Raw genomic sequence first — 72,089 nt, 5'->3', positions numbered from 1 at the left:
ATAAATATAAGTCTGTTTAAAATTGCTATATCACCACATTCCAATACAAAACTATTTTAATTAATATAAATTTTTACATAACACCAATCTATTCTATCTTTTACATTTTTATATCCATTCATGTTTCTTCATTACAATAATAATTACCGAATCGAAAACAATGTTTGATGTTAGACATTAAATAACATCAATCTTCAGAGAGATCAATAAATAACTTTGGAAGATAAAAAATAAAACTAAAAGAATATTCATAAGTTAATAAGCAAATAACATTGAAAGATAAAGTAAAAAAGAAATATTGTTCGTAAGGTTATAAGCATTTAAAAAAAAAAAATTGAAAACAACTAACTGTAGTTAATAAAAAACAATCACATTAAAAACCTAATAGCCAAACTAACAACTGCCGTCCGTAGACAGCTTAATATTGTTCGTTTAAAAAACGCTACGGCCAAATGGAATGCTGTATAGAATAACCTTCCCAATCACTTTAAAAAACCTATTGAAAACTTAATAGCTGAAATAACAAATTCAACGCGTCTTACTTTAAAAACCCTAATTTGTATGCCAATCACTTGAGAAGAGAAGACTAATAAAAATTCATGAGTAGCCGAAATAGTAAATCCAGTGCCTCAACAGCTTCTTTATGGGCGATTAACATCTTCCACAACAACGATATGTGATTCAATAGATTCTGCGTAGGCTGCCTTTAGCTGCATTTTAGGAGAGACGTGTTCAGATTTTATTCTGTGGGAAGAATCTGGTTCAGCAGGGATGAGATCAGTTGGCTACTGTAGTGGAGAATAAGCATCAGCAATGGTCTCTGATTGAACAGGTTCTGCATGCGCAGTGATTGGCTGTTCTTTAGGACAGACATGTTCACCCAAAATGGAGATCGTTTGCTGTGGGGAAGAGTCGGTTTCAACGGGGACGGGATCAGATGGCTTCTTTCGCAGAGAACAAGTTTCAGCAATGTTTTGTGGTTCATTTGGAGAGACATGTTCATCCAAAGTGGTGATTGTTTGCTGTGGGGGAGAGTGGGGTTCACCAGGGATGGCATCCAAAGTGGAGATTCTTTGCTCTGGATGAATGCCATGATCATCATGTATAGAAACCGTGTCTCTAGTACCTGAGCATTTGGCATCGTAGAAGCTGGAGTTGATGGCCGCGGCACAGTTTTAGCAGGACTACGTGGAGTACGTTTGGAAGGCAGAGGTACTCGTTGATCTCTTCTTATAAACTTGACAATGGGTGCGATGTCATTTGCATTTGACACAGGCATGCACAATCCTTCATCAAGTAGAAAATCCTTTCAGGACTTTATCAGTATTTCCCACTTTAACGGTGATTAAGAAGCCCGCATCAAATGAACCGTCTATCACACCGGACACTGGCTGCCCTAGAAGACTATTCTCGGATGCTTGTCTTGCTCTCTTTTTCCAGTTTAGTCTTCTTGCCACATCTACACCGTCTATCAAACCAGACACTGTCTGCCCCAGAAGAATATTCTCAGATGCCAGTCTTGCTCTCTTTTTCCAGTTTAGTCTTCTTGGCACAACTACAGTAGTTGAAGGATTCGCTTCACTTGTTTTGACTGTATGAACCACTTCGTTCTGTTTCTCTATTTCGACCACCAGTCTGCAGTATACACATTAAAGAGACTTCTATAAAAAGTAGAGCTTGAATAATGACATACTCGTTAAAAAATTATAATTGTTTAAATCACTACAAACTTTTACCTATTATCAGGATTTGCAGATTTGGAACTCTGCATGTTGTCCTTTCCGTAAGTCGAGTCAATTACTCGCCTGAGTGCAAACCTGCCACAACATAGGGCTGCAAATGACAATATTATAGCTGAACAATATTTTCACAAGCAAGTTTACAATATATAATATACTTTGACAAACTAAATCCAGAAAGTAAATGAATCTAAAATAATCCATTATTTAATGATATATACGGTTATTTAATTATTTTATTGTAGATAAAAATAACACAACCCTGGCCTAATCACTCAAATAACCTAACGGTAATCTATGCAGTTGGGTCCTTATATATATATTTTTTTAATTATTATTTTCTTAATTTTTCTGTATTCTCAAGAATGAGTCCAGAATCCAGGAGGAGTGGCCAATTAAACCCTTCCATGAAGCATTATATTACAATTTTTTTATTTTTTATTTATTTTTAGTTATTCTCAACAATCAACAATCTAGTCAATTTGATGAAGACAAAGTCAATCTAGTCTCCTAGTAGATAATCATATCTCAACCAAACTTGAATTTGGGTGGGTAGGTTATTATTAAGCTCTTACTGAAACTTTGAATTTGGGTGAGAAAGTTATCATTAAAATCTCCCATCTACTTGAGATAGAGTTGTTAAAACCCAAAATACATTGATTATATTAATTATATGATATTTCTGAATTAAATGAATAAGATGGAAAATGAGTGGTATTTAAATGTAAATTTTTAGAGTTTACCATTATTTCTTGGTAGAATTCTGCAAAGAATTGTGGCCAAATATTTATTTGTGTTTTTTCATCTCCCTTTTCTACTACATATATGATTCAACACCATCAAAAACCCAGTGCACTTAGATTATGACTTTAGTAGTCAAACTTGTGATTTCAATGAATACTGGTTATATTATACAGGAATTAGACAAAAAAATAAACATAAAAACTTTCCAGATCAGAGTTAAAGAGTATATATATATATATATATATTTTAAAATTTTTAGTATTAATTTATGAAATTTTAGGAAAAAATCACATTGAAAATATTTGGTCTACTCATTTAGAACCAAGGACTAAGAAGAGAGGTCAACCTAAAGGCCAAAGTAAACCAACTATATTTGACTACTCACCTAAAACTACATTGTTTATTTCTTTATCTATTTATTTATTTATAAATTATTATTATTATAATTCAACTAAACAACTATATTTGACTAGGAGATGGAATTATTTAAATTGTTTAAATAATTAATAATTTATTAATTTAATTATTTAATTTATTTGTTAATTTATTCAATCCTTTAATTATTTACTTATTATTATTTATTTATTTATTTGATTATGGGACTTAGAAAAAATAACAAGGATTATAAATTGTTAATTATCGAAAAAGTAAATAAATATTAAAAGTGAATAAATAAATAATAATACCATAAAAATTATCAAAAAGTATATAAAAATAAAAAGAGAGGGTGTTCTTCTTTATAAAAAGAGATAAAAAAATTTTAACAATAATAATAATAATCATAATTGTGATAATAATAATAGTAATATAATGAATACACAAATAATATTACTAAAAATTAATAAAATAAATAAAAAGAGAGAGTAATCATCTCTAATAAAAATTAATAAAAGCAAGAATAAAAAGGGAATAGAACATAAAACAAATAAGAAAGGGGATAAAAAACTCACACAAAGAGTAGAACTAAGAAGAGAGGTCGAGAATCCAACAATTACTAAATTTCTAGTCATCATCCTTATTAATATTATTAGAAGGCCTCTCAATTTCAATGGCTTCCCTAAACTTGGGGTGATGAAATTGAGAAATTTGTGCGACGATCTTAACCTCATGAATGCATATATGATGCTTGGTATTCACTGCATGCTCCACTAAAGCAGAAGATTTGGTCCTCCCATGCTTGATATCAACAGCCTATTCCTTAATCCTTTGGTTAATAGACGACATGTTTCACTAATGTATGAGGTCCCACGAGAACACGGGATGACATAAACACCTTTCAAATCCATAGGCTTCACTTGGTCTTTAATCGACTTTAGGGAGCTTCTAATGGTGTTGAAAGGTCTAAAGGTTGAGGGAACATTGTGCTTCTTCATGATTCTAGCAATCTTCTCTCTCGTCCCTTGGATGAAGGGGACGTAAACTCCTCAACGACGATCAATTGTGTGAGTCTTAACCTTAGACCTTTACTAGCTTTGAGGAAAGCTTTAACACCCTCCTCCCTACTATAACCATTATGGACAAAGACATTAAGGAGATGTGACTTTTCTTTAGAAAGTTGGTCTTCATATAAAATCCTTAGAGAATGAGTGCTAACGTGCTGAGAACACCTATCTTCTGAGCAGGAAAATGATGGGAACTTGCATCAAGATACTGCTCAGTATGAGTCTTTTTTCGATACACCTGATGGGAGAAAGATCCATCATCTTTTCTTGAAATGAGGACAACATTGAAATGAAGGCAACCCTCAACTTCTCACTCCATGGTGATCTTTATGGATTTAGACTCATTAATAAGATGCTCGAAAAAGCTATCTAACTTATCACACCCGTGCTGCCATATGGAGTAGGTGTCATCAACAAATCTTTTCCAAAGTTTAGTTTTAAAAGCAACTGAGGATAAGGATTTGGATTCAAATTCTTCCATGAACAGGTTTGCAACAATAGGTGACACGGTGGAACCCATGGCCACCCCACAAGTTTGTTCATAGAACTCACCTTCAAAACAGAAAAAAGTAGAAGTGAGGCAAATCTCAACTAATCTAGCAGTGTCAAGATTAGTAAGGCGAAAGATGATAGCAAGGGCTTCCTTGATGAGGATGTTAGTGTACAGGGAAACAACATCAAAACTCACAAGATTGTCTCTCGGATCAAATTCCATATCGTGTAATTCAGTAACAAATGATTTGGAATCTTTGACAAAGGACTTCATCCGACCTACTAAGGGCTTAAGCTTCGTGGCTAAATATTTAGCTAAAAGATAGGTAGGCCCACCTATGGTGTTGACAATGGGTCTAAGGGAGACCCCTTCTTTGTGAATTTTAGGGATCCCATAGATCATGGGAGTGATAGGGTTACTCTCAATAAGCTTATGGCTAAAGGAGCCAACAATGCTACTCGATTTAATAGCAAGAGCAATCATCCTAGAAATCTTTTTCAAGGGATTCTTGTCAAGTTTTCTTTAGCTTCCACTGTTGATCACGTGATCGAGCATCTTCTTTCAATATAAAATATAATTTGATAATACAAAAATTATTTAAAATATTATGATATAAATTTAAAAATTAGAATTCAAATTAAAATATTAATGATCAAGATTACAAATTAATAAAAATGAAGTATTAAATTATCTATATATATATATATATATATATATATATATATATATATATATATATAAATTATTCTAAATAAATCTTAACTAACTATAATAAAATAACATTTTTTTAATTAACTATAATTATTATTAGAAATGATTAAACATTTTAATATCTATTATTAATTTATAAAGTAAATAGTCTTTTTCGTAGGAATATCTCAATAAAATTTCAAGCATGAATATGATTTTTTTGTTATTTACAATACATTTTTTAATGTAGAAATGGATTTAGTACCTTGGAAAACAAGTGGACCACTCAAATTCTTCACATTAAACTACTTAAACTAGTTTTTTTAAATCTTTGCAAAATTTTGGTTAAAATTAACCATAAAAAATGTAGTTAAAAATGTCATTTCTTCTATAAGTTAGACTAAGTGAGCTATTAAATACTTAAGCCATATGAGTGAGCCGTTTATGATCAAACAATATAATATAATGTAAGATAACTAACCATGAATATAAACAAAGGTTATGTCCATTTTGATATCATCTTTGCAACTTTAATTTTTAAAGGATTGAAGAATACATTTCCATACTTATACACAAATGAATAAATAACATTATCTTTGATAAATATCCATCAATAAAGATACAAATAAATATGGACTTAATTTTTTTGTGAAATTGTTAAAGATTTATTGATGCTGATTTATTTTATTTATATATTTTTATAATTTTTTTGTTTGTTAGGTAATGTAAGTTTTGACATGACTTGGGAAGTCTAACTTATGAATTGAGTAGTCGCCCCTCATTGAAGCCATCAAAATCAAAGAGTGATTGCAGATACAAAAATCATACACACGTTTGTACAATATAGATGACACCAAGAGTAGTCAAGCAATTCCACCTGAAAACATCTTGAAGTATAAAAATCAGAAGTTCTCCAAAGGTTTGAATTACAAATGCTACTAGTGCTGCTCATGTAAAGGTAGAAATTAGCACGAGCACAAGTCCGAGTCAACAGCCTAAGACCACTTCACACACTTGGAATTGAGATTCCCTCACATGTACCACCCCAAGGACAACCAATTTCGAGTAGACTTGGAGATATGCATTCCTCCAAGGGATCCTCTTGTGCTAATCATAAGTAATTTTCTCACTAATGAGCAAGATAGGGAAGAGGAGTTTAAAATTCTATATAAATATCCCATTGGAAAACTTAAAAAAAGATGAGGTAAAGCATTGTTATATTGGAAAAATTCCTCCACAACAATCTAGCATTTGATAGAGAAGAGGATTTCATCATTGAGAGAGTCTTCATACATATATGAGAGAAAGAGGAAGCTTGCAAGGAGATTGAAGAAAGAAACTTCTGTGTTAATGATTTCTGAGCACCATTGCTCAAACAATTATCTCCAAGTGTTTCGAATTCATCTATTATATATCTTGAACTTTCAACAGTCAATTAAGGGAGTCCTTTTAGTAAATTATGTTTATTTGTTTAGTTCATTAAGTTTTATTCTTTGTGTTATATAGCATAGTTTTTTTAGTTTATGTTTATGCATGCATTACTTCCATTGTTTCAATGTTTTATTATTTAAGTTGTCCACTAACAACGAAGTATTTCCTCTAGACTCCTTGTAGGTAACAATCAACTATAAGGGAATTTTTTTCGTACTCCACAGCACCAAAAACACAACAACAAAATGGATACTCCACTAGTTTTCTTTCTTTGATCTAATTGTCTAACTGTTGTTTTTGGAGGACTTTTCTCTCTGTAGATTAGCTTAATTGTGTCTCTGTGAGTTCTCTCGAATTTTCACAAGTCCCTTGGGATCCGTTTTTGTCCAAAGACAGTTTTCCACCTCTTTTGGCACAAAAAAACCCACATGGCTTACAGAGAGCACAAAAGACCATTGTAATCTTTCTTTTCCCAGTGATATGCAGCCTTTAGTCAATTTCCCTAGCCTCTCTAAATTTTTTCGAGTTAGTTCACATTGCCTAGTTTCTTTACTAATCATTATTAGTAGAGTAATTATATAATATTTAATTTTAAATTTCACTCCTCACATAGCTTAATTATTAAAGGAGTAAGTGGCCCATTATCAACATATATTTTTTTACTAACCAAAGCATTTTTATTTCATTAATTTTTGGGACTATGTACAAGTGGTATTAAAGAAAGTGATTAGCCGTTGCTTCCCTTGTGTCTTTTAGATGATCTTGGGCTTTCATCTGAAACCTTTCTTAACACATTTGGTTTTTCCATCTCCATATATGCTCACATAGCATAATTAGGAAAGAAATAAGTGGCCCATCATTCACACGTCATGTCATTGGTTTCAAGGGACAATCCAAACATAGCATAATTAGGAGATTTATAAAGGACCACCCCATGTCCACATTGGCTCGCATTTTTACACTCCCAAGTTCACTTGCCCACACGAAGAACCTAATACACTAAGGTTATCTAAGATTTGAAAAAATGCATCCACTTTCAAGACATTTTGTACTCTGTTTATTTTTGCTTACATTTTCACACCATAAGTGAACTAAGACTCTTTAAAAGAAACCATAAAGTTCAATACATTAAGTTCCTAAGAGGGGCTATAAAAAAATGTATAGTTCATGTTAAGACCATTGGGGGTAGGCATCCCATAAGAAACCATTGTTATGTTACTTTGAAACATAGAATTTTTCTTTTAGGTTGTTTAAAATCAAGGAAAATTTTAGGGGCTAATATTTGCAGGTTGCCTAATTTTCCATGGGTTTTCCGAAAAAAAGATTCGCGCATTTCCATTTTTTTTCTAAAAATAATTCGCCCAAGTTTTATATTATAAAAGTATTTTACCTTAAACATCGTCAAAATCATATAGATACTTTATATAAAATCATTATAAATTTGAATATTTTTACAAAGATATGACCAAATATTTTATATTTTTCATATTAGTGACAAGTAAGATCCATGCTTTCTACCCGGATGGTGGTGACACGTTAAGTCTTTAATGAACCCCTTGATGTATGGCGGTGAGGGAACAGGCGACTCGGCTGATGGCGCCCCTCCCCATACCACCCTTAGGTGACTTCAAGACACTCCGCAGGTTACATTCATTGCAAGTCCAGATCAGAAAAAAGTCATTCATTGTTTGGTTATGGAGGTACCTTGGTTCATTCTGACACCGTCTCCCCTGCTCCACTGCAACTGTTTGCCTCAGGCCTATGAGCCCGACCTTCACACTACAACTTGCCGTCGTTGATGGATTGTTTGTTGCGTTTAATTTGGTAATGGGTCTCACCATTCTCATTCAGGTCTCTGCATTTTAACCTTAGCTCAGAACGACCCTGTTTTGCCTTGGAACTCCTCTGCCAGAGCTCCCTCTGTCATTGTCCCTCCTATCATTACTACCCTTGAGCGCTCAGCCAACGATAATAGCATGGTGAGACATCGTATGAGAAGTCGTAGGGGAGGAACTCGGGAAGGAAGTTCTCGCTCTCCGAATGAGCAATACCCTGAGCGCACCACCTCCTCTCCTTCCCCGGAACTACATCATCCTCCAATTCATAGGGCGAGCAGATATCCTTACAATAGAAGTAGGCGGGGTCTATCTCGTTCTTTAGAGGTTGTTCATGGCGACTTTTCTGTCCACTCTGCTAATCTTCGTTTGCCCCTTCAACCTGCTCCCCACAATGCCCAATTCAGGTTTTGTAGTTCCCTGAATAGGCCTGTCATCACTACTAATATTTCCATCTTCTTCACTAAAAAAAACTCTCAGATGGCTTCTTAGGATGACAATTCCAACTTGTCGCAGGGGGACGCTCTCAGATGTAGTAATTGCAGAGATACTGGAAAGAATGAGATGGACGAGAGCCTCTTCACCTCACATGAACAAAATTTGGGTGGCAATCACCATGGCAGAGGGGGTAGCTCTACGGCCATGCGCCCCACTGGTGGTTCGATTCAGGACGGGTCTGCTCTGCGGGTTGCATATGGCGACAGGGAAGAGTGTCACGACAGAGGTGGAGAGCCACATGGTAGCATTCCCAGGGATGAGGCAGATGAGTGGGGATGCCCAATCATCGAGGAACCCATCCTGGATGACTTCATCTAAGCTGACATGGCTTCCAGGTGGCTAGACGTGGCAGCGAGAGAAATGAACGAGGTTGTCAAGGGTTCGGATGTAGCTGCCTAGTGTTAGGATGTGGCTGAACGTAGCTGCCCACGTGTTTTCTATCTAGTTTTTATGTTTGTTTCCACTAGTTTTGGATGGAATCTGGTTTCCTAGCTGGACTATTTTTCATGGAATCATCTTACTATTTCTTTTGTGGGTTTTGGACTCAAGAATTGATACCATTTTTGGCTTTCATGATCTCGGTGGACTGGTTTCCCCAATGTTGGGGTAGTACAGATTTTGCTGATACTCTATGCTAAACTTGCTCGATGCTTAGTCCTCTCTATATTTTTCTATACATATTAATAGATTACCTTTACTTAGAAAAAAAAAAGATCCACGCTTTCTAAACTTTAATATATCAATTTCCATCCTTAAAATTTTTTCTGTTTAAAATCCTTCACCATATCATGGAAAAGACTATGAAGGCATGCTAGAGATCCAATTCAAAGGGGGTTAGACATAGGTTCCAGTGCGTGTGGTGCTATGCATGACTACTCGACCTGCATAGTGCTTGGTAGTGGTAGGTGATTACTTAGAAGTTAAAGAATCGACTACCCCTGTGAGACGAATGTATTCTAGTGGCCAAAGTTTAGCTCATATTTTCCTATAAGTGGAGGTGCGGGAAGTACTAAAGCCTCATAATTTCCTCGGTTGATTATTTGGTTGTTGAAAAGTTTTGCGTTCTCTTTCAAGACATTGCCACAGTACCCATCAAAAGGTATCTCCACAATGCCTAGTTATTGTTAGAGAAGAAAGGAATAAGAGGTCTTGTAGGATTTTTATCATATGAAAACAAACAAAAACACATTTTTTTATTCATTGATCACATAGTATAACTTAAATGAAAAATAGCCATTTTTTTTCTTTCTTTATGTATGAGATTCATTTTATTTGATACATATCCTCCTCTCGGTTATTAGTAGAATACTTAAGTTACTGAAATAATACGGGACACCGCGACACCCTGTTGATCTAGGTGCTTCCAAACCCCCCTCCCCCCCACCCCATTACCGGGAGGTGTACCAAGTCTCTCACCATTTAGTTGAAGAATAAATCATGTAACCACTGCCATTGGTTCATCTTTCATTGGAGCAACTTTGGTTGCGACTCGTCCCCCTCAAAGTATTTCTTTAACTACACCACAAGGGAGTTCCCATAAGACCCATTTGGATAATCCACTCACTACCCCTTCAAGGAGTCCACACGTTACCCCTCCGGGGAGATGATATGGCACAACGTCGTACAGTACTCCTTTGCACATCGTTGTTAAAAATCATTTGGAAATGGAAAACAGATGGATTGTGGGTACAACCAAATCCAAATCTGCTTAGAAGACCAAGATAAGACCACATTCACCTATCCTTGGGGTACTTTTGCCTATAAGGTCCTTCCTTTTGGCCTATGCAATGCTCCTCCCACCATCCAAAGAGCAGCCTTGAGTATTTTTGTTGAATTAGTACATGATGCTATGGAAATCTATATGGATGATTTTACACCTTATGGCTATGATTTCCAAGAATCCCTAAATAACCTAGGAAAAGTATTACACAAATGCATTGAAATGAATCTCTCTCTTAGTCCAGAAAAATGTGAATTCTTAATGACTAAAGGGACTGTGCTAGGTCATTCAATATCTCAGCAAGGACTGCAGGTGGACCTAAACAAAGTAGCAATCATCCAAATGCTCCCAACTCCACAAACGGAGAGAGATGTTAGGAGTTTCTTCGGGTTAGATAGATACTACCGAAGGTTCAACAAGGACTTCAGCAAGTTGGCCTCTCTTTTGTTTGGGTTGTTGGCCAAAGATTCTAAGTTTATATGGTCAAAGAGCTGTGAAGAGGCCTTAGACATTCCAAAGGGTAAGTTAACCACTGCACCAATTCTTCAAGGCCCAAACTGGGCCCTCCCTTTTCATATTCATGTTGATGCCTCACACAAAGCCATAGAAGCAGCCTTAGGTTAGGAAGAGAAGAAATTTCCCTATGCCATCTATTTTACCAGTAAGAACCTGTCAAAAGCTGAGCTAAACTATATTGTGATCGAAAAGGAACTCCTGGCTATTGTGCATTCATTAAACAAATTTAGGCATTACATTAGAGACTATCAAACATTTGTGCATACTGATCATGATGCAATCAAATATTTGATGAACAAACCAGATGTGAATGCTGGAATTATAAGATGGTTTCTTTTATTACAACAATTTGATCTAACTATTGTTGATAAGCTTGGTAAGGAAAATATTGTTGCTGACTTTCTATCTAGGATGAATCTGCCTACATGTGAGGAAGGAATGGTGGATGGCCAGTTACCAGATGAGCATTTGTTTGCTATTTTAGTTCTCTCCACATGGTTTGCTGATATAGGAAACTCTTTGGTATCAACACAATTCCCACCAAACTTTCCTCCAAAGGAAAGAGTAATATAGTCATGAAAGGCACCCTCTTCACCTAGATTGGGGGCAATCTATTCAAACTTGGTTGAGATCAAATGTTGAGAAGGTGTGTAAGGGAAGAGGAAGTCTTTGACATCCTTCTGACCTATCATGATCGGCCTTGTGGAGGTCACTTTGTAGCAAAGAGAACAACATTCAAAGTGTTGCAAGTAGGCTATTATTGGCCTACTCTTCATCAGGATGTGAAAAAATACATTAGTGAGTGTGATCGGTGCCAGAGGATGGGAATGTACACTCCAAGAGATGAAATACCCGTACAACCTCAAGTGACTTTCGAGCCATTTGATAAGTGGGGCATGGAATTCATTGGGCCTATCACCCTCTTTCAAAGGCAAAACAACACATCATTGTGTGCACTAATTATTTGACTAAGTGGGATGAAACCAAGGTAATTAACGCAACAACATAAGAGAAGGTGGCCAAGTTTCTAAGGGAGAATGTATTATGCAAATTTGGGTACCCTAGAGAGCTATTCATAGACTAAAGGAGCAAGTTTACCTCCAATAGGTTTGAAGAACTACTCAACCATCACAAAATAAAGTATAGGACCTCCACTCCTTATCATCCACAAGCTAATGGGGAAGTGGAGGTGATGAACAGGGCACTAGAGAACATCTTAACCATGGTAGTGAGCAGCAGCAAGAAGGATTGGGTAAAGAGACTAGTTGAGTCCACCTGGGCCTATAATACAACATGGAAGACCACCACTGGATTTACACCGTATGAGATGGTCTATGGGAAAAAGGCTTTGCTGTCCATTGAGTTTGAATATAACACATTGAGGATGGCAACCCAACTAGATTTGGATCTCAGTCATGCACAGAAAGAAAGATTATTCCATTTGAATGGCTTGGATAAATTCAGAATGCAGGCCCTCCTACATAAAAAGATAGTTCAACTTCAGAGGAAGATTTGGCATGACAAACATATTAAGGAGAAGTAATTTCAAGAGGGAGACTGGGCATTATTATATTATTCTAGTTATAAATACTTCAAGGGAAAACTAAGAACAATATGGCTCGGACCTTATGTGGTGGAAAGATGCCATGACAATGGTTCAATGCAAATTAGAACTATAGATGAAGAAGCCATTCCATTGCTAGTTAATGGACACCGATTGAAAATGTACAAGAAGCCTTTATCAAAACAAGAGTTCATTGAAAATATCAATAAGACAGTGATGATGGTGGGGCAAGTTTCAGCTCCTCCCTCATCAAGTCACTGAAAAAGAGAAAAAAATAATAGGGATTCAGGTGAAAAACTCCATGAGGTGCCTGAGTCCCATCTTTGTGTTGAAAACCTCGTGAGGCATCCAAGGATTAGAAAAATGAAAAGAAAGAGAAGATCCATGGGTGAAAACCTTCCTTGAGGTGCCCAGGGTAGATATCTAGGGTGAAAACTTCTCTGAGGTAGCCTAGGTATTTTTCAAAAAATAATAATCTAATAATAAAAGAAAAAAATAAGAAAGACATAATTGTTATTTGTAGGTGGGTGAGAAATGCAATCAAGGAGAAAAGAGAAGATCCAAAGGGAACCCTGCCTCACATATATTCATCTCCTACACTCCTTACCATGCATCCCTCCATCAATTCCATTATTTTTCACTTCATTGCTTCAATTCAGGTAAAGATTTTGTTTTCTACGTGATCTCCTAAATGATAGGTTGGTTAGGTCCCCAAAATTCATACTAGACACAATCTAACCAATCACATTAACCATTACCATCATCCATGCATCCGCACACACTCCTACTCCCTCTATCCATTCATTACAACATCCTCACAACACGAGCGAGAAACATGATCAAGAAATTCTAAGGGAGACACCAAACAATGCCAAGTGGTAATCCAGGAGCTCCATAGTAGCAAAAATGTCAGATATCCAGTCACAGACACCTACAAAATCCAAGAAACCATCAGCAGACAACAAAGGAGGAAGAAGAATTACCATACAACAAATATACAACACAACACCTCTAATCTTTGACAACTGTAACATGGAATCAAGACCATAGGTAAGTATCCCACACAGTCACTCATATACATCATTTGATCAAAAGTTGTAAAGGTTAAGAGGTAGTTGGTTTGTAAGTGAAAAGGTGGCTAGTTAACTTGGCCACCCTCGTTCAGTCATCACATACAAAGGAGGGTGTCCTCTCACACATGGTTGCAGTCAACTCAAAGAACAGAGGAGGAGTAGGAAAAGAAGTGGTTAACTATGGATTTAACAATTGTGGGAGCTGATTACAAGGAGTGGGAATGATGAGGTGGTATAAAGGGAAACAAAACATCATTTGCATGCATTCATGTATTCCACCTCATTGAAACTCCCTTACTCAAGTAGCTCTCATAACTCTGGCCACCCACTGGAAGCAAGGATCCATTGTTCTGCAAGAGATTTCCTACAAGAACAGTTTACAGGAGTAGTCTATAGGTTACATAAAGGTAGTCTACATGATAGGAAGAAAGGGGTTCAAGAGGGAATATCAAGGGAATTTTCCACTCTGCCATTATAAAGAGGTAGGATCTAAAAATCCATCCCCATTTACAAGAAAATGAACTATAATTTCTCTAAAAAGCTAGTGGATTACATACACAAGAATCTCTATTTTCATGAATTTGCTCATTCCCTCACTCCACACAGCAGAATCCATGCCACTGTTATAGTTAGAGGGCTCATTATATATCTCACCCTAGAAATCATCAGTAGGGTCACCACACTTCCCCTAGGAATTGCATGGAGAAAAGAAGACAAAGCACACAGTGAGGTGGCAAAAAAAAAAATTATTTTTAGAAGGTGAAGAACCCACAAAGGATAAAAATGGAGCAAGGAGGGACATTTTTCCATACCCATGGAGTGAGGCAGACTACCAACTCATCAAATATATCTCATATGAGGTTAGATATAGTGTTGTTTATGGATACCATTTTAGGATGCTTGAAGAACTAAGATTTGGGGTAGAAACACCAGTTCACCAAAGACTCAGCATACCCTACTTCTTGATGCAATCACTCATAGACTCTAGAAACAAAGTCAAGTAAGGGAATTCCCAACAATTGGCTCACCATGGTATGATCAAAATCCTCATTGAGGATGCCATCCAAAACCTCAGGACCCCTATAAAATGGTTAGTCTTCAGAAACTTACCAGTAGAGGATGACATCAAAACCGTCATCTATGATGTTAGTCCTTCTGGCACAGAGGAAGAGGGCATTGAAAGAGAAGGGGAAGAGCACAAGGAGGAGTCACTTAGGGTATCTCCAGAGGCCCCTGAGAGGACAACTTTAGGAAAAGGAAAACCAACTAGCATGTATGGCCAACCTCTCCTTGGAGGCCATCTAGTGTAGGATTCTTGCTCAATCCTATGCTCTTTACCACAGAAAACAATGGATGCAATTTCAGATTAAAACACTAGCACAAAGGGGTACCATTCCATTTCAGGAGTGCAGGCAATTTATTGATCATAGTGATCAAAGTGCACTAGAGGATAGGGCCAAAATGGCTAAGTTTTACTTGCACAACATGGCCCTCACATACATGAATATTTGGGATTCTAATGGATAGCTAGGAGATCTACAATTAATGGATTTGGTATCATCAATGAACCATGAGAAGTCAAGGGCTGCAAAGATGAAAAGAATGTTGGTGAGAGAGAAAAATGAACATCTTTTCATTAAAGATGAATAATCAAATGCCATGGCCCTAACCAGCACCCATAATCTAATTGCAAATGATCTTCAGCTGACACCTAGATATCTTGCAGCCCAAGACCAAGAAATTTCACATTCTGAGGATATGCTTACGCTGCTAAGAGATGATAATATACATGCCTACTAAAGGAGATGGAACGCACTGCCACACAGCTTGAATATCAGAGAATATCACTCCCCTTAAAGGTTGAGAGAGGAACTCAACATGACACCTATGTATAAGCAATCAATGCAAAGGTTGAAGGTCAATTGGATAGGCCTAAAATAGGTTGAAGGTCAATTGGATAGTCCACCACTACTCTTAGGGATGCTAGAAGGGAGAAAAGAAGAAGAGGAAAAGAGGGAGTGGGAATAAATAGAAAGGAAAGCAGTCTTCTGTAAACAAGAAGAAGATACCACAGTAGAATCATGCGATATCAGAGAGGCTACCAAAGCCATGAAGAACATGGACATTGACTAAGTTGCTCAGAGGATGAGCAACACTTTCAGTAGGGTGGTGATGATGAGCCTCATCATTGGGTAATTATATGGGCCTTAATTTGCCATAATTCACCTCCTAGCTTAGTCAAACCAACTATTCTCACAACTTATTGCATACTTTTGATTATATTTTTCTTATGAGATGAGTTAGAGTTGGATATTTTGCTTTGTGGTCTAATGTGCATGTAATGTAGGAATAAAGGGTAAAAGCAAGGAAAAATGCAGGAATAAAGGATAAAAGCAAGGAAAAATTGCAAAGAGCTTGGTCAAAAATCGAATGGGACAAGGGAGAGTATTTATAGGAGGTAAATCATCGTCTTTTACCACCCTTCCATTCGAATATTCCTCCATCAACTTGGAGTGCAAACAACCATCACTTTGAAGACTAGAAGAGCACCAAGTAAGTGAAAGGGACAGAAATCAATTTTGAAGGAAGTCATTGGAGACTTGAGATGTACAAGTAGAGAGGCTTAGGACCTTAGTAGGATTAAGATTTTTATTGTAAAACTCTCCTTTATTTATGGGCTGCAAAGACTTGTGATAGTTTTTTCTGTAATCCATGGTTTCTATAATGAGAATGAGTTTCATTTTAAGCTAGCTATGAGTTCACTCAGAGGGCTAACGCTCTTGGGTTAGGGCCCAACCCTAGCAACCAAAGTTCCTCTTTACTATACATGTATGCTAGCATAGATTTCTGGTTCTGTTCATTTTCTTAAGTAGCTTCATGGTTTTTCTGTTTATTTGTATAAGTAGCTGCATTTTCATTACAACAGTATAAAGTAGGTGATTCATGGTTTCACTATTCATTTGCTTGAGTAGCTGCATTCCACTTACATTAGTGTAGAGTAGATCGGTTGTCATATAGTTTACTTCCATTTGTACCTTCTTTCAATTTATAGGTTAGCTAGGAGAAAAATATCACCTTACGGTTGTCCGTAGGTTTCTTGACCTCATCTCCTCATTCTAGACCATGAATTGAGGAAGAGATCCTTCAGCAACCCCAAAAACATAGGTTTCTGGTTCTCTCATGATCTATGGAGTGTTTTGTTTGATATAGTTACTTGTTCACCCTCACTAGTTCTTCTGTAATTGTTCATTTGAAACTGCCTTCAACACATTCTTCATGCATCATTTCCTTATCATCTGATCCACAACAAACCTTCCCAATTACTGTCTGATTCATTAATTTATCCAGCTGCCACCTCACGTGAATTCTTCCACTTACTTTATGTGCTCCAATCTCCACTATCGATCTCTCTCTTGATCCAATGGCTATCAAGTCACCTCAACACTGTATGTGCTTTAAACCCGCACCGTCAATCTTCCTCGCCTTATCCGATGGCTATCACATCACCCGATCACCAAATAGTTTGGCTGATCTCCACCATTGATCAACCCCTCTTGATCTAGTGGCTATCATGCATTCTCATGTGGATTCTTGCATGATCGTTATCCGTGTGAGAGCACACAAGAAAAGTGGTTTTCTCGTGCTACATGTTACGTAGTTAGGCTAATCGTGTGAATGTTCAAAATACAGCGTACAGCCTTGAGGGCGTGTGAGAAACTACTTGCCACTTTCGAAACTCTCTCCATCATTTCCACATGTTTTCTTCCCGCGATACGATCTTCACCATCCATCCTCCAGTTAATCGTGTTCGTCCATCTCTTGATTTAATCCTCGTGATAAGATCTTCGTTGTTCATCCGCTTCATTACCATGTTCGTTCACCTCTTCAATAAATCGCCCACAATAAGATCTCCATCATTCATCATGTTCATTAACCCTGTTCATCCATTTATTCGCTTAAGCCCCTGCGATAAGATCTCCACCGTCCATCTTCTGTTCGTTGATCGATCCAGTGGACCCTATGCACTACTGCATCCATATACCCTCCTTTCACCAATTTCAATCTCTGATTACTTTTTCTGCTTTGAAATTGAGTTAGCTTAGTTTCTTCACTTACACCTTAGTATAGTTTAATGCTCTTTACCTCAAAAACTTAGATAGCAACATTAGGTTAGTGATTGATTTAGAAATTCTACTTAGCATAGTTGTTTAATTGGTTAATTAGGTTATGGTGTGGTTTAGCATTACAAGTTGTTTTCTTCATTACTCCAGTAGAGTAGCTCTCTCTTAGAATAGATTTTCTCTTCTTCCATCAATGAAGTAAGCTTCTTCTGACCCTTTAGAAGTCTGGCTTGGAACCCTTGGGGTCTCTTGCTAGATGAACAGTGACAACAGGTAGGACCTTCACTTTTACTTGTGCATATAGCACTATCACCTCCAAGTTTGTATGAACCTTGGGTTGATAAGTAAAGCTGGTAGCCCTCAGAGTTGCAACATTATTGTTGCAATACCTAGGCTCATCAATTATGGATCACAAAAGCCTAAGATCTAAATTAAATGTTTATTATATTTCACAATTATGTTAAATAGTTTATTTATATAAATATATTGATTAATCATCTTAATAATTATTATACAATTGGTAATGTTGTTTTAAAACTAATAATCATGATGGTTGTTTCATATCTTATGGTTTTTCTTGAAATTTAGCAATAATCAATCATTGAAATTGTTCGGTATCTTGCTTAAATTGTAATTCTCAGATTTTATGTTAATTTAGAGATATATAAAAACCTAAACTTGTAATTTTCAATGATTGGTATTGGAGTTTTAGAATATTTGGATTGCAAGTCTTTAATTCCCAACATATTTTGTCAAAATAACACTAAAGAGACTTGGCATTTTGAATTCTAATCATCCCATGCTGCAAGCAATTGTCTTGGGAAGTTAAATCTTTCTACTAATGCATCTCATTTTGTTCACATTACATCATTCAAATTGTATTATTTTTCTATCATTATAAGTGCTTTTAAATATACATGTAAGGTTTGAAAACAAAAAATATTTGTCTTTCAAATGAAAATATTTTTGATTAAATTTTACATAGGACTTCTACTCAACTTCGTCTTGTTTTAACATATCACTTGACTGAAGGAAATCATATTAATACTGAAACCACAATGTAAACCATAACAAACTATAAACCTTGTGTATGAATAAAAGGCAACCCATATTGCACCTCCTAACATTCTACAAACCCCATGTCTGAACAAAAGCCACTAATAGTGCACATCCTAATATTCTACAAACACTGTGTGACCAAAAGCAAGCCATATTGATGCATATGGTTAAATTTAACTATATTCACTTTATAGTATTTTGTATTTTTTTCAAACATAGCTTAAAATTAGATTATTCTCTAATGGTTAATTGTTCTTTAGTGTGGTTGATAAAAAGTTTGAATTTATTAACATTGTCTTTCTTTCCTTTCATAGAGGTTGACATTGTTTCATTTAACCAACATGTTATAGGTTCATTAGTGAGCTTAATTTCATATGAATTCCGTGCTTGAGTCATAATTCGACCAAACCTAATTAAAGCATTTATTGAAAATAAGCAAAGTATTAGCTCATTAGTGAATTAATTGGTTATTTCAACAACATGAGTCAAATTGCGGAAGGTCTAGTAGTGATGCTTCTTAACCTAGTTATTCATCATTGCAAGTGACCTTGAATTCTAAATAACCTCCCTTGTCACAACAAAGAAAGAGACCATATCGAGAGCCAAATTTCAACATAAACTACTCCATAATGCCTATTGATGATGATCAAAGCATTGGTTCAATAACATGTCCAATTAATTAGTTTAGTGACATAAACTAAGTGGCAGATGGCCTAGAAATAACACTTCTCAACCTTACATATCCTTACTCCCTAGTGACTCTAAATTGTAACCAACTCTCTTTTATCACACTGAAGTATGATTCCATGACCAAAGCTAAAGTTCAATAAATTCTACCCTACAACACTTATTGAAGGAAAACAAAGAATTAGCTCAAGGATGAGTCTGAAATATTAGTTTAGCCACATAAACTAAGTGACAAAATGCTTAGTAGCAAAACTTCTTAGCTCAACGAGGCCATAGTGCCCCATGACCCAAAGTTGTAACCAACCATCCTTTAGCACAGTGAAGAAATAGTACATGAGAAACTTAGGTGCTAGACCATTATTAAGTCATCTACATATATATTTGATAATCCTTATTACAGTTATATGTCATTGAGAAAATATCTCCAAACTATTAAAGACTAATATAGATGACGTTGCTGCAACAATATATCCATTAATGGTGTATATAGATACTACTACATATTTGAGATGCCATATCAATACCCTTGGATATATATATATATATATATATATATATATATATATATATATATATATATATATATATATATATATATATATATATATATATATATATATATATATATATATATATATATATATATATATAGATGTATGTATAGATAGATAGATATATGTATATATATATATATATATATATATATATATATATATATATATATATATATATATATATATATATATATATACTTCCTACCAGCATGCCATGTCCGCAAGGCTAGTTTTATTTTCCTCCACTAACCTTATCAAATCATTAATTACAGGATTAATTTCAATGCTTCCTCTAGTAAAAAAGAAAATGTTCTTGCAAAAATGTCCTTCAATTTGCAAGTGGACCACCTTGACACAATACCTTGAAAGAACAAGTACAATGCTCCTCACGGCCCACCAAATGGTGCTCAAATGGATGAACCTACTTCTTAACGAGATCGAAAAATATAATATCTTCACTATGGCTTAAGCAATAAGCACCTATTCTCCATTCCCTTTTTCACTCGACAATGGTGATCTTGAAGTTGTTTCGATGAAAATTGAAACCACTACCTCACATGGTCTATAGTTTTGAACTCTTCTTCCTAAAGAAGGTAGTTTCCCTTTCACACTTAGACTATTTGGCAATCATTTCATGCCTAAGCCCACACTTGGGGCCTATTGTGAGTAGGAAGATGGCCATGATGACGGTAGGTGCTCAAGTGTCTTCCTTGTGACTCATTAATAGAGGAAACTAGTGGCATGAGACACAAATGGACAAGGAGAGAAATAGTTGAATGACCTAACACTATAAATTGACAGACATTAGCAGTATTAAAGTGGAGCATTGATAAGATTGAGGACATCTTGGGGGACAAGACTATATCCATGTGGATGATAGCTCATGCACATGACTTTTCACAGTAATTTCATATGAATATTGTGTACTATATGATGTTAGAATGATTTGAGGACCATATAGGTGAATATATCATATACTAATTGTATGATGAGTTGCAATTGTAGCCTTAGTATAGGCATGCCAAAGAGGAATTTGGATTGAGCACAAATATTGGAAATGTTGACACCCAATTTTTGGGATTAGGGAAAATTATGTAAGTATTAGAAATAGCAAAAAATAAAGGAAGATAGAAGACTAAGAGACATTGGGAGATCAAACCCAATACTGTCTCTCCTTGTATATATTCATATTAATTTTTAATCCAACAATAATGCCCAAAAAGAAAAAAATATTCATAGTAGAAAATGTTATTCACAATGTATGGATCAAGAAACATCTTTTATCATCTATTTTAGGCATTGATCTATCAACACATTGATTCTAGGTATAGACTACATCCATCCAAATCAAAAAGAGAGAGCACTCATATCTAGTTATTTTTCAAACTTTCTTTTGAACATTTAGTCCATGGTGAGATTTAGCTCTGAATCAAAAATTCAGTTTTAAGATTGATATTTTTTACATACCTCTCCTTTAGCCTTAATCTATAGCACATGGTGAACCTATGTATCAAATGGACTCTCAACAAACATGCTTACCAAATTCAATTTATTAAACCTTGCAAATAAACCTCAATGTAATTTAGGGAATGGCCAATAATTGGACGAACCTGTATATCAAATTGAACCTTCTCAAGAAACCATAAACTTGCACAACATATCTGGCTTATCAAATGAAACTTGCAACATCTCACAATTTATGGAATTTATTTTCACATAAATGTTCATTTCTTTTTGTATTGAATTGTTTTATGGAATTTGACCCTGTTTAAATTTAATAAAAAACTATTAAGTAAAGATAAAACACTCTAAGCTTAAAAGGAATACATTAAAATCCATGCCAAAAAAAAAGAACAAACTTGGAAAATGAGATGTTCTTATTAAGAAGATTCATCTAAGAATATTAAATAAATATAAAACACTCTACCTTTAAAAGGAATACATTAAAATCCATGCACAAAAAAAAACTTGGAGAATAAGATGTTCTTATTAATAAGATTCATCTACCATTTAGGATACACACCTCCAATGGCAGCCCTTAATAGCATGCTTAACTGTAAGTATAATATTAATAATATTAAAAGACACGTCTTATTCTTTATCATGTAAAATACAAGTATAATATTAATAATATTAAAAAACATGTCTTATTCTCTTCTTACCTAACATTAAAACATGATAAATTCTATATCACAAATTGTCAGTAAACCATATTGGATGTTAAAAACATTCACAATTCTACCGTAATATATAATTGATATAAATAATTGACATATATAATAAATCAAACATCCAATGTTAAAAATGAAGTTGAGTAATCAAACATCCAGAATGCAAATACCATAGAGAAAACGTCCGTGATCATGCATTTGTTTCACGTTTGCATTACATTATAAAATCAAATATGAATGACAATGAGCATGTGGCTGGAATAGATGGCCCTTTCAATTGTGGAGATGTGTTTAAAAATAGGTTATGCACTTTTTATAAGCCAACTTTTCAATGAATTGAAATTAATTGTATTAATCTTTATAGGTAGTTAATAATTAGTGTAGTAAATTTTTAATTATAATTTTGCAAATCATGTTTATCTATTACAACTATAGATATAGTGGAGTTAATATATAGTGGGGTTAACATAATTATTGATATAGTGGGGTTAAGATTAAAATATTTAAGCATTTTTTATTTTCAATTTTAATATTGAATTAGTCATTAACAAAATGATTAAATTACTCAATTTCAGTAGAGGGAAATCTAAATAATATTTTGATTTTATAGATTGAAAAACATTAAATTTGATAAGAAAAAGATAAATTAGAAGAGTATACGTCAAATTGATTAAATGGAATTGAGAAACCCAAAGTTCATATACAAATGCAAATAGAATATGTTAATAAATTATTTTGAAAATCTATGAAAATACTAAGAGGCAAAATAACAAATACGGTGCATCAATATTAATTAAATAGCATTGAGAAACGGTGATGCAAGCCTAAAGTTGCACAACCTTCATACCAATTTGGACCTTCTTTGAGTAACTGCTACAGGCCCTATGACAATTCGGCCTCCTCAATTATACTGCTACATGCATTCAAGATTATTGCACATTGCTCTAGTTTGTTCTTCACTAGAAACAACTAATCATGAACATGTATGAAGCATGCAAAATATCCAAGCAAAAGTTCGCCAAATGACTGGTGAGGCAGGCTTTCTTCACAGTCAATTGGATGGGATACAATCTGTTGGGGACTTCTTTCTCCGCCACGGCCTCGACCTCGACTCTTGGCTTGTCGAATCCTGAAATGGCTCGATGGCTTCCTCTTCAGCGTTCGGTGTTTCAACGCTCAGCAACGGCTTCAACTCTTCTTTCTCCACAACCTCTCACTCTGCCTTCAGTGGGCTAAAGCTTATGGACTCGGTCGGGGTTTTTTTGCGGATTTTCTGAGAGCTTTCAAACATGGGTTAGTTACCAGGAAAGGAACAATTTAAAACAACCACCAATCCAAGCCACAACACAGAGCGAGGGAACCGTCGTATATAACATTACCAAATGAAATGGAACTAATGTGAAATGACATCGGAACAACCATAAATACCAGAGAGAACAAATGGACAGAACAACCATAAACTGATTTAATATTACCTCTGTCACCACTAAACTCGAATGGAATTGGAACTCACCATGAGACAGAGAACTTAACAACCGAGTCAAACCTCTGTATACAAACATATATCTGAAGGGTTTTTCTTCACTTCTCAGGCTTGATTTACTCTAACTAATGGCCTCCAAAAAAAAAAGAAGTTATACATATGTCATATCTAACTACTACTTTCCACACATGAAGGAATTAGTTATACAGTTATAATTCAATCTTGATCTCCACCTAAACAAACTAGACCACTTGGCTTGATCTCCACGCACGGGATGATCACTTGCCATTTATTCCTAATTAGACCACCCTTAACTACTTACCCTTATTGAAATTAATACAAATTTAACAACTAAGTATTCCTCCCAATCTTGCGTTAGCCACAACATGTGACCACCCAATCACATTGCTAACCAAGTCTAGGTGCTTCTGCATCAGACTCTCACGCTTGAAAACATTCATGATCTGGTGACCATGTGCTTTCAAAAAGGAACGGAGGGAGAAAAAAAATTCCTCCTAGATCCCAGACTTTTTCCTAGAGTTGTCCATATGCTCTGCTCCTCCATTTAGGCTGCATGTCAGTTGCTTCCTGCTTTATCTTACTTCTCTGGTCGCAATAGTTTGGAGTTGATAAAACCATAATAAGTTTGCCATCGTGTTCAATTTCATAATCTCCCTCTTTAACTTCATGAGACCTGACCACCAGCTCAAGATTGTTTTCTTGGAAAAACGTTTTCGTCACATCTTCTCCAAAAGACAAACCAACATCTCGTTTTCTAGGTCCATGCCCTTTATGGGGCTGTGGATCACTCCAAAGTATTTCACACATCAGACCCTCTTTAGGTGGCTCACGGAATCGAAAAATTTCTTTGATATCATCGAGTTTCATATCATCAACACTAAAAAGACTACCATGAACAACTAAAATCTTGTCATTGAGGACATGAGCCAAAAGCAAGTAGCAAAACACTTCAGCGAAAATCTCAACCATGCTTTCACTGTACTTGGACTTGACTTCGCCCTCAAAACTATAAATCTTGTTCATACTCTTGCTTTCATGATTTCCTCTTGGAAGATAGAGTTCAGTTGGACACATACACCTGAATGAGAATAGCACAAGTATGACTTCAACTGAAAATGATCCTCGATCAACAAAATCACCATAAAAAAGATAAGGATTGTTCTCCAAAGAAAGCCCACTAATCTCAAAGATGTTCAAAAGGTCATAATACTGACCATGGATGTCACCACAAATAGTGAATTGCTTTCCATTCGGAATATTGATGTCAACCAGCGATGGCATTGCCTCCAGCAAATCCTTTACTTGAAATAATATTTGAAATGCACACCTTCTGTGTATATTTTCCTGATTCTCGAAGTCATCCATCACTTTCTTTATAAATTCCAATATTACATTTTCTCCTTCTATTCTATGTTGGTGTTCTACCTTTATTGAATGAAAATCAATGGATTCATTCAATGGAATCAACAACAAAATGATTCTCAAGATCATTCACTGAGATGGCCTCAATAAATCTAATTTTTTTGACTGTTGTTTCGGTCTCTTCAAGATTTTTGGTGGCATTAGGATCATTTGGACAAATTCTCTTAACCTGCTGAATTTTTTTTGTACTTGACTGATCACCTTTTCTGATGCTGCTAGCCTTTGCCTTCTGGTCTGCTTCAACATCAGTTCCCTTATGTTCTCAATCTTTGTTTCCAGTAGATCTTCTTGCTGGTCTTCTTCATTAACTCTCCCTTCCTGCTTTAGCTTGTTGCTATTGTCCAGCTGCATCTTCATCTATTTCACACATTCAGACTATGTGTCTCCTTTCAACAATATTTCAACTTGTTGTTCTAGACTTTCTTCTTTCATCACCATTTGAGTGCGCTGATTTAACTCCTTAAAAGAGTTTTCAAGCTTTTCCTCTACATCATCTATTCTAATAATTCTTCGTTGCCCTCGTTCACCGTTGTGAACTTCTTCCTCTGCTTCTGCTTCCTTTACTACAGACCTCTTGCAGTCTTCATCACGTACTATTTCTTTTAACCATTTCTCCAGTAACTCTAGCTCCTTCTCCCATACATTAGTTTCTTGATGAGAGCTGCTTTCTTTTTCTCCTTGATCCTGTTGTTGACTTCTTGTCATTGTCAGCTCTTCTTCCTTTTCTTCACCTTTTTCTAGGTGCATTTCTGCTTCATATCGTCTTCCTTGAGGTACATTTTCCAGGTTGATCAATTCAACATCTCCCATGGTTGACTCAATCATGCCTATCATCATGACAGCATGATGATCTTTTACTATGTTTTCAGAAATCATGGTCTCTTCTTCATGAACATCTTTGACAATCTTCATTGGTTGTCCTTTTTCACCATTGTATGTTTCTCTCACTAATATTTTTGAGCTCTCATCTTCTATGCAGTTTTCTCTTCCAGGATTGTTAACTACATTCCATGTGGGTGACACTGAATCGCTGGAAAGCAATGTTGAGGAGCCATTGGGTGGAGAGGAACAATAACTAGAACCACATGCTTCCTGCCAAGAAACGTCTCTACCAACTATGGGCAACCCTGTTGTTGATACATTAGTTAGCTCGGTGGAATCAGAATGTCCTGTTGTGACAAGATGATTATTGTTTCCCAAAGTTAAATTTTCCAAATTTCGAGTTTCTTTTATTGCTGTAAGATCACCTCTATCACCGTGAAGACAAGATGTTGGCAACTTAACCCTTCATTCAATTGTTTTTATGTCCCCACCTCCCACTTTCTCAAGGGAACCAGCTTGATGCGCATCCCAAACCATGGGAGACGAATAGGGTTGATCACTACATTTGATGGCATTTCCGCCAGGTTTTTGTTGACCAACAAATGGAATATTAAACGATGATTTGTCTTCCCCTACCTGTCCAACTGATACTTCCACATCATTTAAACCCTCTTTGACCTCTTCTCTCTCTATCAGGCTACTCCTGGAAAGTTGCACATCCTCTATAGGATAGTTTTTAGATGTTATGTCTTGAATTAACAAATTCTTTTCTACTAATAAAACACTCTTCCTAATTCTCATCTGGCCTTCTTGCATACCTGAACATCCTTCGAGCGGTAACATTGTAGCCAAGATTTCTGACAATGGTGTATGCAATGTTGGAAGCTTATGTGGCACATCAATTACCTTATTTGCATCTTTCCCATAAGGTTGTGTTTCCATGATTCCATCAGTTTTACCTTCTGTCACTAGTTCCACCTGTTTCTCCAAATTTCCCTCTAGTCTTCTTGTCAACATTTTAGTGTATCTCCTTGAGCTTCCTTCTAGTCTTCGTGTCAACATTTCAGTATGTTGATGCAAGTTCTCTTCTAAAGTATTGAGACCCTCATACAATGTCACCTCTTCCTCGTCATCATCCAGAGATATTCCTTCCTCTGGCTTGCAGATAACTTCATCTGCTTCATCTGCTTCTTGAAGCACTTTTCTCTGAACAATTTTGTCTGTGGCATCTTCAATTCTTATCGTTGACTCAAAGAATTTGAGTTCCTTTATCCATAATGCAATCTCCTTTTGCTTCCACCTCATCTGTAATGAGTGCCAAATCACCTTCTTTCCTTTTAATGGAAAGATCCATCCACTTTTCCGGTCTTCTAGTTCTTGTAGCAGCTCCGTCAATATCTCCAATCTTGCTTTCATGTCAGCAAGTTGCTTGTCAAACTCCTCTTGAGTCATCCTCTTCATGCCATTTTTCTTGGCATTCTTTCCTCTATACTGGCTTTCTTCAGAACCTCTGCAATGATCTTCCATCATCTTTTCCTTCATCTTCTCTTCTTGAGCTCCTCTCTCCACTGCAACAAGCCTCCACAATAGCAAGTCCTCCTTACTGCAATCTTACCTCACTAAGCTCTCCTCGCTCAGTCTTTTGGTAAACATGGTCCTCTTTCTGGAACCTTCTCTTCCACAACATCTTTGCTCCATCTAGGCTTTTGCAAGCTCTCACTCTCCCTTGAGAACACCTCAAAGTGCTTTCTTTGCTCTGCCTTTCCCTTTGCCTGCTACTGAAAACCTTCAATCACAGTTTATCAACCCAGTTAAGACAAATATCATCATATATATATATATATATATATATATATATATATATATATATATATATATATATATATATATATATATATATATATATATATATATATATATATATATATATATATATATTATGATCCCTGTAGGATCATGTTCATCTTCATTTTGCATGCATTGTCTCAAATTGTTTGCTTTCTACAAATTGTTTCTTTGAGAGTAAAACTCTTCTCCTCTATGTTCTGCTGTGTGTTCGGATTTAAAATCTTCCCCGAGAATGAAATTCTCAACTCTCTCTGCTATCTTTCATTTCTATTATCTTTGACCTTTATTGTCCTTGGCCATTCGCCCTCTGCAACTTTTCCTTTGCTATCTTACCTCTTTACTATTGTCAGCGTCTGTCTTCTTCCAAGACCTGCTTTCACCCTGTGCAACCTTTTCACCTTTGCACACAAAACACGCTTGTTTAGTCTTTTTATCCTACCAGTCTTTCTGATGACTAGCTCGGTCACCTTGGATGCTCACACTCTCAGCACGCAAAAACTCCTTTCCGCAGGAAATCTTTTCCCGCTCTGATACCAGAAATGATGCAGGCTTAAAGTTGCACAACCTTCATACCAATTTGGACCTTCTCTGAGTAAACTGCTACAGGGCCTATGAAAATTCGGCCTCCTCAATTATACTGCTACAGGCATTCAAGATTATGGCACCATGCTCTAGCTTGTTCTTCACCAAAAAAAACTAATCCTGAACATGTATGAAGCATGCAAAATATCCAAGCACAAGTTCACCAAATGATTGGTGAGGCAGGCTTTCTTCGCAGTCAATTGGATGAGATACAATCTATTGGGGACTTCTTTCTCCACCATGGCCTCAGCCTCAACTCTTGGCTCGTCGAATCCTGAAACAGCTCGATGGCTTCCTCTTCAGTGTTTGGTGTTTCAATGCTTAGCAACGGCTTTGACTCTTCTTTCTCCACAACCTCTAACTCTGCCTTCGGTGGGCTAAAGCTTATGGACTCGGTTGGGGTTTTTTTCGGATTTTCTGAGAGCTTTCAAACATGGGTTAGTTACCAGAAAGGAACAATTTAAACAACCACTAATCCAAGCCACCACCCGGAGCGAGGTAACCGCCGTATATAACATTACCAAATGAAATGGAACTAATGTGAAATGACATCGAAACAACCATAAATACGAGAGAGAACAAATGGACAGAGCAACCATAAACTGATTTAACATTACCTCCGTCACCACTAAACTTGAATGGAATTGGAACTCACCATGAGACAGAGAACTTAACACCCTAGTCAAACTTCTATATACAAACATATATCTGAAGGTTTTTTCTTCCCTTCTCAGGCCTGATTTACTCTAACTAATGGCCTCCTCTTTTCATACTACCCGTAGGCTTAGAAGTGCCTTGGGTCCTTTCTTTTTCTTCGTCTCCCCTGCAGCCTCTCTTTTTTTTTCCCATCCAAAAAAAAAGAAGTTATACATATGTCATATCTAACTACTACTTTCCACACATGAAGGAATTAGTTATACAATTAGAATTCAATCTTGATCTCCACCTAAACAAACTAGACCACTTGGCTTGATCTCCATGCAGTGATGATCACTTGCCATTTATTCCTAATTAGACCACCCTTAACTACTTACCCTTAGTGAAATTAATACAAATTTAACAACTAAGTCTTCCTCCCAATCTTGCGTTAGCCACAACATGTGACCACCCCATCACATTACTAGCCAAGTCTAGATGCTCTTACATCAAACCCTCAGTTCATATACAAATACAAATAGAACATGTTAACCAATTATTTTTAAAATCTATGAAAATCCTAAGAGGCAAAATAACAAATAGAGTGCATCCACAACTTAATATTGTTCACTCGTTGGAAAGCATTACAAAATCCTGTCAACAGACCACATGATCTCTAATAGAGTATGCTTCCATATCACTTTAGACAATTTATAAAAACCTAATAACCAAATAAAAAGTGCACTGCATCAATAACTTCTTCTTTATGTTTGTTTAACATCTTCCACGCCAATTGTCTATGGTTTATTAGATTATGCTTAGGCTGGGTTTAGCTATTCTTTAGGAGAGTCATGCTCACCAATGGTGGAGATGGTTTGGGAGAATGGGATCAGTTGGCTGTGGTGGCGGAGAATGAGATTCAATAGGTTCTGCATGGGCAGGGATTGGCCATTCTTTTGGAGAGGCATGTTTAGCCAGAGTGGTGATTGTTTGCTGCTACGGTAGAGAATGTATTTCAGCAAATGGTGAGGGATTGGATGTTATTTCACAGAGACATGTTCACCCAGAACAATGTTGGATGTTCTTTACAGAGATACATGTTCACCCAGAACATGGTCAGGGATTGGATGTTTGTTGTGGGCGAGAGTCGGCTTCGGCAGGGATGGGATCAATTGGTTGCTCCACAAAAACAACAAGATCATCGTGTATAAACCCTGATGCCTATACCTGAGCATTTAGCATCGAACAAGCTGGAGTTGATAGTTTAGGCACAACTTTAGCCCCTCTTTTCAGGAAGTTTGGATGCAGCAGAGGTACTCACTGATCTCTTATAAAATTGACATTGGGTGCGATGGAATTTGCACTGGAGACAGACATGCACAATCCTTCATCAAGTATAAAACCTTTCATCACTTATCGTCCACTTTAACGGTGAGTATGAAGCCTGCATCGAATGAACCATCGGTTATACCACAGATTGTCTGGCCTACAAGACTATCCTCAGATGGGTGTCTTGCCCTACTTTTACATTTAAGACTTATTTGCACAACTACATTAGTGGTAGTCGACCCTGGAGTGAAAAGATTCATTTCACTTGTGCGAATTGTCTGAGCTGCTTCATTTTTTCTCTCTATTTTAATGAGCTATCTACAGTTTAAACATTGAAAAGCTTGATTCCAATCTTATAAATGAAACAATAATCAAATACTTCAATTAAATAGAATATGGTGAGATACTCATTACGAATTCAATATATCATTTCAATTATAATTTTATTCTTTATTAAATACTTTTACCTTTGAATCAATAGAAACCATTACTTGTTATAATTAGATTTTTTTGATTGTAAACGCTGCATGTTGCAGTTTGTGTGAGATATTTATTTTTATAACCGTATGTAGAAGAAGATTGACCAAGAATGGAGAGAAATACATTTATCTTGTCAATATTATGAATGACTTAAATAAGATTACATTGGAGACATCAACATTAAATTATCTTATTGAATGTCAATTAAATTCAATTAATTGAATTGAAATAGCAGAGTTGGAGTAATGGCTATTACAGCTAGTAAGTGGTTGGAATTAGATTCTCCAACACCCCCCCTTAATTACAACCACATAAAAATTCAATTGAGGTACATGATCCTCTATGAGGCTTTCATTTTTAAGAATTTGACTTCAACTAGATTTACTTTTATTCTTCTACATGGTGTAGCCTTCAAATTGTTTTAGATTTTTTCTTATTGTTGTATCCTTCAAATCTTAGTTTCTTCACTTGTTAGTGCACTTCTTCCATTGTTGCAAGCTCTCTAACTATGTCCTCATATGTGAATTGTTTAGACATGTCATTTTTCGTCATCCATATTTTGGTGCAACATAAGTACATAATACAATTTCATATCTTCACCACTCCAATACATGAAAATTTCATTAATATTTTCATCATCAATGGTGTCTTTAAGGTTCATTGGTCCTAACTCTAAGAGCACTACATGAAAACATGGTGTTGTAAGCCATGTTTCAATAAAATTTAACTCCTCTTCATAATCATCATGTTTAAGTGCACATTGGAAATGAGTGGTATGGTTAAAAACATCTACACAACCACATAGATTTTTGTTCCTTCTCTACCTCTAATTTTCTCTATGTTTATTTGACTTCTTTACTAACATGTGTTGTTGCAAGCATGTTATCTTCCACTTGGTTTTCATGCTCAATTGGGCTTCTTTCACCAAATAACATCTATATGATGTTTTTGTTGCATCATATATTCATCTTTACCCAACAATTTTTCATCAAAGTTTACATCAGTAATATTAATTAATTACATGATTCAGAACATTGACTCCTCTAATGACAATTTGATTGTCATTAACAAGATGTGTTATTGGATTCTCCAAATTATCATGAGCAACCTTTGTTGCTAGAGTCACCAAATTTGCATCCACTTGTGGTTGTGCAAAGTGGGGTTCACAAGCATATACTTGTTCCTTCTATGTGGCTTCTTCAAATTCCTCATCCACTTGTGACTAAGCATAGTGGGATTCACCCAACCCTTGCACCAAAACATCTCTCAAGGGTAACCCATGTCTCCTTCGCTCTCTTAGCATCTCAAGTGAGGGGTATAATTTTGTTAGCTATAAATATTTTATGCATTTCAATGTGAAGCATTATTTTTCCTTGCACTTCTAATTCTTTCAAAAAAGTTTAGAACATCTTTGGTTGTTTCTTCTACTTTCTTAGCCTCTTCACTTTTCTGGTTTGATGAGTGTTGATTGAGTAGGACTCAACAAGAAAATTGACTTAAAAACATACTCTTTGTTTGTAATGAAAAAAAAATTATGATAACTTTTGTGCTACACAACTTCAAACTAATTATACTATGAAGCTTTTGCTACACAACTTCACGGTTTGATGAGTGTTGATTGAGTAGGACTCAACAAGAAAATTGACTTAAAAACATACTCTTTGTTTGTAATGAAAAAAAATTTATCATAACTTTTGTGCTACACAACTTCAAACTAATTATACTATGAAGCTTTTGCTACACAACTTCAAAATAATTATACTATCAAACTTTTACTTTAACCATAATAGCAACATGCGACAATAGTGGTTCAAAAATTTCAATATTTATCTAAATTTCTCAAAAAACCAATACTTCCAAAAATACTTTGACACACCCTTTCTTTGAAAATATTAAACTAGCAATTGCACCATATGTTGCAATGGAAATGTCGTAAGGAAATGGCATAGGAACTAGTATTATAGAAGATGAAACGAGAGTACTTTATAAAGAGATGGGAGATAAGGGCATCCTACCTACCTAAGTAGGTGTCTAAACCAAATGTGGTGTGATCCTCTGCAATGGTGTTGCCAATTAAGTAGAGGTGGGGAATTTACAAGGAGGCCTTGGATTTTTACTCTGATATGCAAAAAAACAGATACCAAAGCTAACTATTTCACATTCACCATTGTTATCTCCACATGTGCTAATTTGGTAGATCAAGAACATGGCAAAGGAGTCCACCATGACATAAATTCTAGTAGGCTGCAATGTAATGCCATTGTGGGGAGTGCTCTTGTAAATATGTATACTATGAAACTATAAATTAGTTATTTTTATTATATAAAAATCCAATATACACAAGATCTATATACATAAAAACATCTTTACAAAAATGTATAGAACTAACAAACTAACCACTAATAAACCACCTAAATTATAAAATTAACAACTCATTAATAACTAATTAACTACCTAACTCATTCAATTAACAATAAAGTGCAAAATTCAGGCGAAAAGCAAAACCTATGAAGCAATGATAACTAGTAAAAACACACTATAGGTTAGTTATTTTTATTTTATAGAAATCCATGAGGGAAAGTGAGTAGCCGTAAATATATAAGGAGAATATAAATGAAATCTCCTTATAAAATTAAAAATTTAAAGCTATTATGCATGTGAGAGATAGTGGATGCATGTGTGTTAAAATATTTCATCATTGCTTTTGTGTGAGCATCACAATACATATCCCTAAGTAATATGACAAGATTTCAGCAACATCTTATCTCTTCCATGTAAAGTAAGCAAGAAACTTTTCAGCTTGAATCAACCCGCAGGACGATAATTGGTATGATGAGATCTTCAAACAGGAAGTCTTTTCCGAGTTTTCCATGGCTCATTTTAAACTCGTCCCTCCGAATAACTTAGACAGTCCTTTTGTCCATATATTTGGTGACCTCAATTTCACAAGGGCCCTCTTGAACTCGCTATAATCTCACATGAGAGTCTTGTAAAGTGATTTTTTGTTTATGAGTCCCAGCGCTTCTCCAGAAGTCCATGCGAAACAAGAAATGTACTGTCATCCATGATATAGTTCGAAAAAGAAGCGACCATGGCAAAACACCATCTACCCATCTACCAAGCAGACAGAAATTGGAAAATTGTTTAAAAACAGCTTAGTGATGACAATCCTGGTAGAGGACATTGAATCAAACATGATTATATATTGAAAGTATATGAAAAATATATAAAACAGAAAAGCAATACCCATAACCATTAAATTTATTCAATAAAAATAATGTGAAAGTTATTTCTACCATCTTTACTTTCTATATTTACCTTGAGCTTCCTCAAAAAATGTAGAAATAAGAATAACAACCTTATTAAAACCCTTATTTAAAAAAAAAAAAAAACACACTTCACATATAAAACTAAAATTAAAATTAAGATAAAACTTTGATCCTCATCTCGTGATAAAATACAAAAAGATAAAGATAGTAAATGCTGAAATTCTTGATCACCCGGTAAAGGAAAAAATATTCGGGTTATTTTAAAGGAATCATAAAGTTAAACGGATATTTGAGGCACCTCGTGATGAAATGCAATTAGATAAAGATATTTGAACATCCGTTGTTATAAGAAATTTTAATAAAAGATATTTATAAAAAAAATTTAATATTAATAATATATTTTATATAGATAAGATATTTAAAACGATCTAAATATAATAATATTTTTTTGAATTTTTAAAATAAAAAATAATTAATATTAATTAATATTTTGATAGGGATATTATGGTTGATTGAATAAAATTTTGGATGCACGTTCCATTCATCATTAGCAACATACAGTTTTTGTGTAAATGGATGGGATGCGTGTGAACATAGAGTTTTAGTGTAAAACTTTATTTTGCCAAACAAAAAGGACATTGTTAAACAAAAAGGACATTGTTATAAAGATTTACAGCTTGATTACACAATAGAGATATGGAAAACTTTAAATGACCCGTTTTATGTAAGGCTGCATGGATATTTGGGCATTTCTGCACGGATGGAGAGATTTTAAATAAAAGTTATTTTAAATAAAAGTTATATTGAGAGATGGGACCAATTAGTGAGACTTTTTATTTGTCCCTGATTCCATATAGTGAATATTTCAATGGCAATTGAAATCATAGATGCTTAAATAGAGTGTTATTAACACAGTAAATTTTGCCGATAATGCCAATACATGTAACTGTGGGTTACCGACACTGTATCTGCAAAGCGGGCATGGGCATGAGAATTGATAATAAAACTATTAAGTAGTACAATTTACATGGCAATTGTTTTGCATACTGTCCAATGTAAATCATTTCATGATAAGTAGCACATATCAATCCATCAAATCCCACCCCAGCACTTACCAAATAGCGAGAAAATATAACAGATACAAAAGAATCAGCCACTGAATTGTGACAGTACCACATTTCCTGGACCACTCAACCATGTAAGGGAAAGCTCTATTTCTGAAATCGTGATGTACAAAGGCGTCTCTGCCCAGCTCCTTCTGTATCTTGCTGGCAATATCCAATTCGTGGGGTAAGGCCTTTGAATCCCTGTTTTTCAGTGCTCCATGGCGAGCCCGTGGCATCCACAAGTATTTGAAAAAGAAAAGTAGCAGAAAAGAGGATATTCCAGCATGAAATAGCGTGGACCATTAACTAATTGTAACGGATTCATACCAGTATTTTCAATTTGATGGCAGTCGCTCTTTCAAGGAATTGTAACTGATTCATACCGGTTTTTTCAATATGATGGCAGTTGCTCTTTCCACGGTCTAACCATTGAATGAAAGGCTCACAAAGTTACAGGTGACATGCGAAGAGAGTTTGTTTCACAGGGAACCCGTTACGGCTAAAATACCCACTTTAAAAAAAATTATATGAACATTTTAAAATCACTAATCTCATAGACCTTACATAAGAATTTTTCAAAAAGGTCCTTAAAATGTGACCAACCTTTTCGTGTTTTAATAAACCCTTAAAAAAAATTAGATGTACTCTGTCCCTTTTTTAAATATTTGAGTTCTTAAAAGAAATATATACATAAATCGTTTAATAATAACCCAGCAATCAAGTATTACATGAGCGAAGAGGTCTTTTTTTTAAAGGCTTTACGAAAAACTACGAAAAATAATTTTGGCTTTTAACCCAATTTTTTTAATTTTTTTAACAAACCCTTAATTCATCTCTTGACAAACGTTGGATGCGCAATTTGACGCAATGTTTGCATTAACGGGATGGGTCAATCTTAAATATTCAACAATTGGTGCGATTGGTATGACACTTTTGCATTCTTTCTTTTGGTGTGGTGCGAAAGTGACGCTCTTGGATTTTTTGAGAGGTGGTAAAGTGATGTGTTTTTTGGTATGAGATGCAAAGTCCAAGCATCCTTTGCATTTTCTCTTGGACCTCTGGTCCACTACTTCTCATAACAGTTGCCACAAAAAATATTGAGATGATGTTTTTCTTGGACTCTTATGCAATGTGAATTCTAGCTTTTTTCGCACTTTTTCTTGGACCTCTTGTCCACTCTTTCTCACAATAGTTGCTACAAAAAAAATTGAGATGTTTTTTTTGGAGTCTTATTCAATGTGAAGGTCTTTGTCTCTATTGTTCTCATGTGGGAGTCTTACACAACCTACTGTCTCATACCATGATAAAGAATGAAGGATAGAGATTTTTTTTTTTCAATATTACTAATCAATTAAATAAGATTATATTGAAGACATCAACATTAACTAGAATGAAACTCAACTAAACTAAACTAAGTGAAGCTGCACTTGAACACTTGGAGTAGATGCTTACATAAATAAAGTCTAATTAATTATAATAAAAAAATTGATTTTTAATTTATTATAATTATTATTATCAATAATGAGGCATTTCAATAGTTAATATATATTATAAGATTGTGTGTTGAATACTTATGTCATATTAAATCATATATTTATTCTTGAATAAGATATGATAAGAGAGTGTATATTTACACAATTATTTATATTCAGAAAAAAAAAAAAAAAAATTATTATTGTTATTGTTATTTTTCCTTGCTAAAACTTTTTGAAGGATTTTTTTTATGGATTTTTAACCTTATTCATGGTTTCAGTTAGAATGGGTGGAGTGTCCATCACAAAATTTGGATAAGACTAAAAATCCTTCACACTTTTTTAACCTAAAAAAAGAAAAATACAATCTTTGTATTTTGATTTCATATTTAAAACAAGGATGGCTGCGAAGCAGCTAGTCCCTGCACATAGTTCTATCTAGCCGCCTTTGAATTCGTATACTATGTTTTGACGTTCAGAGATTGACCAGCAGCACTATATGCCGACAGTTTCCCAAGCAGCTTGGCTTTCAATCAGGTTTTCTTCCCGGAAATCTCAAGCCTAACATTTCTTTAGGCTTCTATAACACTCTACTTATCAGATATTTTCTCATATCATAAAAAATCATGGTTTTGTTATTGCCAATTTCATGTTGTTCAAGGAAGCATGTGGAACCATGAGTAGCTTAATTTCTCTGCCTTATTTGAAGAACATAATGTAATGGAGTTTGACTTATCAAGTTTCACTTTCAGAAAACATAATGAATAATAAATACGTTGATAAATGTTTACAAAACCAAGTACATGGGCTGTCGTAGGCTTCAATTTTTAAGAAGTGCTAGCAAGAGCTAAGAGCAAAATGCAGCTTCTGTATACCAGAAGTTTTAAACAAGAAAGAGAAGACAATCTCAGGATAAAAAGGCATGTTTGCAAGGCAGAAGAAATGTATTCCTGCAAATAGGCTCGTTTCAATTTAATTTAAACTTGCTAACATTTCACAATTAGAAATCATAATAAGACAATTCATTACCCTCGACAGCTACAGGAAACTAATTTTACTATTTACAAGATTTCTCCCCAGTAAGAAACTCTTCATGCTATAGCAGGAGATATAGTGGAGTAAGTTACTCCCTGCAGATTTGAAGTAGTTCTCAGAAAAAGAGAGTAGACTAGTTCACCAGTTTCAGTAATACATAAATCACACAATTGCAATATATATAGTCACATGAACAAGTTTCAGTAATACATAAATCACGATTCAAGATACACCAGTTTATGTTGCTAGCCCAAAATGACACAACTGCAATAGAAATAGTGACATGAGAATACAAGACAAGCACGAATGCTAACAATTAGGACATTAGTGCCGCAGTCGAGCAGAGACGATAGAAGCATAAAAAATGCGAGTTGCAGCACCATGGCGGACCCAAATGCATATTTGAAGCATCCGTCGTACACCTGTAACAGAGAAGGAAGCGGGGAAATAAGACATGTGAAGAATACAAGACAAGCACGAATGCTAACAATTAGGACATTAGTGCCGCAGTCGAGCAGAGACGATAGAAGCATAAAAAATGCAAGTTGCAGCACGATGGCGGACCCAAATGCATATTTGAAGCATCCGTCGTACACCTGTAACAGAGAAGGAAGCGGGGAAATAAAACAATGTGTAAGATGATGCAAAAGAGATGTTATTGTTTTTTTGGTTTCTTTTTTCTTTGTCTTTCGACTTTTACGATGTCAATAATCAGAAGAGTCATGAGAATAAGTGCTAAGAGAAACAATGTTGTGAGTTCAGTAAGTTGGCTTATGCTAATGGATTCCATGTTATGTGAAGCGGGGAGGTGTATGTGAATATCCAGGTGCAGAAGAGGCCAATTTATACAAAAGTTCAACGTGTTTGTAAAGTGGTTTTAAGTGTGAATGGAGCTAAAATACTTGAGGCTCGGATGGAGCAGGGCAGAATTTAATGGTCGGCATAAAACGAAAAGCTTACGTTAAGTGAGCAATCGGTGCAATTAAGTGGTCGATATGACATGGGGAGCAAATGGCATATGGAATGATGTATGTGGCGGCAGAAGTAAAAGCGAAATTAGGTGATGTATCTGACGTCGGGCAATCTTGGTGGTAGATTGGGTCCGACAGGAAATCTATGTCAATATCTAGGTGCAGAAATCTTGAAGATCAGATTGGAGCAGGCCAGTATTTAATGATGGGCATAAAACGAAGACCTTACGTTAAGTGAGCGATCGGTGCAATTAGGTGATCGATCTGACATGGGGAGAAAATGGCATATGGAATGATGGATGTGGCGGCAGTAGTAAATGCGAAATTAGGTGCCCCTTTGAGTCTGTGAAGACAAGAGCCAAGATTACAAAATGAAGGCAGAGTACATCAGCTGAACTTAGGGATACATCAAGGGATAATAAAAGTAACACAAATCAATTTAACTGCATGTGCAAAAACAATGTAAAGCTGGAAAAGACACAATGCTTGTGCAATAGCTTTCAACATGTAACTTCTTACCAAACAAATTGCCATCTGGACTCCACACAACACGGTTGGGTTTAGTTCAATATGCTTATACCTAGTATACTCATTAAGCAACAGGTTTCATGTCCTTGTTGCTTACTCTATACTGGAAGCTATTACTCTCAGAAAGAAAAGTAAAATTATTGATCAAATACCTCCAAGTGTTATCGTACATCTCGACCACCATTATAGGTGTAAGTATGCACTATGTGCTTTGAATAGGCAACCCCTATTGACATCAAGGAATAATAAAAGTAACACAAATCAATTTAACTGCATGTGCAAAAACAATGTGAAGCTGGAAAAGACACAATTCTTGTGCAACAGCTTTCAACATGTAACTTCTTACCAAACAAATTGCCATCTGGACTCCACACAACACAGTTGACAGATACACCCGGTTCCTTAACAAGTGCTGCCTGCAGTCCCAGTGCAAAAGATTAAACTGATTGCATCATACATACAGTGCAAGTTGAACAAAAAATCCAAACTAAAACTCTCATATGGACAGCACAAATTATGTTTATAGCTATATCATCCTAATAAATACATGATATGAGTTCTATTCGCATTCAGTAAGCTTGATACGGATAGATAAGCATGATACAGAAGCTTAACCCTACAGAAACCTAGTCTTTATCATACCTGTATAGCTCGTATGTTAAGTATGCGTATGCTATTACTTTGGGAAAGAAAAGTAAAATTAGTGATCAAATACCTCCAAGTGCTGTCGTACATCTCCACCACCATTATAGGTGTAAGTATGCATTATGTGCTTTGAATAGGCAACCCCTGTTGACATCAAGGGATAATAAAAGTAACACAAATCAATTTAACTGCATGTGCAAAAACAATGTAAAGATGGAAAAGACACAATGCTTGTGCAACAACTTTCAACATGTAACTTCTTACCAAACAAATTGCCATCTGGACTCCACACAACACGGTTGTCATACCTGTAGAGATTGGTGTATTCAATGGGTTTAGTTCAATATGCTTATACCTAGTATACTCATTAAGCAACATGTTTCATGTCCTTGTTCCTTACTCTATACTGGAAGCTATTACTCTGGGAAAGAAAAGTAAAATTATTGATCAAATACCTCCAAGTGCTGTCGTACATCTCCACCGCCATTATAGGTGTAAGTATGTACTATGTGCTTTGAATAGGCAACCCCTGTTGACATCAAGGGATAATAAAAGTAACACAAATCAATTTAACTGCATGTGCAAAAACAATGTGAAGCTGGAAAAGACACAATTCTTGTGCAACAGCTTTCAACATGTAACTTCTTACCAAACAAATTGCCATCTGGACTCCAGACAACACGGTTGACAGATACACCCGGTTCCTTAACAAGTGTTGCCTGCAGTCCCAGTGCAAAAGATTAAACTGATTGCATCATACATACAGTGCAAGTTGAACAAAAAATCCAAACTAAAACTCTCATATGGACAGCACAAATTATTTTTATAGCTGTATCTTCCTAATAAATACATGATATGAGTTCTATTCGCATTCAGTAAGCTTGATACGGATAGATAAGCATGATACAGAAGCATAACCCTACTACAGCTAGCTACATGTCACTATGAATGCCATTGATTAACTTATACGACATACAGGATAAGGTCACAGTAATGTAAATGAATATGATAGCTTAACCAAGTGACTTGATTCACGTAATTAGGTATGGTTACATGAGAAGAGATGATACAGGAGCTATATCCATTGATTTAATTAGACAATAATCGTGACAAGATAGGATAGCACTGGTTATAAGCTCATATTGGGCATTCATTACTTATGATACATTATGATTATGGATTCCTTATAGGTGATAGGTAGAAACAGGCAGCAAGCAGCACATACCTTAATGACATAGAGCTATATAGCTATGAACAGCGAGGTATAACAAGAGATTTTCTAGCTTACCTCACCTCCGTGGGCTATGGCTGGTTCAAGATACTAGTATGTTTCAACCAAACTCATTGCTCATATAAAACACGTATTCTCCATATAGAGATGATATCATGACATAACAACTACTATTCCACCTTAAACGTAGCTGGCAGAAAAACCTGTGAACCTTTCTGGCAATATCAAAAGCACTACCCGAATCAGTTCATTTGCCATGGATGGTGTAATATGCACTGCCCTTTGTGAAAATAGAGGGAGCGGAAAATTATGATTAAACCTCGGGGTACATAATATTTTTACTAAATCATAAAAAGGGGATTTCACTTCACGCAATGGTTCAGTCATACGAGAAGGATATCTGCTTTATATCAAAATTAGTAAGTATAAAGACAACGATCCAAAATATGGAATCTTCAAGAGGTTTACTATCACCTTGAAATATAGATGTAAGTAGTTTTTGAAATTTCGAAAACTTTCTGAAAATCTTTGATCCCTTAAAAACATTAAGTGCTTCATAGAGTGCAGGCGTTATCAGCATGTTAACCCTCCGGTGATACTTTGTAAAAGCCCTCACAGGTTCCGGCTTTTGTAGCTGACGTGAGGCAGAATATGATTAAAATCTGCCCTGAAGTTAACTCTGAACAAGCTTACACTCCTGAATTTTGGTTAATCTATACATACATTGTTCTGTCAAGCTCAGGTTTTGAAGATTGGATTGTATGAATTGCTGTACATTGAATTGGACTATTCATTCTGCTCATTACAGTGTTACAATTATTGACATAGTGTACCAGAAAATACATAGAGCAAAGGAATTACAACAATATGTGAGCTGTTTGTATCAAGAAGACAAGAACTAATTGGCCAATGCTTTCATGGCATACCTTTATGTTCAATACTGCTACCCATGATAGGCATTAACGAGTGTTTGGATTGGGTCAAAACTGTGTAATGAGCGGGTTGATCAACAGACCCGCTTGACCAACATAGTCCCTCTCATGTGTGTTGAGCAGATGTAATAAATATGCGTTGAATACGAATAAGAGAGGGGTGTTACCATTAGTATTTGATACTGTACTTCAATGATTGAACTAAAGGATACATAAGAGGTATATGACAGAAAATGCATCTGGTATTAAGTACCCAACCTTGAACCTTAAGCTCAAAACTCTTTGCTAATCTAATTGAAATTCATAGCCTTCATTCAGCCCTCTCCAAAGTATTTGATAGAAAGCAGTCAGCATAGTCATTCAGATCAAACAGTAGCAAAAAAAATGTTTCAAGTGGATATGAAGTCAATTCAACTGATACAAGAGTTCAAAATATTAGTAGCCCGCTTCATTTTCATTGAGTTGCCAATAGTTACAACAACATTTTCCAGTTGCAGGATCAGATCAATCTCTATTTTTACCTAGCTTTACATGCTACTTCTCAAGGGCAGAATGACCTTTTGTGCTTTTCAGGCATGCAGATATAAATTAGAACAACACCTGTAATTTTTTTCTCCTTTTCCAAAAAAGCCTTGTCTTCCTCAACAAAAAGAGGATATACTCCTGCCGTTAAGCAATAAGGAGCTTTGTTTCTTTTCATTCCAGTAGAAAATAAATGCCCAAAGGAAGAGTAACTACAGGTATAACAGTAGCATGAAGATGGTAATCCGAACCATCAAAACATTCATCAGAGTTGTTTATTTTCAGCCCAACAAAAGCTAAAATGCCCAGAAGAAGAGTTCTTATGTTCAAATAATAATAAAGACAGATATAACAATACCATGAAGATGGTATTCCAAGCTTCCAACAGATATGAACTCGTAGACCAGAGAAAGTCACATCCTACAGAGGATAAAATGTGTCAATCTGTATGCACAATGACATCTGAACTATCCAACAGGAAGCTGCTGTGTACATGGAAATCTCGCAAATTGTATGTAACGTTGGCAACGTCTTCGAGATAATTTTCATACGTGAGTCCTGTTAAGGATGGACACAGTTCGAGCAGTAAACTATCCTTTAGGATGCATTTGTATTGAACATTTGCGTTGGTTTGGATTGTGCAATTTAATTGAAAACTGCGTCGATATGTAGTTAGCTGTTTGCATGTGGAACAGTTAAGTTGGTCCATGATAACTGTTCCAAACGTATCGGCGGGCAGAGAGCAATTGCTACAGATTATAACAAAGGGTTCTGTATGTATGTTTGTTATAGTGAGCATTCCTTTAACCTGGTCCATGTTTCAGTACAAGCCTAGCGTTAGATATTGTAATAAAAATACTAAGAGGATGTTAAATGAACGTGCATAATTTAGGAGAACAGGAAATAAAGATTTATAATATATATTCTGTGGAGTATGAGAGGACCTTTATTGTTGAGGCAGGTAGTTTTCTCAGGTCTGCAAGTACCCTGTCTGAAGTAACGGCTGTAATGAATGTAGATTTGCAAGTGCGTAACGACCCTCGTTCTTTGCCTCGGGCAAGATTTCGAAACAGCACCATTGGTGCTTCTTGTTTCAAAATTTGTTGTTGGATTGATTTGAAAATTGGCTTAAATGTACTAAAAGGATGCACCTTCGTTGCAAAATGTACTAGTGTTAAATGTAATTGCTTTTAAGTAAATGGTTACTTAAAATGTATAGATGATTTAAATGTTAAAAAGAATAAATGGTTGAACTTGTATATACCGTGGCTTTGTCTTTTTGAGCTCGGCCGTCCTTGATAGTTAGGACATATTGACCAGCTATTTCTTTCGCTGTTGTTACAAGGATGGCAACTGTGCCGATTGCAAACGCAGTTGTTGTGCTGGTGAGCTGGTTAATAGTCGTCATGGGAACAAATCTGTATTCCGTACAGATAGGTGGAATTGGTTCCAAGATGGTCTTCCCATGCAAAACAAGTATACACAGACAGTCTCCATGGTCATAAACTGTCTTGGCAGAGACCTTGAACTATGTAATACAGATTCCCTGGCCCACTACAAGTTTCGCTTCAGTAGCAGGAATCAGGCTGTGTGGCACATTTAGCGTAATTGTCATATGCCCTCTGCTGTCCACTAGGTCAGCACGTAACAATTCAATTCCGTGGGCTTTGTCAACCAGTGTTTTGTATATTACTAGAACCTGGCCGTGAAAAGTTGTTCCCATTTTCAGCCCTTTTAACTCCTGTATTGTGATTGTTCTACATAATTGATGCTTGGCTGCTATCTCAGATGTACTTTCCTGTTTCTGCCTGTAGAACAATATTAAAGAATCTGAATTAACATTATGTTTGTACTACAAAACTTGATGTACTTTCCTGTTTCTGCCTGTAGAACAATATTGAAGAATCTGAATTAACATTGTGTTTGTACTACAAAACTTGTAAGAATAGATTTGAAGGTTTTTTAGTTACTTTTTAGTTGTTTCTGAGACGTCACAAGTCTCTGAGAGGGAGCATGTCTCTGGAGCAGGTACTTCTTCGTGTTGTCTTTTCATATTAATTATCTGTTTACTAGTCTCTGATCTGAAAGGCAGCAAGGCTCTCGAGGAGTTACTTCTTCGTGCTGTGTTTTCTTATTAGTTATTTGTACAACACGAGTACAAACTATTAGGTCTACAAGCAAAACTTGTTCCATGTAATAATAAATATGTATTCTATTAGGTCTACAAGCAAAATGTGTTCCATGTAATAATAAATCTGTGCATAACGTTATTCTATGTGTCATTACATACCTAGATCAGTTAACACAGAGTGTTGCAAGGGAGCTACAAGAAATAGACTTTCAGTATGGCCATTGGAGATTGATTTTGCTCGGATAACACAGCATTTGTTTGAACAGGGAAATATGAAGTTTCCTTGAATATGAAGTTTAGCAAATTGGTTATTGATTTGTTCCAAGGGTCATTAGAGTTGTAATAGCGCATAGAATATGCTGTGATCAGACCAATAAGCCCATGTTACATTTATCTCACACTGTTTCATAGGCAAAGTTGTCCAGATATGGTCTATTACTGTGTTTCGGCGCGGAGATAGTTTGCTTGTTATTTCATGTAAGTTTTCCATTTCCATAAATTGTACAAAGAGTTTTCTACGAGCTGTTTCTTGTTGTATGTCAATGTTCAAATCACCAACAACTAAAAAAACACAGTCAGTATATGTAGTTTGCGACTTTGCTTCCTGAATTATTTGCATTATTGTGGATACTTGTTCAAATGGTGCTGCATAAATGTTCATTAAACAAACTGGTCATCGGAAGCACATGTCAATTAGGCTAAGCTCTGTTTTGTTCTTGGAAAATGTCTTTCTTGCTCTAATAGGTATTTTTTTGTTTATGCAAGTAAGAACTCCATGTGTAGAATGTGCAGCCGCAAAATTGAATGATAAGAATTCTTTGACTACTGGTGGAGTGTACAAATGAGTTTCTTGAAAACATAGAATCATGTTGTCCATTAAGTCATTGTGATGAATCACGTCACTAAGATGTGCACGTAGACTATGTGTGTTCAGGCTTGCAATTGATAAAACATCCTTGTTAACAGATTTCTTCTTTGCGAATTCTAGTTTCCATGCACCAGTTGTTTCTAGCCGTGCCATCTCATTGATTATTTTGTTTTTGACATGGAAGTTTTGTTGTGTCAATTTGTTAATCAAGTATAGTGAGCCAATAGTTCGAACACGTGATAATGCAGTGTAGACTAGACCATGTTTTGTGACACCAGTTGGGTCAAATGCAAGTTGATCCAATGTCAACCCTTGTGTCCGGTGTATTGTCTCGGCACAGGCTAATTGGATTGGAAATTGTTTTCGAATTGTAATTTGTAATTTGTTCTGAGACATTGCTAGCGATTTTTCTATTCGAAAGATTGGTGTCCAATTTGGCATTATGTTTATGTCGTATAGTTGTTTGAAGTTGCTTCTTTGTTGTTTCCCAATTTCTGGGTCTGAAAAATCTATCCAGACAATGTCAGGCCTGTTGTTATTAGATGAATAGGATTTGAAAATCCCTTCAGCACCATTTACTAATCCATCGTTTGTATTGTAATTTCCTGCATATAGTTCAACTAACATGTTCTGTTTAACTGTAATTGTTGATGGCAGTGAGATTGTTTTATCAAAAGCAAAATAACTCGACCCAGGAAGCTCGTAGTTGTCAATTGCAACGAGCATTATTTGTTCCCCCTTTGTTAGGGAAAGCATTTTCACATTGTGAATATGGACATCTTTGTTGCGATAGAAAATGTGTGGGAAAACTGGGCTTGAAGGTGGGACCCTATAGCAGTTGTTGTTTACATAAGCAATATCTTCATATGTTTGCATGTTTAATCTCATCCTATTTAGTACATCAATGAACAATGGGTCTTTTTGGCGCATGGCTGTGTGCAGTTGATAACATTTTATTTTCTCTGGCCAGAAGTCATATGGAATTGTGTTTTTGTTGATTTTTGGGTTTTCAAAGATCAGGGAGTCTCTGACTGGGTTTGCCTGGTAAAGATCACCGGAGAATATCGTGTCAACATTGCCAAAGTATGAAGTTGGTGTGTGTAAGATTTGTCGCAGGCGCTTATCAATTTGATATAGTGTTGTTGCACCAACGAGCGATACCTCATCTATGAGGAGGACACACAATTGTTGGAAATGCTTTGATAATGTGTCCAATTTTTCATTGTTTAGTGAGGGGCAATCTGCTTTGTTAAAGGGCAAATAGAATGCAGAATGCAATGTGACACCACCAACATTGAAGGCAGCTTTGCCCGTGTATGCAGCGATTATTCCTATTAGTTGTGATGGGTTATAAGGCAATGCCACATTGTGTATGCGTACTAAGGATTGGAATATTGCCTTGGCTATGCGTGTCTTGCCTGTTCCTGCACCTCCTGTTAATAACAGGTAGATTAGCTCGTCTGGTCTGTACAATTTCCTTGTTATAACATCAGTAACTATGCTTGCTTGTTCGGTGTTTAATTGTCGCATTAATTCATAGTACTCTACGTCTTCAAGTATATGTGGTTGTTTCACGATTTCATATGGCCTTGTAGATGGTAAAGCAAACTTTTTGCTATCTTGCAAATGTCCCAAGTCATTTTGGAAGTCGTAGTTTTCATATTTGTCATCTATCGATTTGTTAAATGTTATAGTTTCTGTTTCATTTGATTTCAAACTATCTATGTCAAATATTTCTCCAGTTTCTGTTTCTACTGTGTGCATTGCGTCATCTATGTCACCCCATGTAGTTGTTGTAGCAAATTTGAACTTCTGTTCATTTTGCTTGACTATTTCTTCGACCACAACATATGCAGCTTGCCAACTTGTGTGATGTTGCTTAATTGCAGTTTCACTTCCTCGATAAGGATAGTATAACATCAATTGCTCTCTACAGTGATTTTCAATGTCCTTGTATTTGTAATATCTAACAGATCGAATGACACATGGTCTACTTGATTTTCTGCGTTCTTGTCCTTTCTTTGTATAGCTAGATGCAAATTCTGCTAAGCAGACATGTTCAATAGCAGTAGGTCGGAGAGCATAGTAGTCAGTAATTGATGGGCACATTATGTCTTCTGAGTCATCTGCTTCCTTCTGCAGATCTTTTTGTCTTTTAAGAACAAATGCACGATCATCGACAGGAGATGTGTTAATAAATACACATTTCCGTGAACTGGAGTTTAGTGGGAGCGATAACACAATATGCACTGCTTGTTGTGCAGACATTTGTTGCAAGTTGACCAAAGCTTTCCCTAAAGAACTAATGGTATCTAGGATATCAGATTTTGTTTTCACATGATTGTCGCGTATGTTTTTAAATGTTCTTGTGAGTGTTTTATCTTCTTTTGTCATATAAGAACTGCAATACATTGCAGCTGCATATGAATCAAGTACAAATTGGGAATCAGTGTTTGCAATCCAAATTCCTGGAATATGTTTAGCGAAGTTGTTTGTCCAGGTGTCAACTGGGTTCCTTTGCAATAAGAGTGTTGTTCGCTTTAGTGTACATTGGATAGCATGTATGTATTCATTGTGTGCTAGTCCAAGGTTGGCTAAAAAGCTATCAAATGTATCACTCTCACTGTATCTTGTGTTGTTTATTGCTTCGAAGATTAGCTTTGCATGTGCTTTTGTTTTATCACTATCGAATTCAAGAGGCTCAAGTATTTTTGTTACTTTCATTGGTGGTAGTGGGAAATTAAATCTGCAATTAGAATTTGCACGCTTCCTACAACTTTTTGTGTGACAATGGTGTTGTAGAACTCTAAGTTCACTTGCAAGTAACAGTGAATTAGTTGACAAGTAATTGTCAACGAATTCTTCGACTTCAATATTTGTATTTTGACCATAGATTGGTGCAGATTTTATCCATAGTAAGCCATGTTCATGTTCACTGCCCCGGTTTTGGAATTCAGTTACATAGAAGTGGTCAGTGAGCTCTCCATAATACTTGTGATCATGAGATATCAATTGATGTAATGCATCCCTCCTAGATCTATAGTAACGTACACAAGTAACAAGGTCGTTTCTTATTAATGAGCTAGGTTCATTTTCATCAAGTTCACCTGTGTTTGGTCTTCTAGTGTTTTGTTTTATGTGTCTCAATGCATGCATTAAAGGATCCCAAAGATGCTCCGCACTGCTAAACGAAACAAAGAAAGTGGGCGGCCCTAGTTGTCGTATCATTGCATAGAGTTTGTTCCGTATTTGCTGGTGGTAGTCAGGTGAGGTACGAATTGTTTTTAGGTCCATGTACCCAATGTCAGAATTTAAAATACGATCTAGGTTTGGTTTTGACTTAACGTCTTTTGCAACTAGTTTTCTACCTTTCAACTGCCCTTTTCTAATTCTAATCCACATTGTATTCAACACCTGATTTATGATAATGCGAATTGCTTTATAGAACAGGTTTGTAGTATGATAAGCAAAATCGTGGCTTTTATGCAGCACTTCCCAGTGGCAAATCTTTTGATATGTAAAGTTTTTGGAGATGTCAGCCGGGTGTTTGTTGCCATAGAAAAGCGATGGGAAACTCATTTCTTCTGAGTACTTATCTTTGAAGATTCCTAATGGCATGTATCCAGCAGCAGGTGCAATGTTAATTTGTTTATTTACAAGGTCATGGACGGTGTGTGCATCAATGAATCCATGGACCAATGTTTTTGTCGTTGGTTCATCGTTGTCTTGGTTATCGTGTTCGCTATCTTCAGCGTCACTTGAACTTTCATAAGCTTCTTGGTTCTGTAGGAATGCCTCTTTCTAATTGTCATTTATGGTAGCGTTCTCGAGCTTGTAAAGCATCCTTTGGCATAATTGTTTTAATGCTTTCATCACTTTGTGAACTCGAACTTGACCAAATGCATAAGCACTTTTGAATCTTAAACTCTTTTTGAGAACAACGGCAACCGTGTCAGTGTCTTTTAAAGTTCGAGGCAATGCAGATTGGATTCTGGAAATGTTAGTAGGGACATTGATGACTCCTCTAGTTAAGCCCAGTTGCGACTTCTTATGTCGATGGCCCATTTCTTTTATTTGCAAGAAGGGCAATCTTAATGCGACTAGTCTTTCCTCTAGTTCAGTGAGGTCTCTCAGTGTTCTAGTGCCATTGTTTCTTCTTATGTGTTCAGGGACTGCATATTTAGCAATTGTTTCATGTTCAATTGCTTTTTTGCAATGTTTACAAATGTAGCAATTTTCAACATGAGATTTAACATTCTCGAAACTAGTTGATAGTTTCCTAATCTTATTTTGTTTTGCTTGACATTCTTGTTTCACAAAGCAGATGTCTCTTTTGAAAAAAGTTGTTTCACATGATGAACAATTGAAAATAGGTGTGTCACTTACTTGTCTTTGATATATTTGATCAAATTCTGATAATTCTGGTAATTTGTTCATTGATCTTGATTGAATCGAGAGGTTGGATTCTCCTGATTTCTTTAATTGTGTTGAACGATCCTTTGATGAACAAGGGATTACAATTCCTGTTTGTGCGTTGTTTCTAATTTGTTTTTTCAAGTTTCTAAGTGATCGAAATCTCAGTGTCTCAAATTTTACTTGGTTCGTTGATCGCACTAATAGATCCGTTGATCTTCCTGAAGATGGGCTGTAGTCCATGTTTTCTATGACTATTTCTTGTTTCATTATTGTTGTGTTGAAGGCAAGTCTTATTTTCTGTGTTTTCAATTTTTCCCGAATGATGCCTTTAAGCAAACGTAAAGATAGACTTTTTGATTGTTTGTCTGATCGACAAGAAGTTACAATTTCTGTTTGTCTGTTGGTTCTAATATGTTCATTCAAGTTTCTAAGTGATCGGAACCCCCGTGTGTCACTAACATCTTTTGTGTGCGGTGTGTCACAAATATCTTCTGTGTTGTTTAGAATTACTTGTTGTTCCATTATACTTCTGTTATATTGAATGCCTATGTTTTGCCTTTTCGGATTTTACTGAGCAATGTCCTTAAGCACATGCTTTTTTAAGTGACAAGGTTTCTTTGAGGTATCGGCTTGTTGTTGGAAGGTACAACCAATTGTAGGCTGCCTATGAACCAAAGGCTCGAAGTGCCCATTCAAAGTATCATCGTCATGGAACAGTATGTCACAAGTATTTGTTGTAATACCTGAATTGAAGTGCAAATACAGTCTCATCTTTGTCTTGGACCAAACCCTAATTGGAATTTTCAACCAGTTTGACAGCCAATGGATGCAGAAAATATCTCCCCATAGACCTCTAGATGCTGGGGGTATATTGTTTGAGGCAGATTTAGCCATTTTGTCTAAATAGATTTCACGATTTCTAATGTTATGCATTTCTTTCAGTGAGGCTTCATGCAGTTCATGTTCATAAGACCAAATTGCCTCACTATCTTGTTTTTTGAGACAGTTTCTAAAATATTCTATTGTTCCTTTCCTTAGCTCCACTGATGTGTATCGGAAATCTAGCAAAAGTTCTAAACTATCGAATAAACAGTCTCCAATTAGATATGAGAAATTGTCCGCACGAAATAAGTCATGCTTTTGCAATACCAATTACAACTTGTGTGTATCAGACATAGGTCTGTCACAAACATCTTATGTGTTGTATAGAACTACTTGTTGTTCCATTGTACTTCTGTTGTATTGAATGCCCATGTTTTTCCTTTCCTGATTCTTCTGAGCAATGTCCTTACGCACGTGCTTGCTTAAGTGACAAGGTGCGTGTAATTTAGCTTTGATTGATTGACATTTTGTCTTAGGCTGTGGTTCGATATTGTTCTTTGAGGTATCAGCTTGTTGTTGGAAGGTACAACGAATTGTAGGCTGCCTATGAACCAAAGGCTCGAAGTGCCCATTCAAAGGGTCCTCGTCATGGAACAGTATGTCACAAGTATTTGTTGTAATACTTGAATTGAAGTGAAAATACACTCGCATCTTTGTTTTGGACCAAAGCCTAATTGGAATTTTCAACCAGTTTGACAGCCAATGGACGCAAAAAATATCTCCCCACAGACCTCTAGATGCTAGGGGTATATTATTTGAGGCAGATTTAGCCATTTTGTCTAAATAGACTTCATGGTTGCTAATGTTATGCATTTCTTTAAGTGAGGCTTCATGCAGTTCATGTTCATAAGACAAAATTGCCTCAGTATCTTGTTTTTTGAGACAGGCTCTAAAATATTCTATTGTTCCTTTCCTTAGCTCCACTGATTTGTATCGGAAATCTAGCAAAAGTTCAAACTATCGAATAGGCAGTCTCCAATTAGATATGAGAAATTGTCCACAAGAAATAAGTGGTGCTTTTGCAATACTAATTGCAACTTGTGTTTATCAGACATAGAAGACATGATGACGACTAAGTGTTCGATGCAATATTATGTTTTCTGATGCAATGCAGTTACAACTAGAGAATCATATTAACAAGTTGAAACAATGAAAATGATTATAGAACACGAAGTGATTGTGTGCACCTTTGGGACCGCAAATGTCTGCTAAGCTACGGAGACTCCTTATGTCAGGTAGCATCCACTGCGCAGGTCTGATACTGAAGTTCGAAATATGACTGCCAAGATAAAGAAGAACGTAAACCCCTCTGGAAGCACAACTGACAATAATGGCTTTAAATTACAACCCAAGACATTGAGACTTTTTAGCAAAGAACTGGGAGGTGGCCATGATGAAAGTGGCAGTCAGGAATATGATAACACACTGCTTGAAGAACTGCCAATAAATGAAACTTTGAATGTTTTGTCTACTGGTAATCAAAGGGAGGGTTAGACAGATTCCTATAACTATTGTTGCTTGCAATCCATTGAGGAATCTATATCAACCCAATGCCGCAAATCAAACAAACTAAAAGCAATGTAATGTCACTAGTACCATCAAATTTGACACTGGTTCGAAGCTTTTGATGCAACGGAGCAAGCCACACCAAATTGTTACAGGTATATTGTTTCTCTTTCTTATGCTGGCATTTAAGACAAAAGAAAATGACTTATTTCGCTAAGCTACTGCATCAACAAAGTAATCCCTCTGCAAGTCCCGAGTGTTTGCCCCTGGTATTTTGATATGCACGAGTTCTCCAAAGTGGCCAAATAATTATCTCAGCATTTCATCTGTCACAGTGGATTTAAGACGTCCGAAAGACATGTAGAATAAGAATATCAAGTGATAAATTCCTTTAAAAAAATGAAAGCATATAAAGAAAAACAAAAACAGAGGGACACAGTTGTATTATTTGGATCACTATATGATGCAACTACTTGAGGACAAACTGCTACTGCCGCAAACAAATCACTTGTGAGGGGGTATAGGACATATATAGAAGAAATAAAGAACGCAACGAATAGGCATATGCTTATGCACAAAGAAGAATACATACATCCATTTGCGTATATGAGCTAAATAATACATAAGATCTGAATACCAATCAGCATACAAAGATACACACAAACACAACAAACACTATTTTGTCCCTAGCTACAGATCTTATCTATGGATAATGAACTCAGAATATAAGATATTTTGGAAGTTTGAAGGACATTTCCCAGCCTACGCTTGCATTGACACTTCTTAGGACTCCGCCAAAGAGAGAAACCATATCATCAGAAATCACTTAGAAATTAAAACCACAGTTTCACACACTAAGGTACATCCTGCATGGCAGTGGGCCTTATGAACTCGCATGTGCAAGGAATGTGACTATGTTTATTGAAGCTATGGATAACAATAAAGTTGCTCATAACCACTCAACCAAGGGCTTTGAACAATGAAGAAAACAAGGCAGCTCTTTCAATTCGAAGATATATTCTGAACTCTTATTACAAACTACCCATGGATTTAGAAGATAACAATATATGGAGATTGATGTCATTAGAAGACATTTGCCAAACTGATTGATTTTGACATCCACCTTAACCTGTAATATAGAGATCTGTAGCTATATGCCCACAATTTATGACTTGATTTGTAGGCAGGCAATCAGAACATCAAATTCCAGGCTCAAATTAACATAGTAAATCTACCTCACTATGAAATTGACAACTCGTTTCAGGGAACTGAGTTCATATGCCTATAGTGCAGAACGAAAGCAATGTTTATCAACAAATAACAACCTGATTTCAAAAACCGAGATGGTGGTTTCACTTAAAAGGTCTACCCTGTCCCCATAGGTGTACAGCATGCAACCACTTCCTCCAAAAAAGTTGAGATTAAAGCATCCATTTACTGTACATTCAGGGATTTTAGATTGACATGACCCCCATCAGGCTATTGAATGTGCACACCTCTATCAAACCCTTGAGGCAAAATGGGAACCCCAACCTCAAACTTTCCGGTCGAATCTATCATATAAGTCAACAGGCCATAACCAGTAACAGCCAGTTGCACCAGCAGTTTGTGCGAAGATTGTATCATGCAAAGGTGGATGGAGTAGATGAATCAAACAAATAGAGAAGATCTTGTAGCAATACAGAGAGCACCTTCAGATCAGGTTTTGATCATGCAAGTTGAAAGTATGAGTATGGCATGCCCTTAACAGGATTGGGGAAGCTGCAACTACACATTGCAAGAGCACTTGAAGATGGAGATGGGCCTTACAATAGGGAAAAGAAGTGTGTCATGGGAAGAGGCATCGATCTAATGACCCTTCTTACAAAAGTTTGTCAAGCCACTGTGTCAAATTCAACTCAACACAACAAGCAACCTGAACTGATTCATTCACACGTGAAACTCCTACTAGTCAGTAAGTTTGAATACCCAACAAGTTTGACTTGCCACTACTCATTGGCAGTACAACACATGTAATAGAGATTCACAATATGGATAAAGGATAATGCTAATGTTTACAGTTCAACAACCTAAACGATTTTATAGGGTGGCTTAAAATCAGTTTATATTGAGAATTAAATGAAAATTTAATTATATAACCAGTGGGGTAGTGGTTCAATATGGTGGGAGGTGTGCCTTCTCAAGCTTCCCACCATGGATCCAATCTGCCTACAGGCATGTGCTTTGTGTCAACCCCCATGCATGTAAGGCCATGGAAACCTGAACTGATTCATTCACACGTGAAACTCCTACCAGTCAGTAAGTTTGAATACCCAACAAGTTTGACTTGCCACTACTCATTGGCAGTACAACACATGTAATAGAGATTCACAATATGGATAAAGGATAATGCTAATGTTTACAGTTCAACAGCCTAAACGATTTTATAGGGTGGCTTAAAATCAGTTTATATTGAGAATTAAATGAAAATTTAATTATATAACCAGTGGGGTAGTGGTTCAATATGGTGGGAGGTGTGCATTCTCAAGCTTCCCACCATGGATCCGATCTGCCTACAAGCATGTGCTTTGTGTCAACCCCCATGCATGTAAGGCCATGGAAACTCTTCCACAATCGAACTTGTTGAGGGATCATTCTCAAGCGAAAAATGCAAGTATGTTGTTGCCTCTTGGTCCAATTGACTATTTTTGTTCATGTGAGGAGATTAATAAAGTTTTGATTTCAATTTCAAAGGATTACAACAATCCCTGTACAACAGAGCTTACAAAAATTCTATGATAAAGTGTTAAAAGAAGATTTACAAACACTATTTTGTCCCTAGCTACAGATCTCATCTATGGATAATGAACTCAGAATATAAGATATATTGCAAGTTTGAACTCCTAAGATGGTGGTTTCACTTAAAAAGTCTACCCTGTCCCCATAGGTGTACAACATGTTGTGGTATATATAGAAGAAATAAAGAACGCAACGAATAGGCATATGCTTATACACAAAGAAGAATACATACATCCATTTGCATATATGAGCTAAATAATACATAAGATCTGAATACCAATCAGCATACAAAGATACACACAAACACAACAAACACTATTTTGTCCCTAGCTACAGATCTCATCTGAACTCAGAATATAAGATATTTTGGAAGTTTGAAGGACATTTCCCAGCCTACGCTTGCATTGACACTTCTTAAGACTCCGCCAAAGAGAGAAACCATATCATTAGAAATCACTTAGAAATTAAAACCATAGTTTCACACACTAAGGTACATCCTGCATGGCAGTGGGCCTTATGAACTCGCATGTGCAAGGAATGTGACTATGTTTATTGAAGCTATGGATAACAATAAAGCTGCTCATAACCACTCAACCAAGGGCTTTGGGCAATGAAGAAAACAAGGCAGCTCTTTCGATTCGAAGATATATTCTGAACTCTCCAAACTGATTGATTTTGACATCCACCTTAACCTGTAATATAGAGATCTGTAGCTATATGCCCACAATTTATGACTTGATTTGCAGGCAGGCAATCGGAACATCAAATTCCAGGCTCAAATTAACATAGTAAATCTACCTCACTATGAAATTGAGAACTCGTTTTAGGGAACTGAGTTCATATGCCTATAATGCAGAACGAAAGCAATGTTTATCAACAAATAACAACCTGATTGCAAAAACCGAGATGGTGGTTTCACTTAAAAGGTCTACCCTGTCCCCATAGGTGTACAGCATGCAACCACTTCCTTCAAAAAAGTTGAGATTAGAGCATCCATTTACTGTACATTCAGGGATTTTAGATTGACATGACCCCCATCAGGCTATTGAATGTGCACACCTCTATCAAACCCTTGAGGCAAAATGGGAATCCCAACCTCAAACTTTGCGGTCGAATCTATCATATAAGTCAACAGGCCATAACCAGTAACAGCCAGTTGCACTGATCACATATCTACGAACTGGGTTCGAATCCAGCTATGGATAAAAAAGCAGTCATGCCTGCAGGGTGATGCGTTCCATACACCAAAGGAGGTATGTCAAGCCACTGTGTCAAATTCAACTCAACACAGAAAACTGAAAACTGAAAACACTTTCTATTTCGCTCAATAGGAAAGTTTGAAGTTACAGCTGCACATCTTCCTAGTTTAAATTTAAAAGTATCTTTCCATACCATAAATAGCAAGATTAAGAGTATAACCATGCCCAAAATGGTTAGTGACAACAGTATTTATAGTAAAGCCATTGTGGATGAAATTCTGGATAGATAATACATCTAGATATGGATACATTTTCCTATCATAAATAGGAGTGTCTGATGCAAAGGAGAAGAAAAAGTGAGGATCTATAGTTAAGAAGAAATTCTTCGAGATTTTCTCTAACAAACAAGAACAGGCACAATATAGATAGGGTAACACTTATCAGTAATGTGGAAAAGCATTAATTTTCATACACCATGCCAGCTCTGATTCTCAATGTATGAGATACATAGTTTTCCTAAAAGCATTTGAAATATGTGTACACAGCAACTATAAGCATTTGAAATATGTGATGTACACAGTTTCTCTCTGGCTTATATAATGTAATGGTAAATATAATGCAACACAGAGAAAATAACAATAGAGGTTCTGAACCAGATAAAAAAACAAAGATATCTCACGAACTTATTATATGCCTATAAAGTCTGTCACTGAAAAGCATAAAATCATGTAATAGTACAAAGATAAACTGCTTGCAAGATTAGATCCCAAAGGATATATCGCAGCTTTAATATAATCCATCAGCAGAGAAGCGAAATAGCTAATTACCTAAGCAAATATTCTTCATCTTCTTCATCATTCCCATTCAATCAGGCATGCAGTGCACTAGATATTTTGGTAATAGAATGGGAAAAGAATGGAAAGCACGACCTGCTTTAGTGGCAATTGAGTGCAACACTTATCAGTAATGTGGAAAAGCATTAATTTTCATACACCATGCCAGCTCTGATTCTCAATGTATGAGATACATAGTTTTCCTAAAAGCATTTGAAATATGTGTACACAACAACTATAAGCATTTGAAATATGTGATGTACACAGTTTGTCTCTGGCTTATATAATGTAATGGTAAATATAATGCAACACAGAGAAAATAACAATATAGGTTCTGAACCAGATAAAAAAACAAAGATATCTCACGAACTTATGATATGCCTATAAAGTCTGTCACTGACAAGCATAAAATCATGTAATAGTACAAAGATAAACTGCTTGCAAGATTAGATCCCAAAGGATATATCGCAGCTTTAATATAATCCATCAGCAGAGAAGCGGAATAGCTAATTACCTAAGCAAATATTCTTCATCTTCTTCATCATTCCCATTCAATCAGGCATGCAGTGCACTAGATATTTTAGTAATAAAATGGGAAAAGAATGGAAAGCACGACCTGCTTTAGTGGCAATTGAGTGCATAAGTTATAAATAGTACACAAATAAACAGAGATACACTGAGATCGGTAAAGATAGGGGAGTTGCTGCGTTTATTTGGCACCTATGTTCTTTTATTTGGCACCTATGTTCTTAATGTGGCTTGGAATGTGCGCACCAGCAGCCCACATACTTCTGACCACCATGGTCTATCTGCTTATAATTTCACTCATAGCAACCACCATGACCCGGGACACTCCAACTCACCTCTCCTCAACAGGATCCAATAAGAAGTAAGGAGTAAACAGTAAAGGGCTATCCATCCAACTATGTATGGCCTCAACAAAGGGGAAAAAGACGATACCCATAAGCATTGGCTCACTAAGAAAAAATTGTGCCTTCAGCTAAGGCATTGATACTAGAATGGCAGCCAAGATGGACAGGAAACAAATACAGCCTTCCTCCATCAAATTGAAAACTGAAAACACACCAAAATGGAGCATCACAACACGGCTTAATAAAAATAGATAAACGGAACATAGATCTCACCACAACAGCTAAGAGCAAAAGGTAGGCAAAGCCTTAATGACAAAACTAAGACGGACAGGAAACAAATACAGCCTTCCTCCATCAAATTGAAAACTGAAAACACACCAAAATGGAGCATCACAACACGGCTTAATAAAAACAGATAATTCTCAAGCAATGATCCATTGCTGCAAACTATGTAAAGGAGTGCCCTAGCCTCACATAAAAGCAGCAAAAACATTCCATAATGGATTGTTAAGCAAGCTAATGGTTAAAATTAAATTCATTGAAGAAAAGCATAATGGCTAACCCTGGTAAAGATAGGGGAGTTGCTGCTGCTCATGGAGAGCCACAGGCATTCAAGGATGAGTACAGATGGGCAAGTCTGTTCTTATCTAACTTATAAAGTTATTAAATTCATTGAAGAAAAGCGTAATGGCTAACCCTGGTAAAGATTGAAGAAAAGCATAATGGCTAGTTGCTGCTGCTCATGGAGAGCCACAGGCATTCAAGGATGAGTACAGATGGGCAAGTCTGTTCTTATCTAACTTATAAAGTTATTAAGACACGGACATTCTACAAGCAGGCTAGACGGATGCAGAGATTAGGGATGTGAATCTACACCGTAGGCCGAGAGATACATGCTGTCTAATCAGCAACGAAATCCAACAATTAAGAACCAGAATCTACATTAAAAAAGAAATGCATGCAGTTACATAACCAGAGACATGCAAACTTAAGCAAAATTCTTATGTAACTTATGAAGAACCCTCCCTGACCCAACCAAAAAAGAATACGAAAGAATTCAAACTCGTATACAAGGGAAGCACTGTACAAGCTCAGGAATGAAAACATAAAGAGTACCTGGACCCGAAGTGAAATAACAAGCCGCAAAGTAACGACGAAATCATGTATAAGCTTATTATATAACAAGAAAATTACGTTACACGTAGCCCCGACGCTACATGCACAATGTCACCTGGAATGAAATGTGTACACAAGACAGGTAACCCCCATCAAATCAGTCTATGTGAGGGTGCAACAGATGTTAAGGATATCCCCTGAATCACCCTAACCCCCGTCAAATCAGCTAAGCTGATGGTCCAATGAAAATACCTTCCGAATTTCTTATAACGCCAAGGTAGAGCTACTCCCACGGAAGACGAAGTTAAGCAGATCATCCTCCAGAGGAAAGGCATTCTATCCCTCCCCTCTAAGTCTTCCTTCTCAACCGCATTTGCCACCCAGCTCTCAGTCCCGGCTACTCCCGCCCCCTCAACCCCCACTTCCATGTTTAGGTCGCCATCTCGATCCCACTCGGCTTCCTTCTTCATGCCTTTTCCAACCCTGTCCCACGATACCTGCCGCGGGATTTCACTGTGCGCCCGCCGGTGCCCGCCTGGGGTTTTGACTAGGGTTCGACACATTATTCATCTGTGCGAAAGAAGGCACTGAAGTTGGGGGAAACGGTGGAGGCTTTGCATAGTTATTAGTACTCTGGGAATTCGACCTGTAAAGAGGCCGAGATTGAGCATTATTACCTCCTGTCTGAGAATTACTCATCTGCTGCTGCTACTTGATTCGATGACTGACCTCCGCCCTGCAATAACAGATCCGTAAAGCTGCTACTGTTATCGCCGACTCCTTCCATTCTGTTCCGTGGATCAGCAGAGAAACAAGCGCACCATTCTACATGGACCCTGTAAACCTTCGGCAGCTTTTGTAAAATGCTCAAACAAACTCAGTCGAGGCTCTGAGAGAAAACCCTTCAACGAAAAAACATTTAAAAAATGGAGAGCCCTGCAATCCATCTAACGCCCGCGCACGCGTGGTCTCCCGGATTGTAATACAGTAAAGACATACCAGCGGAAAAAACGATTGGGACACTTGAGACTAAACAATCTGGATAGTGACCGAACTGTCGCCTCTCCAATGTAGTCCATTGTAGTTCCCAAACAACAAAATGATTTTCAGACTAGCTGAACTCATCGAGCCCGCCGATAGAACCTCATTACCCACCCGTCAATGCCAGCCGAGAGACAGCGATGCAGCTGTTAATACCCTGCAACAACACCTGGACAACACCTGTTAATACCCTGCAACCTTAGCATATACTTTACGAAATAACGAAACCTGTTTACCAAATAACGAATTAATGCTAGCATTAACGCTAACGGTTGACGGTCAGGGATAATGAAACTGGCCATAATTTCCAACTTAACCTATGTTCGGGCCTCTTCCGCCTCGGGAAGAGGCCAAATAAGATGAGAAAGGTTAAGGCCGAATCCGACTTTGGTTATGTGCACAGAACACCTCACAGGACTTTAGTATAAGCGCCGTATAACAGACGGGGAAAGCACTCAACTAATGCTAAGTCGGCATTGAACGATTACAATAGTCCCTGCCGGATGCCAGATGGCAGGGACTAATAAAGATGGAGGAAGACCTCTCTATTTACTTATACACAAATGAGTAAATAAAATTTTCTCTAAAATCTTATATATAATTAATATCTATTAAGAATGACCAAAAAAATGTGGACCTAACTCTTTTGTACATAAAAGATAGTTAAAATTCTAGATAAGATTAAGATATATTTATGCCCATTTATTTTATTTATACTCTATTATGTAATATTTTATTTTTAATTTATTTTAATATAATAAATTATTCTTTACTTAATTATTTTGGTGGGTTTCCTCTTTTTGTTCAATTTATCATATTATGCTATTGACACCTTTGTACTAATATAGTGATGTAATATGAGTTAACACACTAAGTGAAAATGGTTTAGGTAAAGTTCAACCATTTTTTGTAAGAAGGGAAATGGGTAACCATAACCATACAATCATAGATGCCACCCACAATCACATCATGATAGGGAGAGTTACCTCTAACTCCCTCACCCATGGGTTTTGAACTAGTGACCTTTATAAATGAGTGTCTTAACAGAACACTCAATCACCAACAAGCCCTCCCCCTATGGGTAGAAAAAGTTCAACATTTATCTACTCATGTTTTCAAAAATATGATGAATAAGAAAAAAATTAGATTTTCAATGTTCCCACCAATTTTGAAGGTATAAATTTAGTGATATATCCTATTTGGAAAAAATATTCAAGTTAGCTAATTCACATACTTCTTTTAATGACAATAATGAGTTTCATGTACTCACACACCTACACTATCATATGGGTGGGTCATAAAAGTAGTATACAAGGAAGATCCATGATTGGTCAAACATGACACAACACAACTATATATATGTATATGTATATGTATATGTATATGAATTTCTTTTAACTATTTTGAGCCTCACTTTTGATCGAGATTGGATCATTATATTGTTTTTCATGTATCTTATGCTTTTATAGTGAAAAAAAATTGGACGAATCTTACTAAAAGGCCAATTTTATGAGTGGGACACATTTTAAAGAATGGGGATCCAAACCTTCAAAGGGAATTTTTGGGCCTTGATTGATTTTTTTTAGATATAAGATTCTTAGATAACACTATAATGAGATGAAACTATTATACATACAAATACTTTTCCAAAGTACAAGAATTATATCAATCAAAGTTGATATGAAATATTTAAGGATCCTACAAGTTTACCTACCATGTTTCACTACCATGGTTGAAGAGGATTCCTTTTCATACTTCATTAACTCATGGAAAATGGCATAACCACATGGCTATTGTGAAAAAAATTCTAGAAGGATAAAATTTGTAACTCTAATTGAGAGTTAAAGCAGTCAAACTTGAAACTTATTTGACTAAATGACTATGTTATAACTAGTCCAATAAGGAGAAAAATGAGTTCCATTCTAATTGATCATATCCTCTTCCATAGAGTAGAGTAAGAGGGAGTGGGAGTGAGGGTGCATAAAAAAGGGGGTTTAGTATTCCAAGTATCCTATCATGCACCATTGGTCTCAATCAATTACATAAAGAGTTTCTTCTCCTTTGTACTTGCATTATATCAATTTTAGAGTAAAATAAAGCCTCACTATAATGTACACCTCATTTAATACTAAAACAAAAACTAGGTCTATTATTCAAAAATGTTGAAATATTGAACTCTTGAATAACCAAACTAAGCTCTTATATGCTTGTCATTAGTAACTATACAATCACTTATTCAATCAGGTCCATACTTCAAACTTTAGTTATAATAATTTTGGTTGATTTTACTACCATTTTCATCTGACATCCATATGGTTTATAATTCAAGTGCAAATATAATTCAAATATGGGTAGTGTAACAACACTACATTACGAATCCATGCATTGCTTTCCATTCTCTTACTTAAACAAAAAATGATGATTGTTAATGAGACTCCATCACTCAACCTCGAGGTTCACTACTATCTATGAGTTGTTTTTGTCACCAACTACATTGATCATGTCACTCGGGTTGTTTCTTTAATCTACCACTGCAAAAAACTCCTTAAATTTTACAACTATACCCAAGTCCATTATACGGTCGGGATGAGCTCAAGATTTTTTCCTACGACATGAATGGTTTAGAATGGGTCTCATTTTTCCATGCCCCAAGGTTGTCATTCAACAACCTCCTCAGTCTTGCTTTCGGTTTCATTGTTAATTTTCATAGCTCAGTATCCATCCTCAAGTATTAGCTCTAAAATCCTTGCTCCTTAGAAACTCCCAAATTCTCCATAGTATCTATTGAGACTCTATGGCCGAATGGAATGGCAAGGAAATGAATTACAGTTTATTACTTAGTGCGATTTTGATGAAGGAGCTCATATACATGGTTCGGTGTTTAAGGGAGTCATAGACTCTCGTGTCCATGGTTCTGGTTCGGTGTTTAAGGAAGTCATAGACTCTCGTGTCCATAAGTAGGTAAAAGAAGTTATTTAACTCTTCTCCTTGCTCTATAATTCCGAGGTTATGGCTTGAAATCAAAGCTTTAGTTCAATTATTTGACCTTTAGAATCCTTGATACATATTTATCTGAAGGTTGTAAGTAGGTGACCCTTATTGGTAAAAGATTTACAACAGTTTTTCTTTCTTTCCCTCCCTTGCAATTTCAAGTCTGTGTCTTTACCTATTTTCACTTATCATTCTGGTTTGAAAAACCTTAGAGTGTTATTTGCCAAAGAAGAAGGTTTGGTTTGCTAAGACTAAGTGCGGGTTTTTATAGATTTATTTCATTGCTTTAAGAATTTATGTCTTGATTGTCTATAGTTAGGAATTTCAAAATGATTTACTAACTTTTGTCATTCTGTCGGGCATGCTTGATGGAGATTAATGGAAATTTTTTCTCCTCTAGATAACCTCTTTATCGAATCGTCATGTTTCTCAATTATATTACTCTATGCTTTCTCATTATTTTTAACTATTTTTATTATTAGCTAGGGTTTTGTTCAATGGTTATAGGTACTATTAGAACCCTTCTCTAACCATTAGGAAATAACAAGCTCCTCATAACCAAGAATCAAAGTAATATTTTTTTTGCATATCACTCAATTATAAACCATCTTTGATTTTTCTAGGTTTGATAGGGCTTTGTGGTAGTGTGATGTGTGAATTCAATCAATGCCTACTTTAGCTCAATCATGAATTTCTTTGCTTACAAATATTTTCTCTATTTATGTATTTAGTTGCACTAACTCTACTAGGAAGGAACTCTATTAATATGTCAGCTAGATCTTGTTAGGATGTTTTTCTATTTAGATTTCTTTAAGATATACTTTATACAACTTTACTTCTAGAGGTTAGTTAGACAAGAATTAAAATTTTAATTGGTTGCCGTGATCTAGTTGTTGGGAAAACCATCTTAGGGTTTGGCAAAATTCATGTTTATGTTAAATTTACCTCATTACAAAATCATATACTCATGTTTATTCTCTTTTGTCATCCTTCTATTCTCCTTTTATTTCTTAAATTATAATTAATTACTAGTTATTTCTTTTTTTAGAATATTTTTACATGTTGTTTATCATAATACTATTAGGTTTTGGGTATTAAAACCCAAGACCCTTTTTTCCTTTTAAAAGTCCAAAATTGAATTTATTGTGCAAATTTGGAATACAAAAATTATACTCTTATTCAACTACACAAATCCATGTAGCTTTTCAACTTCAAAACTACTTTTCTCTAGGTCTTTAGCCTAGGATAATACTTTGCTACTCATAATATATATTCATGTGATATTACATTGGCCAACTATTTTGTAAATTAATAAACTAGTAGTCCCTCTATGGACTAGTAGGTAGATAAGCATTTTCCTTTTCGTAAATTCTTTTATATGCATCATATGTAAATTGAAATAACTATCGTCTTCCATGTGTTCTATACATATATTTTATATTCTAAAAGTTGTATAGATACATATCGTTCAATAATTATTTGCATGTAACATTTTCATAATTATATGAATGCATAAAGATAATGTTTACTACTATACATGTTTCAAAATAAATTCTAATATACTTGTATTCTTATTCAAATAGAAAAGAACTATTACACATTAATATACCTTTGTTTTCTTCAAGCATCAAATCAAATAAACAATTGGTATAAGGAATGGATTTTTCAAAACTTTTAATAGACACATAACAATATTATCCAAAGCATTTCTAGATTCCTTGGTATAATATCTCATTATTGTTCATACAACCATATTCTTCCTACAACATAGGAAGTTATAAGGAACCTACTAGACTACGTATCCCTAGTCAAGTATTCTTTCCACACAATACATGAATTTTACATAGTACAAATAAATCTTATTACTCTCTTATACCATGCAAGTTATAGAAAAACATATATGTATAGGTAAATAGCACACTCCTCCAAACCAATTGAACTATTACAACCTCCATTGTCTTTAACTCCCCTCATGCCTCATCCCTGAGGTTGTTATGATGTGAGTAACCCCTTTCTTTCTTTCTTTTTTTCCCTCTTATAGGGCCCTCCTCACACCCTTTTTCTAAGCATTTCCCACACACGAGGCAAATTCTTACCCCTCTTGTGTGTTATCAATAATATTTTGTCCTTTTTAATTAATTTACCATTCCATTCTCTCTTACATATTCCTTTATTCTAGTTTTTGTTTGTCTCTTTTAGACAAAATGGAAGGAGAGAGGTACCAATGTGGTTATTGCCACATGTCTTGTTTGTTCATGACAAACACTACCAAAATTAATTGTCATTTTCAATTTGTGACATTTGCTTAATACACTTGTCCTCTTCCATGAATTTAGCAGTCATAGTTACTAACAACATAACCACTTGATCACCCATGTGTTGTTTATATAACATTACCAAGCTTAAAAGAAAACATTTTATTTACTTACATATTTAAATATTCATTTTCCAATTATACAACTATAGTATTGTCCCTCCTAGCCTATACCTCACAAGTAAAATAACTACAAGTCACAATCGTAGGTTTCATAATTATGTCATCAAACACATTCAATAGGCATATTACACGCACCTTCTAGTTTGGTTTACTCCCATAACATTTCTTGGAGAATATCTTGTGTTCATTGTGGTTGGTGTCTGTTTGTGTTTTAGTTTTCGCTATTTTCTAAATTTTCTCTATTACATGCATCAACAACACACCAATAATTATAAAAGATGGAATAGAATGGAATTAACCATCATAGCATAAATTTCCCTACATTAGTATCAATCTATTGTGATGAGTTATACACTAGAACATCCATGCTAGTTTACATATTATATTGGTATCATAGCGAGTTTCTTTGGGAATTTTTGGGAAGTTATGAGGGATCAATAATTTGGATTATGTAGCAAGTAATAAAACCCAAGCCTTGGTTGATGAATATATTCATAATAACCCTTGAGATTCAAAACAAGATAGATTTCATGCTTACACTCAAAAGTCATGCATATCATTCACAATAGGAACCTCCTTATGGCATCTCTCACAAATAAGCTTGGAATCAAAGAAGATGGAGGTTCCAAAATAAAAGTAAAAATTAAGCTCTGTCAAGGTGAGACAATGCAATAAAATTAACTCACCTAGTTGTAACAATTAGAAGTTTACACTAATGTTCAGGAGATATATGAAAAACATAACATTTATTTTCTAGATTGATGTTAGAGGGTCATGCATTAACCTAGCATGAAATCCATACAAATACATATATGCTAGAGGTTGATCCCCAAATACCTAACTTGGAAGACATTAAAACCCTCATAAATCCTCAATTCTACAGTATGATGTATGTATAGGACCAATGGATCGAATAGAGGAAGACTATATAGAAGTACAACACTAAATTCAAGAATATGGTCATCATGCTCAGTATATGTACATATCAGAATAGCCTAGGTGAAGTCCTCAAGTATGTTGCGGGTCTGCACAACAATCTCTCGAATCAAGTGATATTTTTCAAAGCAAGAATAATGATTTTTTTTTGTACATGCATAGTACTGGAAAACATATGTGAGAAGAATTGATGCACACGAGAATTAGAGATTCCAAGTCATCAGGCCTTTTGGAGATCCAAGTCATCATGATTTTTCAAAATAAAGCTCCAAACATGGTTTCAATATTGTAAAGGAATTGTAAGTCATTAATTGTAAATATTCTTAGTTAATTTAATTATTATATTGTAAATGAATCATAATTCCTTAATAGTAAATATTCTTAGTTCTTTAGTTATTAGAGAATAGTTTTCGAAAAATGTATGGATATGAAAGATTTTTCCATAAGGCTAAAGCTAATTTACCTTGAAAAGCGTGAGAGATTTTTGGAATAAATCATGAGAGATTTAGGGAATAAATCAAGAGTGATTTATGCATACAAAAAGATATACTTTTATTCTAACTTCGTATTTAATCATTGAAATCCTATGGGAAACGTTAATGGCCAAATGAAGTTGAAATAAGGCCAAGAGAGTAATGAATACTTTTCTAATTTCTCTATAATTTTATGGACATGATTTTATCAATGGATACTAGTTCTAATTTGTGCATGATCTAGGATTCACTGTAAGTGAAGAAGGATTTTTTATATGAAATTATTTTGCAGAAAAAAATTAAGGACTTGATGATGAAGCGGTTTGTTTTGTGATCTAGAGAAGGTGAGTTTCCACGAAAAGTCAAATTTTCCTACATGAATGTGGTATCATAGAAGGATATCTAGAGACAATAGAAGAATTTTTCACAACACTATGGACAAAAATTGGAACTAGATTAAGATAGTGGCACGTAAATTCATTTTGAGTTTTTTATAATTTGTGGATATTGATGAAATGTAGTAGCGATTGAGAAGGAGGATGTGGTGAGAATTATGACAAATAGCGTAGTTGTGATGGGGGAAGAAGAGTGATTCCAGATTATTCAAGAGAAAGAAGTCCTTGAAAGGGTTCTAGGGGAGGGAACCAAGAGTGCCAAAAGACCAAGTACAAATGGGAAGATTGGTGAGGAGTGTGTAGAAGGAAGGATACGTGTTAGAGTAAAGTTTATTTTCACTTCATAGTGGGTAGCTAAAAGCTCATTGAGGAAGAGGAGAATATGAAGATGACTATGGATAGTCATTTGAAAAATTTAGAGGGAAGCCACAAAGATTCCAAATTAGTTTGTACAAGGAAAATGAGTGATCAATAATATGAGAGGGACTCGATGAGAAAAAAGCACAGTTGAATGTTCTTATGGAGCTGCTACAACAAAATGAGAAGAATTGGAGATATGGGTAGAACATGAGGAAAATGATTAAGCGGAATGTTGAAATATTATGGGCCAAGAAGAAGAGACAAAAGATGAGACACACATTGAAGGAAGAACTCAAAGCTACTAAGTGTGATGAGACAGTTCACATGGGTGAACGTGAGTAAGGACAAAATCAATGGAGAAGAGAGAAATGTTAGTGGAGAATTGATGTTTGAGACATCAAATGAGCTTGAAAATCCTTATGTTTTCCCTAATGGTATGTTTATGATTTCAGGTGTTATTGTAGATGTTGGACAGTATTTTGAAGTTTTCATGAATAAAGAGGAAGATAGAGTAGAACAAAGTTTAAATTTTATTCTTAATAGAGAGGAGGAGCAATACTTGAATAGGATGCTCATAAGGAGTGATGAGCCCAAGACATAGACAAGTTTTTTACTTCACATTGATTTTGTGCATGCACGTGTTGTAGAGGTGATTATCAGTTTTCAAACTGATACATGTAGAAAATATGTGATAGGTTAACATGATAATGCAATATAAATCAAAGCAGAATACTATAACCTACTTCTACTATCAATTTGTGGAAGTTTAAAGATCGAGATCAACAATATTACCAGAAGAAGAAGAAATCAATGGAACAATACACATGAAAATACTTTGGGGAAAACCTCAGCTAAAAACCCCATACTATTGTATTATCATACATGGTGTAAATACATAGGAATTATATAAAGCCTTAGCTCTCACAGCTAGCCAACTCTCAATACAATCCTCACAGATTCTCAAAGGCAATCTTGGCTTCTCTCGAACCTTCCTCTCTGCCCTCCAAGCTCCTATTTCCTTGCGTTGTTCCTTGTGGATGATTTTCCTCTTTCCAAGTGGAAAACCAAGCCTTCAAAACTGTGCAATCCTCAAGGATGAATCCTTGATTGCATGCATGAGTTTTCTCCATGAGAAACCACATGCAACTGATAGTACACTATCCTTGAACATTAATCTCAACTGGGTCTTTCTTAGAATAGACATGCATGAGTTTCTAATGAGGGAATCTTCAGTTAACTAGAGTAGCACTAGTTGAGTGCATTAATGCATTAGATGACTCTTAACTCACTATTAGTTCCTCAAATAGTTTGGAACTAATTTAGCTAGACTTAACTCAATAAACTGAGTTAACTAATTAGAAATCAAATATAACTCAATCTTATCTGCTTAATTTAAGCGATAACTCTTGCATGAATTCAGAAAGACTTCTAACTTGAATTTCTCCAACTAATTAATTTAAAATTAATTAATTAATTATTTTCAAGTAGCTGTTAAGACTAAATTTGATTTTAATTCACAATTTAATTCAAGGACAAATTAAATTAGAATATTCTTGTTGCCATATTTCAACACTCCTCAACAAGAAAGGGATTATATTCCACCTCGATCCTGTCTCTATGGAACTTGAATTTACACTTTGACAATGCCTTTGTAAAAATGTCAGCATCTTGCTCCTCTGTTGAAATATATTGCCGCAACATGATCCTCCTCACTACACAGTCTCTTTCATGATGACACCAGATGTTGATGTGCTTGGACCTATCATGAAATAATGGATTCTCAGAGAGTTTTATACAACTTTGATTATCACAATAGATCATAGTCGGATGCATCCTCTGATCAAACAAACCAACTAGGATTTTTCGCATCCAAATGGCCTCACATGTTGCCTGACTTGCAGCCATGTATTCTGCCTCCACCGAGCTGGGTGCAACTGACCTCTATTTCTGGTTGTACTAAGAAGCTGCCGCTGATCCAAGGTTGAAAATCACTCTTAATGTGTTCTTCTGATCTGATGGACTCCCTACCCAATCTGCATTAGTGAATCCCTATAGCTTCACTCCCTCTATCTTTCTGTACCATAATCCATACTGAGATGTGCCTCTAAGGTATCTCAATACATGCTATGCTGCGTTCCAAAACATCTTGGTAGGTTGAACCATCGCTTGAATCAACCAGTTCACCACATAGCACAAATATGGTCATGTGTTCACTAAGTACATCAGTGAACCCACAAGCTGCTTGTACACAATAGCGTCTATCACTTCTCTTGACATAATAACTTCCTTCCTCCAATCACCTGCTAGAGGAGTCTACATGGGCTTGCACTTCCCCATGTGGAATCTCCTGAGTATCTTGTTGGCATACTTGCCATGAGACACAAATAACTCCCCATCCTTCTACCACACTTCCATGCCAAAGAAGTAATGCATGAGACCCATGTATTTCATCTCCAATTCTCTTGCAAGGTTCTCCTTGCAAGACATGATTAGCTGATCATCATGAGTCAATATGATATCATCAACATAAAGTATGATGATCAATAGCTTACCTTTTACCATGATGTCGTACAGGTTCGCATCTGCTTCACTCTTTGTGAAGCCAACCCAGTGAAGTAGTTATCTAACCTGGTGTACCAAGCATGAGGTGCTTACTTTGGCCCGTACAATGCTCTCTTGAGTCGACACACATGTGACTCATGATCGAAGGTCGCAAAACCTTCCAATTTCTCTATGTACACCTCTTCCTCAATCTGGCCATTGAGGAATGCAGTCTTCGCATCCATCTCGTGGATCTTCCAACCCATTTGTGGTGATAGTGCCAACATAGATCTGATAGATGAGTACCTTGTGACAGGAGCAAAAGTCTCATCATAGTCAACCCCCTCGACCTGTGAAAAGCCACGGGCAACAAATCTTGCATTATGTTTCTCCATACTACCATCAATAGCTTGCTTTACCTTGTAAAGCCAACGAGAACTCACAAATAACTTGTTCTCTAGGCTTGGACCACATCCCAAACACTGTTATGAACTATGGAGTCATACTCCTCCACCATAGCATGAACCCAAATCGGTTGCTACAGTACTTCCTCAAAGGAAGATGGCTCGGTCTCAACACATTCCCCAGCAAGATCCATGTATCTAGTGTACCTCTTAGGTGACCTCCTCTATCTGCGTTGAAAAGATTGTGCTCCCATATTCTCTCTCGGATCCTCCAACAATCTATTAGCTTCTCTTGTGCACTTTCGTCCATCTCTCGAAGACTCTACTTGAGTGGGTGTCTCCACTCTTGGAACCTTTGCATGTGGCTACTCCGCATCAATCTGAGTCTCCTCCTCCTTAGGAACCAACAGTTACTCCACAGCCTGTAGTTGGAGCTCCCTCTCAAGGGAAACTCGCATGGCCATCTGCACATCAAACTTCAGATCTTTCCAAAACACTGTCCTGTGATTGGTAAGAAAGTACACCCGATAGTTGTGAAGCGTATCAGTGTACCCCACAAATATCCCCAACTCTGTTGTTGGCTCAAGCTTCTTCTGTGCATCCTTTGTCACATGGCAATATTCTGATGAGCCAAAGATCCTGAAGTGACCCACATATGTTGTCTTGACAGAGAAAGCTTTCTCTGGTCTCTTCATCCCAAGTATGCGATGCAGGCTTCTATTTTGTAGATAGACTTTTGTGTTGCATGCCTCAGCCCACAAGTGAAGTGGTAGGCCTTGGTCATGCAGCATTGCCCATGCTACCCCTACAATAGTTTTGTTCTTCCTCTCGGCCACCCCATTCTGTTGTGGGTTATCAAGTACCGTCAACTCTCATTTAATTCCTTCCACTGCACAGAAGTCCTTAAACTCTTGAGAGACATATTATCCATCATTGTCACTTCTCAAGGCCTTTATCTACTTCCCTGACTCTTTCTCGACCAAAGCTTTGAACTCACAAAACTTTGTGAAAGTTTGGTCTTCTTATACATGAAATAAATCCATCATTTACGAGAATAGTCATCAATGAAAATCACATAATACCTTTTCTTCGATGCGGATGCCATCGAGAATGGTCCACACAAATTAGTATGAACTCACTCTAAGATCATGAAAGGAAGACTTGGTGTACTTTCCCAAGGTACAACCTTTGCATGTGTCAACTTCATCAAGTGTAGCTTTGGGAAGTCCTGTAGATATC

General features: G+C 36.0%; 1 long non-coding RNA gene and 1 pseudogene across 1 annotated transcript; both read right to left on the bottom strand.

Moving 5' to 3' along the window:
- Nucleotides 1–24,354: 24,354 nt before the first annotated feature.
- Nucleotides 24,355–25,332, bottom strand: LOC149229570 (serine/threonine-protein phosphatase 5 pseudogene; annotated as a pseudogene).
- A 14,353-nt stretch (nt 25,333–39,685) lies between these two features.
- On the bottom strand, nt 39,686–59,663 carry LOC149229569 (uncharacterized). Its single transcript, XR_016247298.1, has 3 exons — nt 59,273–59,663; nt 52,156–52,247; nt 39,686–39,757 (listed from the first exon to the last, which is right to left on the bottom strand). It is a non-coding gene; the product is annotated as an uncharacterized LOC149229569 (long non-coding RNA).
- Between the last annotated feature and the right edge of the window lie 12,426 nt (nt 59,664–72,089).

This window comes from Pinus tabuliformis, chromosome J (genome assembly GCF_031772625.1).
Source record: "Pinus tabuliformis cultivar Carrire ecotype Pingquan chromosome J, CPIR1, whole genome shotgun sequence".
NCBI classification, from domain to species: Eukaryota; Viridiplantae; Streptophyta; class Pinopsida; order Pinales; family Pinaceae; genus Pinus; species Pinus tabuliformis.
The sequence above is the reverse complement of the archived record's forward strand: the minus strand, read 5'-3'. Positions and strand labels throughout refer to the sequence as shown.